This window comes from Dendropsophus ebraccatus, chromosome 12 (assembly GCF_027789765.1).
Source record: "Dendropsophus ebraccatus isolate aDenEbr1 chromosome 12, aDenEbr1.pat, whole genome shotgun sequence".
NCBI lineage: Eukaryota > Metazoa > Chordata > Amphibia > Anura > Hylidae > Dendropsophus > Dendropsophus ebraccatus.
The window spans coordinates 88,519,226-88,591,314 of NC_091465.1; the positions used below are offsets into that span (position 1 = coordinate 88,519,226).

The 72,089-nt window shown below is 48.6% G+C and overlaps 1 protein-coding gene across 1 annotated transcript; it reads left to right on the forward strand.

Moving 5' to 3' along the window:
- Nucleotides 1–7,846: 7,846 nt before the first annotated feature.
- On the forward strand, nt 7,847–15,652 carry LOC138768847 (proline-rich protein 36-like). The gene is made up of 2 exons (XM_069946812.1): nt 7,847–7,968; nt 14,038–15,652. Exons 1-2 carry the CDS (start codon nt 7,847–7,849, stop codon nt 15,650–15,652), a joined length of 1,737 nt encoding a protein of 578 aa, XP_069802913.1.
- The last annotated feature ends 56,437 nt before the right edge of the window (nt 15,653–72,089 follow it).

Sequence of the window (72,089 nt, forward strand, 5' to 3'; positions counted from 1 at the left end):
ACCTTCACACAGCTCTGCAGGACAGCATGACCTTCACACAGATCTGCAAGACAGCATGACCTACACACAGCTCTGCAGGACAGCATGACCTTCACACAGCTCTGCAGGACAGCATGACCTACACACAGCTCTGCAGGACAGCATGACCTTCACACAGATCTGCAAGACAGCATGACCTACACACAGCTCTGCAGGACAGCATGACCTTCACACAGCTCTACAGGACAGCATGACCTTCACACAGATCTGCAGGACAGCATGACCTTCACACAGCTCTGCAGGACAGCATGACCTTCACACAGATCTGCAGGACAGCATGACCTTCACACAGATCTGCAGGACAGCATGACCTTCACACAGCTTTGCAAGACAGCATGACCTTCACACAGATCTGCAGGACAGCATGACCTTCACACAGCTCTGCAGGACAGCATGACCTTCACACAGATCTGAAGGACAGCATGACCTTCACACAGCTCTGCAGGACAGCATGACCTTCACACAGATCTGCAGGACAGCATGACCTTCACACAGATCTGCAGGACAGCATGACCTTCACACAGCTCTACAGGACAGCATGACCTTCACACAGCTCTGCAGGACAGCATGACCTTCACAGAGCTCTGCAGGACAGCATGACCTTCACACAGCTCTGCAGGACAGCATGACCTACACACAGATCTGCAGGACAGCATGACCTTCACACAGCTCTGCAGGACAGCATGACCTACACACAGATCCTCACACTATTCATCGTATCAATTTAAAGGGAATGTGTCGCCTAGATTTTCTTATACTCATTAGAGTCAGATACAAAACTTCTTCTTTTATTCTAATCTGTTTCCATTTTCTGACTGTAATTTTTTTTATTTCACTTTTTGAACATTGTTATGGAGGCGGCCATATTGCCTGAGCTGTTCTTAACAGCATTTAGTGACATGCTGGCTACCACAGACACAACAGGAAGTCTCAGCTTAGTTTTAGCTCCAGTGGTGAAAGTGAAAACTGCAAGATATCAGGATTATTTTATAATATAGAGAAATGGAAAATTAGAAAAATAGACAGATATATATGTCAGTTTTTCTAATTTTCCATTATATATATATATATATATATATATATATATATATATATATATATGTGTGTGTATATAATACTGCAGCTTACATAGTCAGTGACATCATACCAATAGACATATATATATATATATATATATATATATATATATATATATATATATACATACACACACCATACTGCAGCTTATATCATCAGTGACACCATAACAATAGTTTTATATCTATATATATATATACACACACCATACTGCAGCCAGGGCTGCCATTAGGAATTTTGGGGCCCCATACAGCCAAAGTATAAGGGCCCCTATAAGCAGATAAAAATGTGCAATGTCTCCGTAACTGATGTCTTTGAAGTGGCATGCAGACAGGTGTTTTGGCTACGTCCTACGCCGGCCTTGTTCCATGCATTAGCCCTAATAATTAAAATAAAAACATGTTGCTCGATCTCCCAGCAGCAGCTACGTCTGCACGCCACTCTAGAGACATTAACTTTGTGGCAGGCACCCTTTAAGAATTACTGTCATTTGAATTAAAGGGATACTCCAGCCAAAATTAATATTTCACTACTGCATTGCCCCACAAACATTATATAACATTATCAAAATATGTGTCTCCACTGCTTCTGACACACAGGGGGAGATTTATCAGACATGGTGTACAGTGACACTGGCTCAGTGGCCCCCGGCAACCAATCAGATTCCAACTTTCATTCCTCACAGACTCTTTGGAAAATGAAAGGTGGAATCTGATTGGTTGCCGGGGGCGACTGAGCCGGTCTCACTGTACACCATGTTTAATAGATCTCCCCCATAGTGCTATATTATCTGCACTTACAGCGACCGGAAATCTTGAACTTGATCTTTTGTCTCATCTCTCTAGCTAGGATCGGGGCTAGGCTAGGAGGTCGCCTTTTCCTGGCTCCACTTCCCATCTTCCCAAGACTTGGTAGCTGAGCAGATAGTGACGGCCCCTGTCTCTGTATGTGATGTTACCAAGTCTTGCAAGAGACAGGAAGTGAAGCGGGGAAAAAGCGATCTCCTAGCCTCTTACATGCCATGGTGCTAGGACCATGGCTACCAAGCAGACACATCACGGACCCAAGATGGCGCCCAATCCTAGATAGGGAGATGAGACTAAAGATTTTTTTTGATCAAGTTCAAGATTGCAGATAATGAGAACAGATAATATATCACTATGCTGACAGAAGCTGTAGAGACAGTATATTTAGATGTGATGTGTGGCAATACAATAGTTATATATCAATTATAGCAGGAGTTCCCCTTTAACTTTTGACATGTGCAACATGTATGAAGTTTAGACTGGTCAGGGTCTAAACCCCCTCCAATCGTTACCTATAGTAATGTGCACAGTAGTATGGTTCACTCCTCAGCTCAGTGCACAGTCCAGCTGACCACAGGAAATGGGCTCCATAGACTATAATGGAGCCCGTCTCATATAATCAGTTGCACTGCAAGGGCTGTACTACACGGCCTGATCACTAATGTAAGTGAGTTCTGATCTGCTAGATCGGTGCTTGCTTGCTGAGCCCATATACGGCTCGATAATCATGCAGCAAGGGCTGTGTATATATATATATCATAAGTGATGTCCGTGCAGCCCTTGCCCTAGTGTAAAAAAAATAAACCTTAGCATACCTGTCCACGCTTCTGGTGTTCTCCTTGCTTCTGTCCGCAGCTGCCACTGGAACTTCTGAGCCAGTCTCTGAAGTGACAGGCTGCTCAACCAATCACTGGCCATGGTGGTCCCTTCTGGGCCAGTGATCGGCTGAGTGGCCAGTCATTTTAGAGACCAGCACCAGAAAATCCAGTGGCGGTTGTGGACAGAAGCGAGAAGAACACCGGAAGCGTGGACAGGTGTGCTAAGGTTTATTTATTCATTTTTACACATTTATCAGCCAGCTGATCGTTGTCCTTTACTTCAACCTAAAAATCATTGGCCGCCGGGCATGCCGATGATTTTTAGGTGGAAAAAACCTGATTGTTGGTGATAATTTGCCAAATCGCCTGATTTGGCAGACTATCGCTCCGTGTAATAGGGCCCTAAGCTGAGCCGTGGGTCTCAGACCCTGACAGATCTTAATTTTTGACATGTTTGTTTAATTTAAATGACAGTAAAACTTCTGCTAGTTTTTCTGACTGTGCGACCCTGCTGATATGTCAGTGTAGCCGCCTCGCTCCTCATTTCAGCGCTGTTCTTATTTTTGCAGGTGCCGCTGTTTTGAAGCAATTTGATCCAAAATAAAAATGTAAATTAGTTCCTTTGGTAATAAGGGAAGTTCCTGGGCCCCTCAGTGCACCGTCCCACCTACACACCGGTTCTGAAGTCCATGCCTACGTATACATAGCTATGCCACCCGGGAACACAGTCCGAACAGAGCATGTGCGAGAACGAGACATACTGTACCTGCTTATGTATAACTGAGTATGTAGAAGTAAGCGTGCACTTCACAACCAGCGTGGGGTTGGGACGGTGCACTGAGGGACAGATGAGCTTTTCCCCAGTGCTCCGAAAGAACTGATTAGCATTTTTATTTTGGATCGAAGTGCTGCAAAATAGGGAGACCTGCGGCGGAATAAGGAGCGAGGCGGCCACAGCAACAAATCAGCAGGGTCATGTGGACAAACCTACTGACAGGCCCGCTTCTGCCATGAGGCGGAATGAGCCTTCCGCCTCAGGCGGCAGAATTTGCGGTCCGGCAGGGGGCGGCATTATGTCCCCCCTGCTGTCATTTTTGTTAAGTATCACTTAACAAAAATGACAGCGGCCGCTCACCTGTCCCGTCGCCCGCGCTCTCCACATCCCGTCAGGTCCCGCGATGTCACCCTGCAGCTGTCACGGACCTCCAGGCTGTGGTGAGTGCCCGGGGTCGGTGGGGATCACCCCACTCACTCACCACAGCCTGGAGGTCCGTGACAGCTGCAGGGTGACATCGCGGGACCTGACGGGATGTGGAGACAGCGGAGATCGCGGGCCGGCTGCGGTGTGGGACAGGTGAGTAGATGGCTGCTGCTGCGGCGGCGGCGGGGGGGTGGGGTTATGCGGTTTGGGGGGGGGGGGCGGGTGGTCCGGGGGGATGCCGGCTATCACTCGGGGCGGCCGCCTGAGGCAAACCCTTGAATCGGCCCTGCCTACTGAGTATAGTGTACAGCATCCTACATATCCTACATTTTTACAATCATACATACAGGTCATATACATGTACACACACACGTGCACATTACATACTATATATCATATACACAGACATACAATATACATTACATACATACATACATACATACATTACCTGTGTGTGCATCCTCCTCCACAGGACAGACAGGAGGAAGCTGCGTGTGGTACAGCTGTCAGGTCGGCCGGGCCCCTCTGATCTTAGTCTGAGCCCGGGCCCCTGACAACTGTACCGCCAATACTGCCCTGATGGCAGCCCTGACTGCAGCTATGTAATTATTTATAAGGCGATAAGAAATCGGATGTGTAAGTGATCGCCAGTTGTAGTTTGTCCCGGATTCCTGGCCGATCCTGACACCAATCCTCACCGGTAACGCTCCTCATTATTTCGGTCAATCACTTCCTACCAGGTTTTTCCGTCCAATTATAGGAAATTGGCTTCTATAATTATCCACAAAGCGTCTAATGCGCTAAAACCTCCGCAGACGCTGAAACCCGTCTAATACTCAGGAATTACAACTCTTTCTAATTACACCAAATAGGAGATTATTTTATCAAGCCAAAAAAGTGGATAAGAAATCAATTCTCCCAAAGGAGGAACATTGCGAAGAGATGGAGGAAAGTGGAGCAGCGGAATTCAAGGTCAAGTCCGGGCGAGCGTCTGATGAATGGCGGCTTCTTCCTCTGTGTTCGGGGGTGCGGGGGCCGAAAGGGAACAAGCTCCTAATTAGGGAAAAAATGAAGGGAAAGACAGATTCATTTGTACTATAATAAGGTGTGTGTAATACACAGGGTGAGGCTCCAAAGGTCAGTGGCAGACAGGAAGCCCACCTGCCAAATATAACAGCGCCAATGGTGGCGGCAGACATGTGCCCAGGCAGCTCCGCTCCCTGCTATCTCTATGGTATATGGGGCAGCTCCGTTCCCTGCTATCTCTATGGTATATGGGGCAGCTCCGCTCCCTGCTATCTCTATGGTATATGGGGCAGCTCCGCTCCCTGCTATCTCTATGGTATATGGGGCAGCTCCGCTCCCTGCTATCTCTATGGTATATGGGGCAGCTCCGCTCCCTGCTATCTCTATGGTATATGGGGCAGCTCCACTCCCTGCTATCTCTATGGTATATGAGGTAGCTCCGCTCCCTGCTATCTCTATGGTATATGGGGCAGCTCCGCTCCCTGCTATCTCTATGGTATATGGGGCAGCTCCGTTCCCTGCTATCTCTATGGTATATGGGGCAGCTCCGCTCCCTGCTATCTCTATGGTATATGAGGCAGCTCCGCTCCCTGCTATCTCTATGGTATATGGGGCAGCTCCGCTCCCTGCTATCTCTATGGTATATGGGGCAGCTCCGCTCCCTGCTATCTCTATGGTATATGGGGCAGCTCCGCTCCCTGCTATCTCTATGGTATATGGGGCAGTTCCGCTCCCTGCTATCTCTATGGTATATGGGGCAGCTCCGCTCCCTGCTATCTCTATGGTATATGGGGCAGCTCCGCTCCCTGCTATCTCTATGGTATATGGGGCAGCTCCGCTCCCTGCTATCTCTATGGTATATGGGGCAGCTCCGCTCCCTGCTATCTCTATGGTATATGGGGCAGCTCCGCTCCCTGCTATCTCTATGGTATATGGGGCAGCTCCACTCCCTGCTATCTCTATGGTATATGAGGTAGCTCCGCTCCCTGCTATCTCTATGGTATATGGGGCAGCTCCGCTCCCTGCTATCTCTATGGTATATGGGGCAGCTCCGCTCCCTGCTATCTCTATGGTATATGGGGCAGCTCCGCTCCCTGCTATCTCTATGGTATATGGGGCAGCTCCGCTCCCTGCTATCTCTATGGTATATGGGGCAGCTCCGCTCCCTGCTATCTCTATGGTATATGGGGCAGCACGGTGGTTGGCAGTAGGGTCCTGGGTTCATATCCCACCATCTGCAAGTGTGTTCTCTCCATGTTTGCAAGGGCTTCCTCCCACACCCAGAAGGGGAATATAGATTGTGAGTGTTAATGGGGACAGAGACCTGACAAGTCCATGAAAAGTGCTGACGAACCAGCTGGCACTATATAAATAAAGGGAATTATTGTATCATAACATGGATCCTTAAAGGGATTATCCAGCGTTAGAAAAACATGTCTGCTTTCCTCCAGAGACAGCACCGCTCTTGTCTCCAGGTCAGGTGCAGTTTGCAATTAATCTCCATTCACTTCAATGGAACAGAGTTACAGAACCTGCACCCAAACCGGAGACAAGAGCGGTGCTGCCTCTGGAAGAAAGCAGTCATGTTTTTCTAAAGCTGGAGAACTCATTTAACCCCTAAAGTAAATGTACTACTTTACAGGCTATATCCCATGTTACATACCACGCCGCCGCGCTGATTCAGCTGCGTTTTCTGATCAGTTTCCTGTTGGCGTTATTCTCATCTGAATAACTATGTGCAAAACTGGTCAATTGTGCACAGGTGGTGACCCCAGGAGGAGCAGGTCAAAGCGATCTCCTCCCCCAGCCCCAATTATGTGCCCTCCTCTTCTCCTCAGTCCCGATTACAAGCCCCTCCTCTTCTCCTCAGTCCCGATGACGTGTCCCTCCCCTTCTCCTCAGTCCCAATTATGTGCCCCTCCCCTTCTCCTCAGTCCCGATTATGTGCCCCTCCCCTTCTCCTCAGTGCCGATTACGAGCCCCTCCTCTTCTCCTCAGTCCCGATGACGTGTCCCTCCCCTTCTCCTCAGTCCCAATTATGTGCCCCTCCCCTTCTCCTCAGTCCCGATTATGTGCCCCTCCCCTTCTCCTTAGTCCCGATTACGTGCCCCTCCCCTTCTCCTTAGTCCAGATTACGTGCCCCTCCCCTTCTCCTTAGTCCCGATTACGTGCCCCTCCCCTTCTCCTCAGTTCCGATTATGTGCCCCTCCCCTTCTCCTTAGTCCAGATTACGTGCCCCTCCCCTTCTCCTTAGTCCCGATTACGTGCCCCTCCCCTTCTCCTCAGTTCCGATTATGTGCCCCTCCCCTTCTCCTCAGTCCCAATGATGTTCTCCTCCCCTTCTCCTCAGTCCCGATTACGTGCCCCTCCTCTTTTCCTCAGTCCTGATGACGTGCCCCTCCCCTTCTCCTCAGTCCCGATTATGTGCCCCTCCCCTTCTCCTCAGTCCCAATGACGTGTTCCTCCTCTTCTGCTCTGTCCCGATTACGTGCCCCTCCTCTTCTCCTCAGTCCTGATGACGTGCCCCTCCTCTTCTCCTCAGTCCCGATTGTGTGCCCCTCCCCTTCTCCTCAGTCCCGATTGTGTGCCCCTCCTCTTCTCCTCAGTCCCGATTGTGTGCCCCTCCCCTTCTCCTCAGTCCCGATTGTGTGCCCCTCCCCTTCTCCTCAGTCCCGATTGTGTGCCCCTCCTCTTCTCCTCAGTCCCGATTGTGTGCCCCTCCCCTTCTCCTCAGTCCCAATTATGTGCCCCTCCCCCTCTGCTCAGTCCCAATTATGTGCCCCTCCCCTTCTCCTCAGTCCCGATTACGTGCCCCTCATGATGTGATCAGCTCCCCGTACATCTCACTACCCAGCAGCCAATCAGAGCAATCCCCCGGGATGACGTTAGTGACTGGAGTGGTGTCCCGTCCCAGGGGCCAGTCCATCAGCCGGGTCGTGTCAGCTCCGGAGACCCCAGAACCTGGCGGAGGTCCTGCCGATCACCGCCACCACGGGAAGAGGTAAGTTAGTACTTGTAATCAATTTCCCCCCTCCCCCTGCCAGCTGCCGGACTTCTCCTTTAATATTCAGCATTTCCCTCTGCTGAGGACTGCAGATCCTGACCCCGATGAGCCTCATACAACAGGGTCACGTGTGTCCTGACAAGTAGACGTTACTCTTCATGGAAACACGTCCATAGTCACAGATTCTCACATCCAATTGTGCAGAATTGACATAAAACACACAGATTCTGCCTTAAAGGGGCATTCTGACACTGCGGAGACATATAACATCGCTTACATGTATCTCCCAATTCTGAAACCACCAGAAACCTATTTGTATTGTGTGTTTGTGGGTCTCTTCCCATTTCAGATGATCACTGTGCTGTTCAGCAGCTGCTCAGTACTACAATTCCCAGAATGCAATGCCCAGCCCTCCTGACAGCTCCCTGCCCAGGGGACATTGCAGCTACTGTATGCACTGCCTGACAGCTCCTCTGCTTGTGGCGTTCTTCAGCACAAGACAAGATGTCCCAATAAAGATACTGCACAATGTAATGTCATGGGGGAAATGAAGCAAATACATGTTGAAGCGAGAACTAGTAGTGATAACACTATATTACTAAGTCGTATGTCTTAAGGGACAATTGTTTTATTTAAAAACTATTATCCCTTTAAAATCAGCAGGTAACTCAGTCATGGGGGCGGAGCCTTAGATGTTACTGTGGCTTGTGCTGCTTTGTACCAGCTACTATGTGACACGATTATGGCGCAGACTTTGGCGCATGATGTTCAGGCCCCCTCTCCGCTCAGCCAGGACCCCTTGTCTTCTGTCTGGGGCCTTCCGTCTCCCCCATCAGAGCTCTGCTCCACTGGACCCAACACATTCAGCTCGGCCCCATTTTCTTTGTGGACTATTTCACTACAACCCTGCAGGTGGCAATAACCCCGAGTGCCATGGAACACTGTGGCCGCGATGTGGAGACATGGACGGGGAATGAGCGCCAATCGTCTTGACTTGTCCGTCTTACAACGCTGAAATGGTCCAGTTCTACATTTCTCACAAGCAGTTGAGCTGCCAATCCTCAGAGCTGCGCTCGTACTGATACCGGGGAGTTAGCGACAATTAGAAAGCGGCTCCAGTTGCTCTTCTGAGTAATGTAATTAGAAGAGAAATGTAAATTCTCTGTAAAATGTACGATCGCTATCTGGTAAGAGCGGAGGAGAGCGGCACCGGGCACTGAACGCTGCCAGCACTTGGCTTTTTATTTAATGCCATGGTAGAGGATGAATTATTCAGCAGCCTGGCACGCCGCTGCCATCCTCCTCCTCCTGACACTCCTCACATTAGGCGCTGATGGATTTGGAGAAACTTACAAATTACATGGAGGTATCTGATGGACAAAACAGAGACCTGCCGTAGTCTGAGCGGCTATTAGAGAGCGGCATGGTGGGTGTAGTATAGAAAGAGGATGTATGGAGCGGAAACACGCTGGTGCTGGGGTGCGACTGTACCGTTATATATATATATATATATATATATATATATATATATATATATATACACATACTGATACCTGCGCTACTTAAAGGGACAAAACAGAGACCTGCCGTAGTCTGAGCGGCTATTAGAGAGCGGCATGGTGGGTGTAGTATAGAAAGAGGATGTATGGAGTGGAAACACGCTGGTGCTGGGGTGAGACTGTACCGTTATATATATATATATATATATATATATATATATATATATATATATATATATATACTGATACCTGCGCTACTTAAAGGGACAAAACAGAGACCTGCCGTAGTCTGAGCGGCTATTGGAGAGCGGCATGGTGGGTGTAGTATAGAAAGAGGATGTATGGAGCGGAAACACGCTGGTGCTGGGTGCGACTGTACCGTTATATATATATATATATAGTGATACCTGCGCTACTTAAAGGGACAAAACAGAGACCTGCCGTAGTCTGAGCGGCTATTAGAGAGCGGCATGGTGGGTGTAGTATAGAAAGAGGATGTATGGAGCGGAAACACGCTGGTGCTGGGGTGCGACTGTACCGTTATATATATATATATATATATATATATATATATATATATACTGATACCTGCGCTACTTAAAGGGACAAAACAGAGACCTGCCATAGTCTGAGCGGCTATTAGAGAGCGGCATGGTGGGTGTAGTATAGGAAGGGGATGTATGGAGCGGAAACACGCTGGTGCTGGGGTGAGACTGTACCGTTATATATATATATATATATATATACTGATACCTGCGCTACTTAAAGGGACAAAACAGAGACCTGCCATAGTCTGAGCGGCTATTAGAGAGCGGCATGGTGGGTGTAGTATAGAAAGAGGATGTATGGAGCGGAAACACGCTGGTGCTGGGGTGAGACTGTACCGTTATATATATATATATATATATATATATATATATATATACTGATACCTGCGCTACTTAAAGGGACAAAACAGAGACCTGCCGTAGTCTGAGCGGCTATTAGAGAGCGGCATGGTGGGTGTAGTATAGAAAGAGGATGTATGGAGCGGAAACACGCTAGTGGTGGGGGCCGGTGGTGCGACTGTACTGTCATATATATATATATATATATATATATATATATATATATATACACACTCATACCTGCACTACATAAAGGGACAAAATAAAGAGTTAACAGTAGAAGACTTAAAATCCGGGGCACTGCTGCGTGGGAATTGTGGATCCTAAAACAACTGATAGGGGTCAGAGGAGAACGTCACAAATGGTTCTTATGGACAGGAGGAAAAGAGCCAGGAAACCGCAGCCAAATACAACCCTGGTGGCCGACTAACATGTCCGACCCCACAAGCACAGACTGACTGTAACAGCAGACGACTGGCTCCAGCGACATCATGCCCAGAGGCCTATTACATAGGATGATTATCACGTGGATCATCGTTATTTCGCTTCGTGTACATGTGGGCAACGATCAAGCCGCCAAAAGGAAAACGTTTATCGTTCAGTGTAATTCCACGTCGTTCATTTGCTGGGATCAATAAATAAATAATAGTGGTCGGCTCTCTATAAGATTCTTTGTATATATAAAATGTATATATATGAAAGATTAAAATTATAAGTAGCAATAACAATCATGCACATAATAAAAAAGAAGATAAAATAAAAACAGTGATAGACTTCATCAAGCTATTACTAGTATGACAGGGCCCTTGCATGCTGCTTACAGTGGGGAAAGAAAGTATTTAGTCAGTCCCCAATAGTGCAAGTTCCACCACTTACAAAGATGAGAGGCGTCTGTAATTTACATCATATTAGACCTCAACTATGGGAGACAAAATGAGAAAACAAATCCAGAAAATCACACTGTCTGATTTTGTAAGAATTTATTTGCAAATTATGGTGGAAAATAAGTATTTGGTCAGTAACAAAATTTCCTCTCAATCCTTTGTTCTATCTCCTTTGTTGGCAATGAGAGAGGTCAGACGTTTTCTGTAAGTACTCACAAGGTTGGCACACACTGTTGTTGGTCTGTTGGCCCATTCCTCCATGCAGATCTCCTCTAGAGCAGTGATGTTTTGGGGCTGTCGCTTGGCAACACGGACTTTCACCTCCCTCCAAAGGTTTTCTATAGGGTTGAGATCTGGAGACTGGCTAGGCCACTTCAGGACCTTGAAATGCTTCTTAGCAAGCCGCTCCTTCGTTGCCCTGGCGGTGTGCTTTGGATCATTGTCATGTTGAAAGACCCAGTGGTCTTGTATGTCTTCCATTTTCTAATTATTGCTCCCACAGTTGATTTCTTCACTCCAAGCTGGTTGCCTATTGCAGATTCAGTCTTCCCAGCCTGGTGCAGGGCTACAATTTTGTTTCTGGTGTCCTTTGACAGCTCTTTGGTCTTCACCATAGTGGAGTTTGGAGTCTGACTGTTTGAGGGTGTGCACAGGTGTCTTTTTATACTGATAACAAGTTTAAACAGGTGACATTACTACAGGTAATGAGTGGAAGAAAGAGGAGACTCTTAAAGAAGAAGTTACAGGTCTGTGAGAGCCAGAAATCTCGATTGTTTGTAGGTGACCAAATACTTATTTTCCACCATAATTTGCAAATAAATTCTTACAAAATCAGACAATGTGATTTTCGGGATTTGTTTTCTCATTTTGTCTCCCATAGTTGAGGTCTATCTATGATGTAAATTACAGACGCCTCTCATCTTTTTAAGTGGGAGAACTTGCACTATTGGTGACTGACTAAATACTTTTTTCCCCACTGTGTATAGTCTCTGAATCTTCTCACATATATGTCCTATTTCATAGTTGTTGATATTTAGAATATAGGTTTGTACTTCCTGTGGCTATATGCCGTATGTGGGGGGGGGAGGGGGGGGGGAGCGTTCTGGTAGTTGTGTGAACAAGATCCGCTTAGTTACAGGTGGTATATGTCCATTGTTCCAATAATGCCCCTTATAGATATTATAGATATAATTATAGATATTGTGCAATGGTGTTATACACTGTATATATATATATACATATATATATATAGTCAGTTTAAAGATGACAAGCAGCAGTGTATACCTACCTTCAGGCTGCCTGTGATCCGGCGTGTCTTCTCCAGTCAGGGCCTGAAGATTCAGTCGGAGACCGGACAGGAGTACTGGAAGAGACCATACCAGTCAGCTGGATCCAGATCTCTGTGGAGAAACATGGCCGCTCAGATGGATCCAGATCTCTGTGGAGAAACATGGCCGCTCAGATGGATCCAGATCTCTGTGGAGAAACATGGCCGGTCAGATGGATCCAGATCTCTGTGGAGAAACATGGCCGCTCAGATGGATCCAGATCTTTGTGGAGAAACATGGCCGGTCAGATGGATCCAGATCTCTGTGGAGAAACATGGCCGGTCAGATGGATTCAGATCTCTGTGGAGAAACATGGCCGGTCAGATGGATCCAGATCTCTATAGAGAAACATGGCCGGTCAGATGGATCCAGATCTCTGTGGAGAAACATGGCCGATCAGATGGATCCAGATCTCTATAGAGAAACATGGCCGGTCAGATGGATCCAGATCTCTGTGGAGAAACATGTCTGTACTGACAGAGAAGGTTTGGATTTTCTGACTGGACGTTCTGTGAGGAGTCTCGGTCCCTGACACCAGGTTGTAGTGCGAGCAGCAGAGAACACGTGGACGGACATCTTCACCGCGTATTTCAGGAAAATAACAGCTAAATCAATATAAAAGACATGGGCTTAGTAATTACAGCCGGCTCCCGGCCCGGCCGGCTGACCCTCAATGACGACGCCTCATAAAGTGCCCATCAAACACGTCTACATTAACTAACTGGTGACACGGAATCAATAGAGGAATCCCTTTAAGTACGAGCGCGTTACAGCTCTTGGCACGGTCAGGAACGTGCGTCCGGATTAGATCAGCATTTTTCATGAAGCGCACGGCCAGGGTCAGCAAGTGTACAAAACTGGGTCAGTCTGATGCACCGTGCGCAAGAAGCCAAAATCCTGCTCCACGCTGCTTATACCTGGCATAGTCACAGTGTTCCTATGGCTATGTTCACACAGCGTCAAAAATGGAGAAAAAACGTCTAATTTCACTATTTAAAAAAACGTCAGTTTTTGCTGCGATTTAACTGACTGCAATGAAAATGCATTGGAGTCAATGGGAAGACAGATGTCCAATGCACACTATGCATTGAAAAACTGACATTTTTGCCGCGGACGTCAAAATAATGAACATGAACATTATTTTCGGACGTCTTTTCCAAACAGCGGATGTTTTTTATTAGTTGTTCACACACAGTTCTTCTTTTGTAACCGTTCTTTCTCCGTTTTTACTATTAAATTCAATGGACTTTTAAATTAAGACGCACCCAAAGGGAAATTAGTAGTCCCAAACTAAAATAATGTGCAAACACCAGTCATTGCACTAAGGGAAGGCAGGCTGCTAAAAAATGTCTGTTATTTTAGACTCAAAATAACGGACGTCATTTTAAACGGAGCTGAAAAAAAGTTGTGTGAACATAGCCTAAGGCTGAAGACGTCTGTCCGTCCAGCCCCGTATCTCACTCCGCAGCGTCCGTCCAGCTCGGCCTCTCACCCCGCAGCATCCGTCCAGCTCGGCCTCTCACCCCACAGCATCCGTCCAGCCCCGTATCTCACCCCGCAGCATCCGTCCAGCTCGGCCTCTCACCCCGCAGCGTCCGTCCAGCTCGGCCTCTCACCCCGCAGCGTCCGTCCAGCTCCGTCTCTCACCCCGCAGCATCCAGCTCGGCCTCTCACCTCGCAGCGTCCGTCCAGCTCGGCCTCTCACCTCGCAGCATCCGTCCAGCTCGGCCTCTCACCCCGCAGCGTCCGTTCAGCTCGGCCTCTCACCTCGCAGCGTCTGTCCAGCTCGGCCTCTCACCCCGCAGTGTCTGTCCAGCACCGCCTCTCACCCGACAGTGTCCGTACAGCTCGGCCTCTCACCTCGCAGCATCCGTCCAGCTCGGCCTCTCACCCCGCAGCGTCCGTTCAGCTCGGCCTCTCACCCCGCAGCGTCCGTTCAGCTCGGCCTCTCACCTCGCAGCGTCTGTCCAGCTCGGCCTCTCACCCCGCAGCGTCCGTCCAGCTCCGTCTCTCACCCCGCAGCATCCAGCTCGGCCTCTCACTCCGCAGTGTCCGTCCAGCTTGGCCTCTCACCCCGCAGCGTCTGTCCAGCACCGCCTCTCACCCGACAGTGTCCGTACAGCTCGGCCTCTCACCCCGCAGCATCCGTCCAGCTCAGCCTCTCACCCCGCAGCGTCCGTCCAGCTTGGCCTCTCACCCCGCAGCATCCGTCCAGCTCCGCCTCTCACCCCGCAGCGTCCGTCCAGCTCGGCCTCTCACCCCACAGCGTCCCTCCAGCTCGGCCTCTCACCCCGCAGCGTCCGTCCAGCTCGGCCTCTCACCTCGCAGCATCCGTCCAGCTCGGCCTCTCACCCCGCAGCGTCCGTTCAGCTCGGCCTCTCACCCCGCAGCGTCCGTTCAGCTCGGCCTCTCACCTCGCAGCGTCTGTCCAGCTCGGCCTCTCACCCCGCAGCGTCCGTCCAGCTCCGTCTCTCACCCCGCAGCATCCAGCTCGGCCTCTCACTCCGCAGTGTCCGTCCAGCTTGGCCTCTCACCCCGCAGCGTCTGTCCAGCACCGCCTCTCACCCGACAGTGTCCGTACAGCTCGGCCTCTCACCTCGCAGCGTCCGTCCAGCTTGGCCTCTCACCCCGCAGCATCCGTCCAGCTCAGCCTCTCACCCCGCAGCGTCCCTCCAGCTCGGCCTCTCACCCCGCAGCGTCCCTCCAGCTCGGCCTCTCACCCCACAGCATCCGTCCAGCACCGCCTTTCACCCCACAGCGTCCGTCCAGCACCGCCTCTCACCCCGCAGCGTCTGTCCAGCACCGCCTCTCACCCCGCAGCGTCCGTCCAGCACCGCCTTTCACCCCACAGCGTCCCTCCAGCTCGGCCTCTCACCCCGCAGCGTCTGTCCAGCACCGCCTCTCACCCGACAGTGTCCGTACAGCTCGGCCTCTCACCCCGCAGCGTCCGTCCAGCTCGGCCTCTCACCCCGCAGCGTCCGTCCAGCTCGGCCTCTCACCCCGCAGCGTCCCTCCAGCTCGGCCTCTCACCCCGCAGGGTTCAGCAACAGGATATGCTGCAGATGGTGGGGTTTGCTACCTGAAAATAGTGTTTAAATAAAGAATTTATGGGGAAAAAAGGAACTTCCTTCCTGGAATCTTGTATCTTCGAGTTTACCATGACACCACCCCTGGCAGAGAACTCTATTGTCTCACTGCTCTCACAGTAAAGAATCTATGTAGCTCTATCGTTTCACTGCTTTTACTATAAAGAATCTATAGAGAGCTCCATAGTGTCACTGCTCTTACAGTAAAGAATCTATAGAGAGCTTCAGTGTCACTGCTTTTACAGTAAAGAATCTATAGAGAGCTCCATAGTTTCACTGCTCTTATAGTAAAGAATCTATAGAGAGCTCCATGGTGTCACTGCTCTTACAGTAAAGAATCTATAGAGAGCTCCATAGTCTCACTGCTCTTACAGTAAAGAATCTATAGAGAGCTCCATAGTGTCACTGCTCTTACAGTAAAGAATCTATTACATACTGATGGTTGTAAATAGATGACTGCAGGTTCCTCTAGGTGGCGCTATATGCTGGATCATTGTAGAAAATGAAATATAATGTTATAACTCTCCCAGGACCATGTAACGTCACAGAGACCCCCAAACTGGGATTTTACAGCTCTCCAATAATTGGGTGCAGCTAAAAATACAGCCGTTCACCTGACACAGATTACACTGCCCTTCTTCTTACAATCCTCTCCTGAGATTGGCTACAATGAAGGCACGGTTATACGCCAGAGCTGCATTCACAATTCTGCAGCTCCCATCTGCCAGGTCAGGGTCTATCTGGGGACGAGTCATTTTTAGGTTAGGATGGATGGAAATTGTAATCCAGCCTGCAGCGCCATCTGCCTGTGAGAGGGCGGTACTGCACCCTGCCAGCAGTCTGGATAACGCTGAGCAGTTCTAATAAAAATCCCCTAAATCATTCATTTCAAGAAAAACTTCATTTAGGAAAAGAAATATATAATGTAGAACGAGGTGGGAACACTGGGTGAATCAGAAAAAGTGCTGTTTACTCCCCTGAGTCTGCGGGCAGGACGCGTCCCCAGAATGGCGCTCAGCATTTGATACCGTTACATTATAAACGCGCGCCCATTGAAAAGTCTCTTTGTTGCAAATGAATAATGGAGGAATAAAGAAAACAAAATATTCCCGATCTCCCCCTCGGGTGATAATGCTGTCAGCTCTAAAAGATTATCCCTTTTGCTTTTTCAATAACGGCATTATCAAAAAGAAACCCAGCAGGCCCCGGCGCAACAGGAGCAGCCGTACACGGACGGCGGAAACTCATTTACTATCAGATACATACATTACACTTCACAATGGGGAGAGCCGACTCTATGAGGATGAAAGAACGGTGCCGGCTCCAGAGACCCCAGGGCCAGGCACAAGATGTTCTCGCTGCATCAATGCCATCGCTCCCCCCTGACACCCACAATTCACCGCCATTTACCTCCACTTGGGCATCACCGATAACCTTCATAATGGAGCCTGTGCGCGTGTTGTGTGTGATGGCGGCCGGCCGCGGAGACAGACAAGGCCAAGACTTTATCTTCTCCCAGTTGAGGGCCGTGAAGGATTGATGGCTATGAGTGGTGGTATAAGTCATGGAGGTCCGGAAAGGTGTCACCAATGATAAAGTGACCACTCTCCCTAAATAATCAGCAATGAACAGATCCCGGGAAAGCTGGGTATCAGCCGATCTCTCCCAGGAAAGCTGGGTAACAGCTGATATCTCCCAGGAAAGCTGGGAAACAGCCGATGTGGTATGCTCCGACCAGTGAGGTACTAAGGTGGTTCTGGTGATGCCACTTCTATGGTGTTGTAACACCAGTGCTAGTCCAGCACACAGGTATGGTGTGGGTACCTGCTTTCAATGTGGCTGGCTGTGTTCCCCAAAATGGTCAGTGACCTGCCGGGTTGTGATGGGCCCCTTGGGCTCTTGTCATGGTAGTCCTGAGTGGCAATCGACCCACCCGGACTATCGGTACTGCCACCCACAGAAAGGGGAAAATTAGGTTAGTGTGTATAGGTGCTGGTGCAGAGGAAAGGATGACTGAGTCCCAGTGATATAAAAATATAACAGCTTTACTGTACAGCCTCTTCATAGTACAAAACACTTTTGCAGAAATAGATAAATCTTTGTACAGACTTTTGTGCTTTAAAGGGGTACTCCAGCGGGGGGGGGGGGCACTTTTTTGCTGGGACTTCCCCGGTTCCAGCGGCGGGTCCCGCATCACATCGCTCCGGTGCCCGGTTCCCGGCCGCTTCCTGGTGTCTGACGCGGGCCCGAGACGATACGTCTCAGGTCCGCTCAGCCAGTCAGTGACAGAGGCGGGATCTGAGCGGACTTGAAACGGATCCCGCCTCCTTCACTGAGTGGCTGAGCGGACCTGAGACGTCACGTCTTGGGCCCGCGACAGACACCAGGAAGCGGCCGGGAACCGGGCACCGTGATGCGGGACCCACCACTGGATTCGAGGAGGTGAGTGGACGTCTTTTCCCTTAGCCATCTCCTCCCCGGTCCCAGCAAAAAAGTGCCGCCCCCCCCCCCCCCCCGCTGGAGTACCCCTTTAAAACATAGAGTAGAGATAGTTGCAGTATCTAGGTACTTGTCCTAATAGGGTAACACAAACCCAGCCTTGGTTACCTGGGTGAAGCTAAGTGTCCAAGGTTTCCCGGGTTAAACTGCACCGCAAGATAGAATACGTAGACCTTCTGGTAGCTTTGTTCTATCCAGGCTAGTTCATCTTGTTTAATAGGATACTGCACTGCTGTGGCGGTTGCTCGACTGGTCACTTGCTAGATGGTACTGTGTGACTCCCCCACTTTTAAGGTCACAGTTAGGATGATTGGGGCACTTCTCTTCTGGGCAATATGGTTTTGGGCGATTAGCTTTCTGCAATCCGCTTTGGCGGGTGAACGTACACAGGTCTTTATAATGCACCACAAGTAAAAAGACATGCATCATACATAGTTCTTTAAGAAGGTATATATAGGCAGCAACTAAGTTTGAATCCTGTTTGTGACGCCAATTCTGTGGCGGCTGCTCTGCTGCGACCGGTCCCTTGCTAGGTGTTTAAGTGTGACACCACTTCTATGCTGGACGATCGTTGGAATATAGCTCAGCCAGGTGAAAGGTTGTTGTGACGCCAGTGCTAACTCAGCACACAGGTATGAAGGCACACCAGCTTTAATGGGTGGCTGGCTATAACCTTCTCCAATGGTCGGTGACCTGCCGGGTTGTGACGGGTCCCTTGGGCGCTTATCATGGTGGTCTGAAGTTAAGAGGTGACCCACCCGGACTGTCGGTACCGCCACCCACAGAAAGGGGAGATGACCCAAAGACGGTGTAGCTTGTGTAGGTGCTGGTGCAATGATCACTGAGTCCCAGTAGAATAAATAAACGTTCCTTTACTAGCAATTCTCCGGTAATACAGGATAAATAGGGACTGTGGAGGTATAGACTGAATCTGTGCTGAAACTGAGGTAGTGAGTAGAATACCAGTGCGGACTTAATTACGTGCTAAGAAGAGTTCAGAGTAGTGGAGAGAAGTTTGTCTTGAGAGTCCCAACCTAATGTAGTACTGTGCTCTGCTGGAACTTTGGAAGAATACTTAAGAATACTTGAGAGAAGAATACTTGTGCCCGTGTTTCGACCTTCATAGCTCTACCACCTTTTGCCCTGCAGTGTCGGGGTACCGTCCTATCAGGGGGACACAAGCCCCAGTGCTAGTTACCTGAGTTGAGCTAAGTGCTTGAAATTTTACGGTGTCACCTGCACTAAAAGATAGAGTAAGTAGACTTTTGGCTGGTTTGGGGTGATCCCTGACTTGTCCTCTCTTTAGGTGTTTAGCACTGCATTGTAGGTAGAAGTGTTGCTTTACAAAAGAAGGTCTCTGTGTTCTCCATAAGTGTCTCTCTACTACCACACTCCAGACTAGACTAAACTAGACCCTAGGGGTTGTGTTGTGTAAGAATAGAGTGCACAGACGAGACGAGAGAAGAGATAGGTAGAGAAAGAACAGCATCTCTTATAGGCTGGCACGGACCATGTGGTACATAAACAGTAACCCTTGAATAACTACAGCTGTGCAACATAAAACAATGCATACATACAATACTGGCACCTTGTGGTAAACCTAGAGAATGCACCTCGATTTCACTGAAGGCATAACTTTCTGACCGATGCCTAAAGCACTTAACTGTAAGACCACACTGCACTTTTTAGACTGGTTCACGGCGTAGGCTAGGATTATCCCCGATTTTTCTCCCTCTGTAGTGTCTAGCACTGCATAGTAGATATAATAGATAGACTAGAAGAACTGAGTGTCTCTGGTTGTCTCTACATACACGAGTCTTAACCAACTGAACACACTACACTGAACTGACTTGTCCCAGACAAGGATCCTGGCAGAGCCAGGCCCTGGCTTGGCGACAGCAGCGACGTCCTCTCTGTGTCTCCCTCTCCCACAAGAATCTGGATAAGACTGAAGCTACACCTCCTCCCATCAAACAACTACTTCCTACAGGGACTATGTAAGGGACCTTGTGAGTGGTGGAAAGGCATGTGAGCAAGAAAAAGAAGAGGAGTGATAGGTCAGAAAGAAAGAGCATCTCCATTGGGCAATAAAAGTACATAATGCATAGGAAATAGTGACCTTTATTGGCTTCAGCTGTGCGATACATAAGAGCATATACAAAATATTGACATCTTATGGTGAAACTATAGAATACCTTCTTCACCACTTAACCTTGAGTAAAGGGCTTTTGAGACAGGTGTAAGAAACATGAAACACCCATGGTGGGATACCACACCGGTATCGCCCAGGAAAGCTGGGTAACAGGTAGAGATGAGCGAACCGGCTGAGGTTCGCTTATCATTCCTTGGCTTATCATTCCCGCTGTCTGCCCGCTCTGTGAACAGGGTGGATACAGCCTGAGGACCACCTGGAAAACTGGGATACAACCATAGCCATAGGCTGTATCCCAGTTTTCCAGGCAGTCCTCAGGCTGTATCCGCCCGCTCCACGGAGCGGGCAGACAGCGGGAATCATAAGCCGAGAGTTCAGGTTCATACGAACCCGAACCTCCGCTGGTTCGCTCATCCCTAGTAACAGGCTATATCTCCCGGGAAAGCTGGGTAACGGTTGATATCTTCCGGGAAAGCTGGGTAACAGCCATTATCTCCCAGGAAAGCTGTGTAACAGCCGATATCTCCCAGGAAAGCTGGGTAACAGCCGATATCCCCCGGGAAAGCTGTGTAACAGCCGATATCTCCCAGGAAAGCTGGGTAACAGCCGATATCTCCCAGGAAAGCTGGGTAACAGCCGATATCTCCCAGGAAAGCTGGGTAACAGCCGATATCCCCCAGGAAAGCTGTGTAACAGCCGATATCCCCCAGGAAAGCTGTGTAACTACCGATATCTCCCAGGAAAGCTGGGTAACAGCCGATATCCCCCGGGAAAGCTGTGTAACTACCGATATGGCCACTGTTACTTAACTGTTGATCAATCTACAGATGCAGCAATGTACAACAAAACTCATGTGTTATGAATAGTGAGCACCATACTGCAATCTCCTCTGATCTATTACTCTGGATCAGCTGGTCTTAACTGCTCAGTTTAGGACTAAAAGGTAGTTTCTGACTAGCTAGCCTCTTTATATCCCGGACTCTTGCAGTGTGGTGCGGGTTATAGTGATCGCTCTGTGTGTTATAACCAGTATTCTCTGCCGTTACTCTCGTTACTATATTGTTCCAGTCAGTCCTTGTATCTGGATCTTGTAGCTGCTGTTACTTTGGGCAGTTTATTAGTTATATATTCTTCTTAGATCAGTAGTTGCTCAGCCTCGGTGTCCTCCTCTTGTTTGTGTTACGGTCAGTTTTATAGATCCGGGATATTTGCTGGGACAGAGAGGGTCAGGGTCAACGTTCAGGGACAGATGTAGGGAAAGCTTGTTATTGTGGCTTATTAATCACTCGTCTGCTGTAATTTCTGAATGTGACCACCATCATCTCCTCACATCATCATAGTTTCTGGCTTCTACTGGAGACTTACCATTATGTTGTGATATATTTGTTCTAGTGACTGGTTGTTACAATACAGAAGAACTGATACAAGTCTTCCTTAGCATAAGTCTTGTGGGTATGTGAAGACTGTCAGGACCCAGGAAAGGCGACTATTATAGATGAGGTCCAGTTCTGCCATCTTGTGACAACCAATGTTGTTACAATGCTGCCGTGTAGCCAATGTATGGTAAGGCTTACTAATAGGGGAGTAGCTAGGATTCATGGGGCCCCGTAGCAACATCCTGTACAGGCCTTAATACCCCCTGATACATACTCACCTGGCCTGGCGCAGTCCCCCGGCATTCTTTCTTCCTCCAAGCTCTGAAGCAACCAGGGGACGTCACTCGTGCATCGGGGAGCTGAACAGGGAGCGGCCTCTTGTGGCTGGAGGTGCAATGCTGCCTCCGGCCACAAGAGAGACTGACAGGGCAGGAAGCTAATGGCTTCTTGTTCTGTCAGGCAGAGTGCCGCAGAATTTAACTGTGAACATTTATCCCGAACACCCACAGTTAAAGGGACAGTCCGGGCTTGCAGGAGTCCTTAGTGCACGGGCCCCGTAGCAGTGGCGTGGTCTACATTCATAGTAGCTACACTGCTTGGTAACAACTAGAGATAATCGAACCCAAGTGTGCAAGATGTGATTACTGAAGAGGTCTGATGCAGACCTAGTGAGTCATGGTGGATACAGCCTATGGACGGGTTTACACACAGTATGACACCGGCGATTTTATGATCCGGACGAGTCCTTGAACAACCGTCATCAGTGAAGTTCATCCCGGCCGCCACTGCGCTACTGGCTGGATGAACTTGATTTCTTTAGAATTGGGATGCCGGTGCATTCATGTGCGCCCGCATCCCAATTACCCTTAGCACACAATGTAAAGTCGCACTCTACATTGTGTGAACTGACAGTGTTCAATGAATAGTGGCCGCACAAAACCGACATGTCAGTTTTTCGCTGCGGCCGCTTGGAATCCTGGCCGTAGTGTATACAGAGTGTATACACTCCGGCCGGGATTCCATTGACTTCAGTGCAATGTAAATTTTCAATTAATCGCGACCGTTGTTGCAATTTGCAACAACGGCCGTGATTAATTGAAAATTTATGTTGTGTGAACCTAGTCTATGGCTGTATCCAGCCCTAGGGCGGCATCCAACGCTGTACATGGCTAAGAAATGGATTACTACTAGAGATGAGCAAACCTAAGTGTGCGGCATTTGATTAACGATGGCTGAAGAAGTTGGATGCTCCCCCTGGGGCGGCCTGAGAAACATGGATACAGCCATGGGCTGCATCACCATGACTCACTAGGGCGGTATCTAACTTCTTTAGCCACCAGTAATCAAATGGCGCACACTTAGGTTTGTTCATCTCTAGTAATAATCCATTTCCCAGCCATGTACAGAGTTCAGCAACATCAGATACTGACAATGGTTCCGGTAACGGCCGTGTTACGGGCTGGTTATGTTTCCCATACAAAGCTAATTATCGGACTTACAGAAGCAACAAGTGGCCACATCATGGAGGATCTGCGTCCGGGCCTGGTCATTAACAGGAGCTGGCGGGAACACGTAGAAATAGAGAATAGAGTTAGCGCTCGGCTGGGGACGGCAGAGGTATTACAATTATCTGAGAGCAGAGAATAGCAACTCCTCTGGCCAGGCCTGGAAATGCGCCATGTTTAATTCAGAAGATGAGTAACGCGTTCCCCGGCCGCCTTCACGCAGCCAGACAGGTAGAGCGCGTGCAGTTTTATTCACAAAACATTTTACAAAGTAGCGGCACTTAAGTTCACGATTGACATTTAGCAGGGGAATCCGGAAGAAACGGCAGCGCCGAGGCCTCCGTGACCTTTCTGTTTTTTAAAAGCAAAGAGCCTGAAGGAAATTGAATGGAGCTTGTGCAGCACTGTATACATTTCATTAAAGCTGTTGCTTTCCAAAGAGAGTTCACAGCTAAACAACAAAAAGAAAGAGAGACGTTAACCTTTACCGCTTTAAAGCGCAGCTGGGCGCACACCAAAAATCCTCCGATCTGGACCACAGTCTGTGAAGTTCTTTAGTGGAACGAGATTTCCCAAGGTGCAACTGAATAGAAAATGAAGAAAAACTATTCCCGATGCCAAGAATTCACCGGCTCACCCCTTCCTATGCCATCTCCCTGCTCTATAAAGACTGAGAAGGAGAGGGCAACACGGGAAGGAGAGGGCAACACGGGAAGGAGAGGGAAACAAAGGAAGGAGAGGGCAACAAAGGAAGGAGAGGGAAACACAGGAAGGAGAGAGCAACACGAGAAGGAGAGAGCAACACGGGAAGGAGAGGGCAACACAGGAAGGAGAGAGCAACACGGGAAGGAGAGGGCAACACAGGAAGGAGAGAGCAACACGGGAAAGAGAGGGCAACACGGGAAGGAGAGGGCAACACGGGAAGGAGAGGGCAACAAAGGAAGGAGAGAGCAACACGAGAAGGAGAGAGCAACACGAGAAGGAGAGAGCAACACGGGAAGGAAAGGGCAACACTGGAAAGAGAGTGCAACACAGGAAGGAGAGAGCTACAAGGGAAGGAGGGGGCAACACGGGAAGGAGAGGGCAACACAGGAAGGAGAGAGCTACAAGGGAAGGAGGGGGCAACAAGGGAAGGAGAGGGCAACACGGGAAGGAGAGGGCAACAAAGGAAGGAGAGGAAAACACAGGAAGGAGAGGGAAGCACGAGAACACGGGAAGGAAAGGGCAACACTGGAAGGAGAGGGCAACACAGGAAGGAGAGAGCAACACGAGAAGGAGAGAGCAACACGAGAAGGAGAGAGCAACACGAGAAGGAGAGAGCAACACGGGAAGGAGAGGGCAACAAAGGAAGGAGAGAGCAACATGGGAAGGAGGGGGCAACACGGGAAGGAGAGGGCAACATGGGAAGGAGAGGGCAACATGGGAAGGAGGGGGCAACACGGGAAGGAGAGAGCAACACGGGAAGGAAAGGGCAACACGGGAAGGAAAGGGCAACACTGGAAGGAGAGAGCAACACGGGAAGGAAAAAGCAACACGGGAAGGAAAGGGCAACACTGGAAAGAGAGAGCAACACGGGAAGGAAAGGGCAACACGGGAAGGAAAGGGCAACACTGGGAAGAAGAGGGAAACACAGGAAGAAGAGGGAAACACAGGAAGAAGAGGGCAACACAGGAAGAAGAGGGCAACACGGGAAATAGAGAGCAACACGGGAAGGAGAGGGCAACACAGGAAGGAGAGTGCAACACAGGAAGGAGAGAGCTACAAGGGAAGGAGGGGGCAACACGGGAAGGAGAGGGCAACACGGGAAGGAGAGGGCAACACGGGAAGGAGAGGGCAACACTGGAAGGAGAGAGCAACACGAAAAGGAGAAAGCAACACAGGAAGAAGAGGGAAACACAGGAAGAGGGCACCACGGGAAGGAGAGAGCAACACGGGGAGGAGAGGGCAACACAGGAAGGAGAGGGAAAGACAGTAAGGAGAGGGCAACACAGGAAGGAGAGGGCAACACAGGAAGGAGAGAGCAACACGGGAAGGAGGGGGCAACACGGGAAGGAGAGAGCAACACGGGAAGGAAAGGGCAACACGGGAAGGAGAGAGCAACACGGGAAGGAAAAAGCAACACGGGAAGGAAAGGGCAACACTGGAAAGAGAGAGCAACACGGGAAGGAAAGGGCAACACGGGAAGGAAAGGGCAACACTGGAAAGAGAGAGCAACACGGGAAGAAGAGGGAAACACAGGAAGAAGAGGGAAACACAGGAAGAAGAGGGCAACACAGGAAGAAGAGGGCAACACGGGAAATAGAGAGCAACACGGGAAGGAGAGGGCAACACAGGAAGGAGAGTGCAACACAGGAAGGAGAGAGCTACAAGGGAAGGAGGGGGCAACACGGGAAGGAGAGGGCAACACGGGAAGGAGAGGGCAACACGGGAAGGAGAGGGCAACACTGGAAGGAGAGAGCAACACGAAAAGGAGAAAGCAACACAGGAAGAAGAGGGAAACACAGGAAGAGGGCACCACGGGAAGGAGAGAGCAACACGGGGAGGAGAGGGCAACACAGGAAGGAGAGGGAAAGACAGTAAGGAGAGGGCAACACAGGAAGGAGAGGGCAACACAGGAAGGAGAGAGCAACACGGGGAGGAGAGAGCAACACAGGAAGGAGAGGGAAACACAGGAAAAAGAGGGCACCACGGGAAGAAGAGAGCAACACGGGAAAGAGAGAGTAACACGGGAAGGAGAGGGCAACACAGGAAGGAGAGGGCAACACTGGAAGGAGAGAGCAACACGGGAAGGAGAGGGCAACACTGGAAGGAGAGAGCAACACGGGAAGGAGAGGGCAACACGGGAAGGAGAGGGCAACACGGGAAGGAGAGGGCAACACGAGAAGGAGAGGGCACCACGGGAAGGAGAGGGCAACACGGGAAGGAGAGGGCAAGACGGGAAGGAGAGGGCAACACGGGAAGGAGAGGGCACCACGGGAAGGAGAGTGCAACACAGGAAGGAGAGAGCAACACAGGAAGGAGAGGGCAACACAGGAAGGAGAGGGCAACACAGGAAGGAGAGTGCAACACAGGAAGGAGAGAGCAACACAGGAAGGAGAGAGCAACACGAGAAGGAGAGAGCAACACGGGAAGGAGAGAGCAACACAGGAAGAAGAGGGAAACAGGAAGGAGAGAGCAACACAGGAAGGAGAGAGCAACACAGGAAGGAGAGAGCAACACGAGAAGGAGAGAGCAACACAGGAAGAAGAGGGCACTACAGAAAGGAAAGGGCAACACGAGAAGGAAAGGGCAACACGGGAAGAAGAGGGCAACACGGGAAGGATAGGGCACTACAGGAAGGAGAGGGAAACATAGAAAGAGGAGGGAAACACTGGAAGGAGAGGGAAACATGGGAAGGAGAGGGCAACACAGGAAGAAGAGGGCACCATGGGAAGGAGAGGGCAACACAGGAAGGAGAGGGCAACACAGAAGGAGGGGGCAACACAGGAAGGAGAGTGCAACAAAAGAAGTAGAGGGCAACACCAGAAGGACACAAGAAGTGGTGCCCACCCTGATACCGCTCTGCAGCCCCTATAACTATTGTCTCCACTGACTGATCAAGACTACAACTCCCATCAGTCACAAGTCAGATTAGGCATGCTGGGGGTTGTAGTTCTGTAACAGCTGTTGAACCACAGGTCGAGAAATCTAGTACAGAGGTAATAGATACATTACTTAGCCCTCATTGTCCTAGTAATATAGCACATCCCAACGCCCATTGTAGCAGGTTATGTGCAGGACTCAATAACCAGTGTGAAACCTAGACACATTGGGGGCATTTATGAAGCCCTGGCCCCGTATACTCCAACAGATTTACTAAGGGGCACCGGACTCTTACTAATTTTGTTGGTGATTGTTACACGGCAGGTGCAGGAATTTATTTCTGTTCTGGAGCAGGAGTAGAATTTTGCATTGATTTACATCTGATAGCATGATAACATATAATGTATACATGGAGGGCAGCTCACACAGGATGGAGATAGGGAGGAGAGTATACATGGAGGGCAGCTCACACAGGATGGAGATAGGGAGGAGAGTATACATGAAGGGCAGCTCACACAGGATGGAGATAGGGAGGAGAGTATACATGGAGGGCAGCTCACACCGGCTGGAGATAGGGAGGAGAGTATACATGGAGGGCAGCTCACACAGGCTGGAGATAGGGAGGAGAGTATACATGTAGGGCAGCTCACACAGACTGGAGATAGGGAGGAGAGTATACATGTAGGGCAGCTCACACAGGCTGGAGAGAGGGAGGAGAGCATACATGGAGGGCAGCTCACACAGGCTGGAGAGAGGGAGGAGAGCATACATGGAGGGCAGATAACAGGTTGGAGATAAAGAGGAGAGTATACATGGAGGGCAGATAACAGGTTGGAGATAAAGAGGAGAGCATACATGCAGAGCAGCTCACACGGACTGTAGATAGGAAGGAGAGCATACATGAAGGACAGCGCACACACAATGAAGATAGAGAGGAGTATACATGGAGGGCAGGTCAAACAGTCATTGGGTGGTGAGGCCTATCTCATGTTGCTGTGGGATCCAATGTATTCTAGCTATATCCCTGGTAAAAACAGAATTTACTGTGCAGAATTTTTCCCATACCCAAACCTTTTGTGCATATATATATATATATATATATATATATATATATATATAAAGAGAGAGAGAGTGGGTTCAGTTGAGTCCAACCTTCTGTAACAAGTTCTCCACAATCTCTTCTGTAAGAGATATTCCTTGAAGTGCTTTTCTAAAAAAGATGCAGGAAGATCTAAGTACCAAACAGTTTTGGCCGAACTAAAAAAAACCTGATGCAAAAGTATCACAGCGGCCAGAACACAGCGCCAAGAAAGGTGCCTCCGGCTCATTCTGTTTTTATGTTTTTTTACATATAGTTTTAGTGCATAGTTTTCTGTGCCAGGAAGAGACGGAGGGCCGGTGCGGCAGGCAGCGGGATATTCTGTGTATTGGGTTTGTGCATATCCTAGATGACAAAGCGTTTATGGAGGACGCCCAGGGCAGAGCCGGCTTTGAGCGGGGCCCCGCAGACATGCCCTTTTGTGCCACCACATCACAGCCATAAAACAAATGAGCCCATCTCCAGCATATCAGAGACCTGGGAGGACGGAGCGCCACCGCCACCACTGCACACACAAATGACCCCCACCCTCTGCAGGCTAATCCCTTATTTTGGAACAAATGTAATAAATGTGAGTGTTATTTCAGCTCCGTGTATTTCACGTACAACCTGCTTATTTTTTCATTGTTCTGCGCTCCCCCAATCCTGGCGCTCTGTAAAATGTAGAGATGAAAGCCAAACTGATTATGTAAATAGGAGACGTGTAAGCGGGCAGTGGGCACAATGTTGGCTTTAAGAGCCAGAATGGGCACGTCCTCTAATCCCCAGAGAGGTGAACTGCATTGTATGGAGAGCGGGCGCGGGGTTAGACAACAATCCCAATCTATCTGCAATCTTCCTGCAAGCCCCCTTCCATGGCACCTAGGTGTCAGGTTGATCATGCAGCATGCAGTCAGATTTCATCCACTTATTGTGCCTAATACCTGAACAGTGTCATATCAGCTTTGCATACACAGTGAAATAAAAAAGCAGCTGCCGGAGGGGCTGCTTCTCTGCTCGCTTCTGCTTTGTGTGTGACTGCAGTGGGGTTTTAAGTAGGTTTACATAATTCCTTGTGCTGCCGCTGCTGCTGAATGACCTACTTCTCGGAGCTCGGCACAAACTGCACTTAAAATAACGCTGCTGGTAAGGGGATCTGCTGAGAGTCTGTTCACATTCCCTCTGACAATGAGCTGAAGAGGCAGAAAGAGATGAGAACCCAGGACGATTTGTCAGGAGGGGTTGCCGGACGCTTTTGCTTATTTTCCATTTGATCTCGTCCCCATTTATAGGATTTTCAGTTTGGGTAAGGGGCTAGGCTCTGTTTCTGCTTCTGTGTACCCCGACCCCAGTCCATCAAACCTTCTCGTATCATTTACTGTCCGCTGCGATTCTATATAAGATTTCCCCGCCAAATAATCAGAATCATGTAATGGGGTAGAATAAAGGCGATGATCACGCCATGGTCATTGGGGTAACCCCCTTTGTCACCCATCTACAGGGTCAGTGTGGCAGCTGGGGTCACGGGGGTCTCAAGAGCCTCTGCTTCAATGTAACCCATCATTCTACACGACGGACAATGACAGAGGAGCACAGTCCTTGGCTATGTTCTGCAATAAATGGAGAGGTAGGGTTCATCCATTCAAACAGGACCACCATTCTGATGATCAGTGGTGGTCCCAGGAGAGTGCCCACCCCTGATCAGACAATTGTCACCTATAGATGAGGTCTATTGAGTTTACATACATTAGGGCCACGTTTCATGGGCTGAACACAGTTGTACTTTTTAAGCCTCTCTGTCTCATCTGTCACCATGGTTACAGACTACAAACAAACCTTGTGCAGTCAGGTGTGATGTCAGCAGGACTGGCCAACCATGTGAGCGTATGTTTGCAAATAGAAGGATCAGACATGATCGAACACAACTGCCTGATCCTTTTGTTTTCCTGGAGGTAAGCTGCCGCTAGATGGGTGGGAGAGGACAGAGGGGTCTGGAGCAAAGGACAGAGGGATCTGGAGCAAAGGACAGAGGGGTCTGGAGCAGAGGACTGAGGAGTCTGGAGCAAAGGACAGAGGGGTCTGGAGCAGAGGACTGAGGAATCTGGAGCAAAGGACAGAGGGGTCTGGAGCAGAGGACAGAGGGGTCTGGAGCAGAGGACTGAGAAGGCTAGAGCAAAGGACAGAGGGGTCTGGAACAGAGGGCCGACGAGTCTGGAGCAGAGGACAGAGGAGTCTGGAGCAGAGGACAGAGGAGTCTGGAGCAGAGGACAGAGGGGTCTGGAGCAGAGGACAGAGGGGTCTGGAGCAGAGGACAGAGGGGTCTGGAGCAGAGGACAGAGGGGTCTGGAGCAGAGGACAGAGGAGTCTGGAGCAGAGGACAGAGGAGTCTGGAGCAGAGGCCAGAGGAGTCTGGAGCAGAGGCCAGAGGAGTCTGGAGCAGAAGACAGAGGGGTCTGTGACAGAACAGAAAAGTCTGGAGCAGAGGACAAAGGGGCCTAAGACAGAACAAAGAATTGTGGAGCAAAGGACAAAGCAGTCTGGAGGAGAAGACAGAGGGGTCTGGAGCAGAGGACAGAGGGGTATAGAGCAGAGGACAGAGAAGTCTGGAGTAGACAACAAAGGGGTCTGGAGCAGAGGAAAGAGGGGTCTGGAGCAGAGGACTAAGGAGTCTGGAGCAGAGGACAGAGGAGGGAGGAGCAGAGGACAGAGGAGTCTAGAGGACAGAATGGTCTGAAGGACGGAGGACAGAGGAGTCTAGAGGACAGAGGAGGCCACTGTAGCCATGGAAACACAAAGCTCTGCAAAACAGCTGTATAAAAAAAAAAAAAAAAAAATCTGATTTCTTAAAATGAAGCCTTCCAATTTGGATCAGCAGATCGCTGTACATGACCGTCGCTCTATCCAGGCTCCTCTGGTCTTGCGGCTGTGGAATACAAGGTGCTGGCACAACCTGTCCTAGTGATGAGTGGGGGTCCCGGTGGACCCTCGTATTCGGTACATAGGTAAGTAATGAAAGACCCCTATAACCAAGAGGAGGAGATCTGCTTCTTCTAAGTATGGAGCGCCGCGTGTTAGGACTAATGGAGACTGACAGGCGGTTGTATTGGTCACAGTCCTTGGTCTGATTATATTGCACATTATACCGCTGAGAATTCCAGCCAGTGTTATAGCAGAATACAAGCTGATGACAGCGCGGCGCCCCCTGGAGGATGACCGCGCCGCTGTATGCACAGAATAAGCATCGAACGTGCAGCCTGACCCCCAGCTATACCGTACAGCAGCTCCCTATACCGAGATAACGTCCTCAGTACATAACGTTTTATCATCACACCAACACAACTTCTACAACTTTCTATTAAAGGTAAAACTAACATAGACTTAAGATTAAACTAACATAGACTTGTAGGGATCAGCAAGTGAGACATATCTGCAAATACTTATACAGTCACTCCTTCTCCTCATATGCTGCTCCTCATAAGTTACCGACCACCACTCTGCTCTAAGAGCAGAGGTCTGGCTGGTATATGTGTATATATATATATATATATATATATATATATATATATATACACAGACACTGCAGTGCTGCTTACCATTATGCACCCCGTTATTTTTTTCCATAGACCATACAATATCTCCACAAATAAATGGCAATGTACTGACGTTCTATCCTTAGGACGAGTATAGAATCAAATATTGTTTTTCAACTTACATGTTGTAATTTCAAAGAAGAAACAGGATACACAGCATATACAGTACTACAGCATTCTTGTAGCCATCTATAGGCTTCTTGTAGCCATCTATAGGCTTCTTGTAACCATCTATAGGCTTCTTGTCGCCATCTATAAGCTTCTTGTAACCATCTATAGGCTTCTTGTAGCCATCTATAGGCTTCTTGTAGCCATCTATAGGCTTCTTGTAGCCATCTATAAGCTTCTTATCACCATCTATAGGCTTCTTGTAGCCATCTATAAGCTTCTTATCACCATCTATAGGCTTCTTGTAGCCATCTATAAGCTTCTTGTCACCATCTATAGGCTTCTTGTAGCCATCTATAGGCTTCTTATAGCCATCTATAGGCTTCTTGTAGCCATCTATAGGCTTCTTGTAACCATCTATAAGCTTCTTGTCGCCATCTATAAGCTTCTTGTAACCATCTATAGGCTTCTTGTAGCCATCTATAGGCTTCTTGTAGCCATCTATAGGCTTCTTGTAACCATCTATAAGCTTCTTGTCGCCATCTATAAGCTTCTTGTAACCATCTATAGGCTTCTTGTAGCCATCTATAGGCTTCTTGTAGCCATCTATAGGCTTCTTGTAGCCATCTATAGGCTTCTTGTAGCCATCTATAAGCTTCTTATCACCATCTATATGCTTCTTGTAACCATCTATAAGCTTCTTGTAGCCATCTATAGGCTTCTTGTAGCCATCTATAGGCTTCTTGTAGCCATCTATAGGCTTCTTGTAGCCATCTATAGGCTTCTTGTAGCCATCTATAGGCTTCTTGTAGCCATCTATAGGCTTCTTGTAGCCATCTATAAGCTTCTTATCACCATCTATAGGCTTCTTGTAGCCATCTATAGGCTTCTTGTAGCCATCTATAGGCTTCTTGTAACCATCTATAGGCTTCTTGTAGCCATCTATAGGCTTCTTGTAGCCATCTATAGGCTTCTTGTAGCCATCTATAGGCTTCTTGTAGCCATCTATAAGCTTCTTATCACCATCTATATGCTTCTTGTAACCATCTATAAGCTTCTTGTAGCCATCTATAGGCTTCTTGTAGCCATCTATAGGCTTCTTGTAGCCATCTATAAGCTTCTTGTAGCCATCTATAGGCTTCTTGTAGCCATCTATAAGCTTCTTGTCACCATCTATAGGCTTCTTGCCACCATCTATAAGCTTCTTGTCACCATCTATAGGCTTCTTGTCACCATCTATAAGCTTCTTGTAGCCATCTATAGGCTTCTTGTCACCATCTATAGGCTTCTTGTCACCATCTATAGGCTTCTTGTCACCATCTATAAGCTTCTTGTAGCCATCTATAGGCTTCTTGTAGCCATCTATAAGCTTCTTGTAACCATCTATAGGCTTCTTGTCACCATCTATAAGCTTCTTGTAGCCATCTATATGCTTCTTGTCACCATCTATAAGCTTCTTGTAACCATCTATAGGCTTCTTGTCACCATCTATAAGCTTCTTGTCACCATCTATAGGCTTCTTGTAGCCATCTATAAGCTTCTTGTAGCCATCTATAAGCTTCTTGTAGCCATCTATAAGCTTCTTGTCACCATCTATAAGCTTCTTGTCACCATCTATAGGCTTCTTGTAGCCATCTATAAGCTTTTTGTAGACATCTATAGGCTTCTTTTCACCATCTATAGGCTTCTTGTCACCATCTATAGGCTTCTTGTCACCATCTATAGGCTTCTTGTAGCCATCTATAGGCTTTCTGTTTACCATCTATAAGCTTCTTGTAGCCATCTATAAGCTTCTTGTAGCCATCTATAGGCTTCATGTAGCCATCTATAAGCTTTTTGTAGCCATCTATAGGCTTCTTTTCACCATCTACAAGCTTCTTGTCACCATCTATAGGCTTCTTGTAGCCATCTATAGGCTTCTTGTAGCCATCTATAGGCTTTCTGTTTACCATCTATAGGCTTCTTGTAGCCATCTATAAGCTTCTTGTAGCCATCTATAGGCTTCTTGTAACCATCTATAAGCTTCTTGTAGCCATCTATAAGCTTCTTGTAGCCATCTATAGGCTTCTTGTAACCATCTATAGGCTTCTTGTAACCATCTATAAGCTTCTTGTAGCCATCTATAGGCTTCTTGTAACCATCTATAAGCTTTTTGTAGCCATCTATAGGCTTCTTGTAACCATCTATAAGCTTCTTGTAACCATCTATAAGCTTCTTGTAGCCATCTATAAGCTTCTTGTAGCCATCTATAGGCTTCTTGTAACCATCTATAAGCTTCTTGTAGCCATCTATAGGCTTCTTGTAACCATCTATAAGCTTTTTGTAGCCATCTATAGGCTTCTTGTTACCATCTATAAGCTTCTTGCCCTTCTCTTCTGGCATTTTCTCTTCCTTTGCTCTTGAATGTTTGCAGGGTTCTTTTTCCCAATGGCAGACTTCAGCTCACCCCCAAAGCTTTTCGATGGGATTGGGGTCAGGGCCATGTAAAGCCGTCCATTTCCTTATTTAACCATTCCGGTGTACTTCTCTATCTCTATACATCTACATTATAGCTATATACGCCAGTCAGATCTGCTGCTTTTACAGTAGAGTGGTGGTTCGCCAAAGGCTCCTGATCCTCCATCATTCATTTTTGCCCTCATCATTCGGTGTCGCGTCTATTCTTGCTATCCGATCCTTGTTACCTGCTTGTATTGGTACTTGTACTTTCATAAGGTTGTTCTTGCGGCTCACACGTCAAGTCCTGGGGGTATTTGAGTTTAGGTAAAGTCCAGTTGTGCCATCTTGTGACCATTACTATCTGGCTTACAGTACCACTTGTGTGAACGCCTCCTTATACGAGAATAACCCATTGCCACCAGCTGCTTTGAAGGTTTCTTAGGCAAAAGCCAAAGTATAGAGGGAAGAGAGAAGTTGAGTGTGACTTTGTAGTTGTTGATGTGCTGCGTCCCCCGTCTGTGTGCCATGTATATTAATGATGATTCAGTAACGCATCCCCACACCCTGCTGCTCTTCACATAAATTAAGTGTCAGACAAATGTGACTCTCTCATATTTAAAGAAGAAAAGCGTCATTTGCATGAGCGCTTTGTCCAGATGATATTTGGTCTGTATCTGCGCGGCCCAGCGATGTTTCCACATTAACTCCGCGGCGTGCTGGGCTGGTGATAACGTGCTTTCGTTTTTCTTTTAATGTCTATATCGGTTACATCAGCAATTCTGTCGGAACACTTGTCTTTCAGAGTTCAGTGCGGAATGCAGAGAGATTGGGGACCGCGCCGGCATTATCTTCCTCTTGTCAGCAAAGACGTTGCCGCAAGACTTTTTGCTTGAATCTGTTTAATCATGTGCTTGATTTGCTAATGGCGTTCAGAATCCGCGCGGACTCTCTGGACTGTGTGTCAGAACAGCGCCAATACCGCAGGTGATCCCCATCCATTCCTACAGGTAACGCAGTGTTACACCACCCACAGGAGCTGTATGGTGCACTTACCGTAAAGGGACGCCCTAGTGGAAAAAAAGTTCTTAAATCAGCTGGCATCTGAAAGTAATATAGATGTGCAATTTATTTCCATTTTAAAAAACTCCAGTCTTCCAGTACTTATTAGTGGCTGTATGTCCTGCCGGAAGTGTTGTATTCTTTACAGTCTGATACAATGCTCTCTGCTTGCCAGCCAGGAAGGGGTTAAGTGGAGATGCTGTGTACAGCATCACCACCTAACCTCCGAAGAGAAGCAGAACACCTGTTAATTTGATGGGCGTTCTGCTCCTCTTTGGGGAGATGACCCTTACCACTCCTGGGTAGTAGGAAACCCTGTTTAGAGCTGTGATTCCTTTCATTATGAGGGGGTTCCCCGCTCCTGTAAGGGGCATGCCTCCAGCTCAGTGTCAAAATACCCAAATTCTTGCATGAACCATGATTTGCTATTTTAAGGCAGTTTTAAGGCAGTCCTGAGTAAACTGATTAAGATATGTGGGTTTTAATTTCTCATAATTTTCAAGATCTTTGCTTGAGGCTCTGCAAGGCATCCCTATGTGAGCACCATGAGGAACTGTTATATGGGCACTAGGATTTACCACTATGCCAGCATCATGAGAAACTATTATATGGGCACCGTGAGATTATATAGGCACTAACAGTAAGGCACTATTATGCGAGAACTGTGAGGCACTATTATGTGAGCCCTGTGAGGCACTATTGTGTCAGGCACTATTATGCGAGCACTGTGAGGCACTATTATGTGAGCCCTGTGAGGCACTATTCTGTCAGGCACTATTATGTGAGCACTGTCAGGCACTATTATGTGAGCACTGTGAGGCACTATTCTGTCAGGCACTATTATGCGAGCACTGTCAGGCACTATTATGCGAGCACTGTGAGGCACTATTATGTGAGCACTGTGAGGCACTATTATGTGAGCACTGTGAGGCACTATTATGTGAGCACTGTGAGGCACTGTTATGTGAGCCCTGTGAGGCACTATTAGGTGAGCACTGAAAGGCACTATCATGGGAGCACTGTGAGGCACTATTATGTGAGCCCTGTGAGGCACTATTAGGTGAGCACTGAAAGGCACTATTATGGGAGCACTGTGAGGCACTATTAGGCGAGCACTGTGAGGCACTATTATCCAAGCACTTTGAGGCACTATTCTGTCAGGCACTATTATGTGAGCACTGTGAGGCACTATTACGTGAGCACTGTGAGGCACTATTATGTGAGCACTGTGAGGCACTATTGTGTCAGGCACTATTATGTGAGCACTGTGAGGCACTATTATGTGAGCACTGTGAGGCACTATTGTGTCAGGCGCTATTATGTGAGCACTGTGAGGCACTATTGTGTCAGGCACTATTATGTGAGCACTGTGAGGCACTATTATCCAAGCACTGTGAGGCACTATACTGTCAGGCACTATTATGTGAGCACTGTGAGGCACTATTACGTGAGCACTGTGAGGCACTATTATGTGAGCACTGTGAGGCACTATTGTGTCAGGCACTATTATGTGAGCACTGTGAGGCACTATTATGTGAGCACTGTGAGACACTATTGTGTCAGGCACTATTATGTGAGCACTGTGAGGCACTATTGTGTCAGGCACTATTATGTGAGCACTGTCAGGCACTATTATGTGAGCACTGTCAGGCACTATTGTGTCAGGCACTATTATGTGAGCACTGTCAGGCACTATTATGTGAGCACTGTGAGGCACTATTGTTTCAGGCACTATTATGTGAGCACTGTGAGGCACTATTATGTGAGCACTGTGAGGCACTATTGTGTGAGGCACTATTATGTGAGCACTGTGAGGCACTATTGTGTGAGGCACTATTATGTGAGCACTGTGAGGCACTATTGTGTCAGGCACTATTACGTGAGCACTGTCAGGCACTATTATGTGAGCACTGTGAGGCACTATTGTGTCAGGCACTATTATGTGAGCACTGTGAGGCACTATTGTGTCAGACACTATTATGTGAGCACTGTGAGGCACTATTGTGTCAGGCACTATTATGTGAGCACTGTGAGGTACTACTGTGTCAGGCACTATTATGTGAGCACTGTGAGGCACTATTATGTGAGCACTGTGAGGCACTACTGTGTCAGGCACTATTATGTGAGCACTGTGAGGCACTATTATGTGAGCACTGTGAGGCACTATTGTGTCAGGCACTATTATGTGAGCACTGTGAGGCACTATTATGTGAGCACTGTGAGGCACTACTGTGTCAGGCACTATTATGTGAGGCACTATTGTGTCAGGCACTATTATGTGAGCACTGTGAGGCACTATTGTGTCAGGCACTATTATGTGAGCACTGTGAGGCACTATTGTGTCAGGCACTTTATGTGAGCACTGTGAGGCACTATTATGTGAGCACTGTGAGGCACTATTGTGTCAGGCACTATTATGTGAGCACTGTCAGGCACTATTATGTGAGCACTTTGAGGCACTATTGTGTCAGGCACTATTATGTGAGCACTGTGAGGCACTATTATGTGAGCACTGTGAGGCACTATTGTGTCAGGCACTATTATGTGAGCACTGTGAGGCACTATTATGTGAGCACTGTGAGGCACTACTGTGTCAGGCACTATTATGTGAGCACTGTGAGGCACTATTATGTGAGCACTGTGAGGCACTATTGTGTCAGGCACTATTATGTGAGCACTGTGAGGCACTATTGTGTCAGGCACTTTATGTGAGCACTGTGAGGCACTATTATGTGAGCACTGTGAGGCACTATTGTGTCAGGCACTATAATGTGAGCACTGTGAGGCACTATTGTGTCAGGCACTATAATGTGAGCACTGTGAGGCACTATTGTGTCAGGCACTATTATGTGAGCACTGTGAGGCACTATTATGTGAGCACTGTGAGGCACTATTATGTGAGCACTGTGAGGCACTATTGTGTCAGGCACTATTATGTGAGCACTGTGAGGCACTATTATGTGAGCACTGTGAGGCACTATTATGTGAGCACTGTGAGGCACTATTATGTGAGCACTGTGAGGCACTATTGTGTCAGGCACTATTATGTGAGCACTGTGAGGCACTATTATGTGAGCACTGTGAGGCACTATTATGTGAGCACTGTGAGGCACTATTATGTGAGCACTGTGAGGCACTATTATGTGAGCACTGTGAGGCACTATTATGTGAGCACTGTGAGGCACTATTGTGTCAGGCACTATTATGTGAGCACTGTGAGGCACTATTATGTGAGCACTGTGAGGCACTATTATGTGAGCACTGTGAGGCACTATTCTGTCAGGCACTATTATTTGAGCACTGTGAGGCACTATTATGTGAGCACTGTGAGGCACTATTGTGTCAGGCACTATTATGTGAGCACTGTGAGGCACTATTATGTGAGCACTGTCAGGCACTATTATGTGAGCACTGTGAGGCACTATTATGTGAGCACTGTCAGGCACTATTATGTGAGCACTGTGAGGCACTATTGTGTCAGGCACTATTATGTGAGCACTGTGAGGCACTATTATGTGAGCACTGTGAGGCACTATTATGTGAGCACTGTGAGGCACTATTATGTGAGCACTGTGAGGCACTATTATGTGAGCACTGTGAGGCACTATTATGTGAGCACTGTGAGGCACTATTATGTGAGCACTGTGAGGCACTATTATGTGAGCACTGTGAGGCACTATTCTGTCAGGCACTATTATTTGAGCACTGTGAGGCACTATTATGTGAGCACTGTGAGGCACTATTGTGTCAGGCACTATTATGTGAGCACTGTGAGGCACTATTATGTGAGCACTGTCAGGCACTATTATGTGAGCACTGTGAGGCACTATTATGTGAGCACTGTCAGGCACTATTATGTGAGCACTGTGAGGCACTATTGTGTCAGGCACTATTATGTGAGCACTGTGAGGCACTATTATGTGAGCACTGTGAGGCACTATTATGTGAGCACTGTGAGGCACTATTATGTGAGCACTGTGAGGCACTATTATGTGAGCACTGTGAGGCACTATTATGTGAGCACTGTGAGGCACTATTATGTGAGCACTGTGAGGCACTATTATGTGAGCACTGTGAGGCACTATTATGTGAGCACTGTGAGGCACTATTATGTGAGCACTGTGAGGCACTATTATGTGAGCACTGTGAGGCACTATTATGTGAGCACTGTGAGGCACTATTGTGTCAGGCACTATTATGTGAGCACTGTGAGGCACTATTATGTGAGCACTGTGAGGCACTATTGTGTCAGGCACTATTATGTGAGCACTGTGAGGCACTATTATGTGAGCACTGTCAGGCACTATTATGTGAGCACTGTGAGGCACTATTATGTGAGCACTGTGAGGCACTATTGTGTCAGGCACTATTATGTGAGCACTGTCAGGCACTATTATGTGAGCACTGTCAGGCACTATTATGTGAGCACTGTGAGGCACTATTATGTGAGCACTGTGAGGCACTATTATGTGAGCACTGTGAGGCACTATTATGTGAGCACTGTGAGGCACTATTATGTGAGCACTGTGAGGCACTATTATGTGAGCACTGTGAGGCACTATTATGTGAGCACTGTGAGGCACTATTATGTGAGCACTGTGAGGCACTATTATGTGAGCACTGTGAGGCACTATTGTGTCAGGCACTATTATATGAGCACTATGAGGCACTATTGTGTCAGGCACTATTATGTGAGCACTGTCAGGCACTATTATGTGAGCACTGTGAGGCACTATTATGTGAGCACTGTGAGGCACTATTATGTGAGCACTGTGAGGCACTATTATGTGAGCACTGTGAGGCACTATTATGTGAGCACTGTCAGGCACTATTATGTGAGCACTGTGAGGCATTATTATGTGAGGCACTATTGTGTCAGGCACTATTATGTGAGCACTGTGAGGCACTATTATGTGAGCACTGTGAGGCACTATTATGTGAGCACTGTGAGGCACTATTATGTGAGCACTGTGAGGCACTATTATGTGAGCACTGTGAGGCACTATTATGTGAGCACTGTGAGGCACTATTATGTGAGCACTGTCAGGCACTATTATGTGAGCACTGTGAGGCACTATTATGTGAGCACTGTGAGGCACTATTATGTGAGCACTGTCAGGCACTATTATGTGAGCACTGTGAGGCACTATTATGTGAGCACTGTGAGGCACTATTATGTGAGCACTGTGAGGCACTATTATGTGAGCACTGTCAGGCACTATTATGTGAGCACTGAGGCACTATTATGTGAGCACTGTGAGGCACTATTATGTGAGCACTGTGAGGCACTATTATGTGAGCACTGTGAGGCACTATTAGGTGACCACTGTGAGGCATTATTATGTGAGCACTGTCAGGCACTATTATGTGAGCACTGTCAGGCACTATTATGTGAGCACTGTGAGGCACTATTATGTGAGCACTGTGAGGCACTATTATGTGAGCACTGTGAGGCACTATTATGTGAGCACTGTGAGGCACTATTATGTGAGCACCCACCCACTTCTTTCTCTTTCTTCTGGATGCACTTTATGGTCTGTGAAGATATGAGAAGGAAGCTCCGGGTTTTGCACATCACCCATATTCCTGGCGGTGAGCAGTGACGTCCGGCCGGGTGCGAAGCTTTATCACACGTTTGCTGATCCTGACCCGGGTGACCCTGCAGACATCGGTGCGACAGATCCAGAGCGTTACACGTCCACTGTGATGATCTGTGTGTAAATAACTATTACAGGACGAGATCAGCTGGACGGTCAGTAACAGGGCGGCAGGATTTGTGAGCATTTGCAGAGCAGTATTTTCCAGGTTGGGCCGTTTCTCTGCGACGGACAGGCTGATACACGGCCCGTTGTTGTCCCTGGACAATGTGTCTCACTAATGCTCCTTTATGGCCGTGATGCGCTCAGCACCTCAGTGCACGGCCGCTGCCAGCAGATATATGTTCAGTGAGATGAAATATCTGTTCTCTAACACAGCAGCCTGTAATACACAGTCCATGGGTCAGCGGTGCGATGATATACACCGGACGGCAGCTCCGCAACACCGAAAAATGTCAATATTTACTCAGTGGATGTGGTGGAGATTTAACCACTGGCTGCGCTTTATGGCTCCGAGGCCGTCCGTCCGGCTCAGGGTATAAAATGCCGGATGTTTCCGCAGATATTGTATCAATAGCAGCACATTCATTCCCACAGCATTCTACACCGCGGTCCTCTACTGCCATCTACTGGTCAATCCACGGTAACACCACATGTAGGCCACCAACATGGGATCTCCTGGAGGTTTTCCTCAGGAAGTTATATTCACTTACTGGGGATTTACAAACCATCTCTGACAGAAGTTTGTTCAATGTAAATACTACTTTTTCAGTATATATTTCTGACATTAGTTTTTATATGTTTCCATCATGTCCCTCCTTTCCCTTCTTCCCCCTGTAACATATATAAAGGTTTCCATCATGTCCTCCCTTTCCCTTCTTCCTCCTGTAACATATATAAAGGTTTCCATCATGTCCCCCCTTTCCCTTCTTCCCTCCTGTAACATATATAAAGGTTTCCATCATGTCCCCTCTTTCCCTTCTTCCTCCTGTAATGTGTATAAAGGTTTCAATCATGTCCCCCCTTTCCCTTCTTCCTCCTGTTACATATATAAAGGTTTCCATCATGTCCCCCCTTTCCCTTCTTCCTCCTGTAACATATATAAAGGTTTCCATCATGTCCCCCTTTCCCTTCTTCCTCCTGTAACATATATAAAGGTTTCCATCATGTCCTCTCTTTCCCTTCTTCCCTCTGTAACATATATAAAGGTTTCCATCATGTCCCTCCTTTCCCTTCTTCCTCCTGTAACATATATAAAGGTTTCCATCATGTCCCTCCTTTCCCTTCTTCCTCCTGTAACATATATAAAGGTTTCCATCATGTCCTCCCTTTCCCTTCTTCCTCCTGTAACATATATAAAGGTTTCCATCATGCCCTCCCTTTCCCTTCTTCCTCCTGTAACATATATAAAGGTTTCCATCATGTCCCCCCTTTCCCTTCTTCCTCCTGTAACATATATAAAGGTTTCCATCAGGTCCCCCCTTTCCCTTCTTCCTCCTGTAACATATATAAAGGTTTCCATCATGTCCTCCCTTTCCCTTCTTCCTCCTGTAACATATATAAAGGTTTCCATCATGTCCTCCCTTTCCCTTCTTCCTCCTGTAACATATATAAAGGTTTCCATCATGTCCTCTCTTTCCCTTCTTCCCTCTGTAACATATATAAAGGTTTCTATCATGTCCCTCCTTTCCCTTCTTCCCCCTGTAACATACTTAAAGGTTTCCATCATGTCCTCCTTTCCCTTCTTCCTCCTGTAACATATATAAAGGTTTCCACCATGTCCTCCCTTTCCCTTCTTCCCTCTGTAACATATATAAAAGTTTCCATCATGTCCCTCCTTTCCTTCTTCCTCCTGTAACATATATAAAGGTTTCCATCATGTCCTCCCTTTCCCTTCTTCCTCCTGTAACATATATAAAGGTTTCCATCATGTCCCCCTTTCCCTTCTTCCTCCTGTAACATATATAAAGGTTTTCATCATGTCCCTCCTTTCCTTCTTCCTCCTGTAACATATATAAAGGTTTCCATCATGTCCCTCCTTTCCCTTCTTCCTCCTGTAACATATATAAAGGTTTCCATCATGTCCCCCCTTTCCCTTCTTCCTCCTGTAACATATATAAAGGTTTTCATCATGTCCTCCTTTTCCATTCTTCCTCCTGTAACATATATAAAGGTTTCCATCATGTCCCTCCTTTCCCTTCTTCCTCCTGTATATAAAGGTTTCCATCATGTCCTCCCTTTCCCTTCTTCCTCCTGTAACATATATAAAGGTTTCCATGATTCCATCGTGTCCTCTCTTTCCCTTCTTCCTCCTGTAACATATATAAAGGTTTCCATCGTGTCCTCTCTTTCCCTTCTTCCTCCTGTAACATATATAAAGGTTTCCATCGTGTCCTCTTTCCCTTCTTCCTCCTGTAACATATATAAAAGCTTCTATCATGTCCTCCCTTTCCCTTCTTCCTCCTGTAACATATATAAAAGCTTCCATCATGTCCCCCTTTCCCTTCTTCCACCTGTAACATATATAAAGGTTTCCATGATTCCATCGTGTCCTCTCTTTCCTTTCTTCCCTCCTGTAACATATATAAAGGTTTCCATCATGCCCCCCTTTCCCTTCTTCCTCCTGTAACATATATAAAGGTTTCCATCATGTCCTCCCTTTCCCTTCTTCCTCCTGTAACATATATAAAGGTTTCCATCATGTCCTCCTTTCCCTTCTTCCTCCTGTAACATATATAAAGGTTTCCATCATGTCCTCCCTTTCCCTTCTTCCTCCTGTAACATATATAAAGGTTTCCATCATGTCCTCCCTTTCCCTTCTTCCTCCTGTAACATATATAAAGGTTTCCATCGTGTCCTCTTTCCCTTCTTCCTCCTGTAACATATATAAAGGTTTCCATCATGTCCCCCCTTTCCCTTCTTCCCCCTGTAACATATATAAAGGTTTCCATCATGTTCCCCTTTACCTTCTTCCTCCTGTAACATATATAAAGGTTTCCATCGTGTCCTCTTTCCCTTCTTCCTCCTGTAACATAAGGCAGTACAGTTCCAGTCAAATATTTGAAAACCTTTTCATATCATGGTTTTTTTCCTTGTGTTTTTTTCTACATTGTGGATTCATGAGAAAGACACATGGAACGTAAGGAATACTTATGGAATTAAAGGATTTATCCAGCATTAGAAAAACATGGCCGCTTTCTTCCAGAAACCACAACAGGTTCGGTTTGCGATTTAGCTTCATTTACTTCAATGGAACTGCGTTACAGAACCTGCACCCAACCTGGACACAAGGGCAGTGCTGTCTCTGGAGGAAAGTGGCCGTGTTTTTCTAACGCTTGATAACCCCTTTAAAGTTGTAAACAAGAACATGTTAAACCAGAATATGTTTAATATTTTAGATTGATCCCCCTTTTAGACTGCTGACAGCTGTGCGCACTCTTGGCATTCTCTCCCATCAGTCACCTGGAATGGTTGGTCCACTTTGTAAAGAGTTATAGTGTGGTTATACTGCGGATCCTCTGCTCTTTATAATGCAGAGGTAGAATTGGTATACAGCTACATACAGTGCCTAACCCTATTCATCCTCTGTACTAATGTACAATATGGCAGGAACCAATCATCTGAGAGAAAACACAGTCATTGGAGGACGAGGGGTGTGATGGGGTGAAGCATGGAGGACGAGGGGTGTGATGGGGTGAAGCATGGAGGACGAGGGGGTGTGATGGGGTGAAGCATGGAGGACGAGGGGTGTGATGGGGTGAAGCATGGAGGACGAGCGGGTGTGATGGGGTAAAGCATGGAGGACGAGGGGTGTGATGGGGTGAAGCATGGAGGACGAGGGGTGTGATGGGGTGAAGCATGGAGGACGAGGGGTGTGATGGGGTGAAGCATGGAGGACGAGGGGTGTGATGGGGTGAAGCATGGAGGACGAGGGGGTGTGATGGGGTGAAGCATGGAGGACGAGGGGGTGTGATGGGGTGAAGCATGGAGGACGAGGGGTGTGATGGGGTGAAGCATGGAGGACGAGGGGTGTGATGGGGTGAAGCATGGAGGACGAGGGGGTGTGATGGGGTGAAGCATGGAGGACGAGGGGTGTGATGGGGTGAAGCATGGAGGACGAGGGGTGTGATGGGGTGAAGCATGGAGGACGAGGGGGTGTGATGGGGTGAAGCATGGAGGACGAGGGGGTGTGATGGGGTGAAGCATGGAGGACGAGGGGTGTGATGGGGTGAAGCATGGAGGACGAGGGGTGTGATGGGGTGAAGCATGGAGGACGAGGGGGTGTGATGGGGTGAAGCATGGAGGACGAGGGGGTGTGATGGGGTGAAGCATAAAGGACGAGGGGGTGTGATGGGGTGAAGCATGGAGGACGAGGGGGTGTGATGGGGTGCAGCATGGAGGACGAGGGGGTGTGATGGGGTGCAGCATGGAGGACGAGGGGGTGTGATGGGGTGAAGCATGGAGGACGAGGGGGTGTGATGGGGTGAAGCATGGAGGACGAGGGGGTGTGATGGGGTGAAGCATGGAGGATGAGGGGTATGATGGGGTGAAGCATGGAGGACGAGGGGTGTGATGGGGTGAAGCATGGAGGACGAGGGGTGTGATGGGGTGAAGCATGGAGGACGAGGGGGTGTGATGGGGTGCAGCATGGAGGACGAGGGGGTGTGATGGGGTGAAGCATGGAGGACGAGGGGGTGTGATGGGGTGAAGCATGGAGGATGAGGGGTATGATGGGGTGAAGCATGGAGGATGAGGGGTATGATGGGGTGAAGCATGGAGGATGAGGGGTGTGATGGGGTGAAGCATGGAGGACAAGGGGGTGTGATGGGGTGAAGCATGGAGGACAAGGGGGTGTGATGGGGTGAAGCATGGAGGATGAGGGGGTGTGATGGGGTGAAGCATGGAGGACGAGGGGGTGCCATGGGGTGAAGCATGGAGGACGAGGGGGTGTGATGGGGTAAAGCATGGAGGATGAGGGGGTGTGATGGGGTGAAGCATGGAGGACGAGGGGTGTGATGGGGTGAAGCATGGAGGACGAGGGGGTGTGATGGGGTAAAGCATGGAGGATGAGGGGTGTGATGGGGTGAAGCATGGAGGACGAGGGGGTGTCGTGTCTGTATTATAATTTACTTCAATATAATAATTTCCACTCTTCCAGTACTTATCAGCTGATGTATGTCCTGCAGGAAGTGGTGTATTCTTTCCATTCTGACACAGTGCTCTCTGCTGCCACCTCTGTACATGTCAGGAACTGTCCAGAGCAGCAGCAAATCCCCATAGAAAACCTCTCCTGCTCTGGACAGTTCCTGATATGGACAGAGGTGGCAGCAGAGAGCACTGTGTCAGACTGGAGAGAATACACCACTTCCTGCAGGACATACAGCAGCTGATAAATTCTGGAAGTTATAAATTTGTATAACTTTCTGACACCAGTGAAAACATTTTTTTCCACCGGAATTCCCATTTAACCAGCATGGCTACAACAGCATTCAGGGACAATTATTTGTTATTAAGGAGACAATGACCCAACCACACCTCGGCCTATGGAAGGGCTAAATGACCAAAAAGAGAGGGATGGAGAGCTGTGTCACATGACATTTACAGTTACATGACCCCCATAAGATGGACTGAGATGGGCTGCGCTGCAGAGGGGGGAAGAACCAGCCGACAATCACTCAGCGCCCCTGGGAACCCCCTCAGCGCCCCTGGGAACCCCCTCAGCGCCCCCGGGAACCCCCTCAGCGCCCCTGGGAACCCCCTCAGCGCCCCTGGGAACCCCCTCAGCGCCCCTGGGAACCCCCTCAGCGCCCCTGGGAACCCCCTCAGCGCCCCTGGGAACCCCTCAGCGCCCCTGTGAACCCCTCAGCACCCCTGGGAACCCTCTCAGCGCCCCTGGGAACCCCTCAGCGCCCCTGGGAACCCCCTCAGCGCCCCTGGGAACCCCCTCAGCGCCCCTGGGAACCCCCTCAGCGCCCCGGGGAACCCCCTCAGCGCCCCCGGGAACCCCTCAGCGCCCCCGGGAACCCCCTCAGCGCCCCCGGGAACCCCCTCAGCGCCCCCGGGAACCCCCTCAGCGCCCCCGGGAACCCCCTCAGGACGGCTGGAACCATGACTACCTCATGAGGGAGAGAATGCCAAGAGTGTGCAAAGCTGTCATCAAACCAAAACGGGGCTCCTGTATACACCGTATTCTCTTTAACCCTGTGTGTTCCTCTATTGTGTTCACTTCATGGTGTGTGCCCTGTCTATAGGTTTCTATCACATCTTCTCTTGCTCTGCTCTGTCTTCCGTCCCTCCCTCCGGGGACACACATATATATATATGTTAGGAAGGTGCAGTATTGCATTACGGGGGTCCTCGGTCTGTACGACCCATCTGACCCCACTCACTTATCACTGATGGATGACCGTGCCCCCCTGTAACCTTGTCATTTATCGGCCCATGGACGTTATTTAGTGAAAGCTCTGCGGCCGTTCCGAGGGGCGTCAAGGGATCATGGTGAGTTGTGTGACAGGATCGGCCCCCATTCATTACTTCACTTTGAAGCCACTGAGCTGCAGACATAAATATCAGAGGTCAGAAGGGCAATGGGGATTATTTATGGGGGACGCGGATGGGACATATGGGACACATATGGCGGCAGGTGTCTCCGTCTGCACCTGTGATCTCCGCACCGTACAGATGTGTCAGCAACACCAGGCAGCGCAACGTCCTGACCGTCCCAGGAGACAAGTAACTCAGCAGCTGACCGAGGAATCCCCCCACACCACACAAAGGGTCTGCCAGGAAGGAGAAGAAACTAGACGGAGGGTCCACAACACTCACTATAGGACCCCCAGACCGACTGACACATCCCATCACTATAGGACCCCCAGACAGACACATCCCATCACTATAGGACCCCCAGACCGACGGACACATCCCATCACTATAGGACCCCCAGATCGACGGACACATCCCATCACTATAGGACCCCCAGACAGACACATCCCATCACTATAGGACCCCCAGATCGACGGACACATCCCATCACTATAGGACCCCCAGACACATCCCATCACTATAGGACCCCCAGACTGACAGATACATCCCATCACTATAGGACCCCCAGACACATCCCATCACTATAGGACCCCCAGACCGACTGACACATCCCATCACTATAGGACCCCCAGATATATCCCATCACTATAGGACCCCCAGACAGACACATCCCATCACTATAGGACCCCCAGACCGACAGATACATCCCATCACTATAGGACCCCCAGACACATCCCATCACTATAGGACCCCCAGACAGACAGACACATCCCATCACTATAGGACCCCCAGATACATCCCATCACTATAGGACCCCCAGACAGACACATCCCATCACTATAGGACCCCCAGACACATCCCATCACTATAGGACCCCCAGACACATCCCATCACTATAGGACCCCCAGACCGACAGACACATTCCATCACTATAGGACCCCCAGAAAGACAGACACATCCCATCACTATAGGACCCCCAGAAAGACAGACACATCCCATTACTATAGGACCCCCAGGCAGACAGATACATCCCATCACTATAGGACCCCCAGACAGACAGACACATCCCATCACTATAGGACCCCCAGACAGACAGACACATCCGATCACTATAGGACCCCCAGACACATCCCATCACTATAGGACCCCCAGACAGACACATCCCATCACTATAGGACCCCCAGACAGACACATCCCATCACTATAGGACCCCCAGACAGACACATCCCATCACTATAGGACCCCCAGACACATCCCATCACTATAGGACCCCCAGACACATCCCATCACTATAGGACCCCCAGACACATCCCATCACTATAGGACCCCCAGACACATCCCATCACAATAGGACCCCCAGATACATCCCATCACATCCCCTCCCAGCGATGGCGGACCCCGGCTCCATAGATGCAGACCTCCTCCTCCTCCTCCTCACATTATTCATCGTATTTCTTGCAGTGATAAGGAACCTTTCCTTCCTCCATCCTTGACTGGAAATAGATGAAATAAAGCAGAAATTGTGAATAAGTTGGAAATTAATTTCTTTCCCCAGTAAACATCAGGGAAATAAGTAGAACTAATCTGTAGAATAAGCCGCCGCCGCCGCTCCAGCAGACATAATGAATCCCAGCCTGAGATACTTGGCCTTTTCTTCACAAACCTCCCCGAGTGTATCTGGTAAAGACGAGAGGCTCCTCCAAACCCATCATCATCTCAGGCCGCAAACGCCAACCCAACCGCGTTCCATCACTGGCGGCAGCAGCGGAATGTGTAATATAATAGCCGATCAGCCGGGAGATGGAAGCTCACCAGGACTACTACCACCAACATGCACCACTCTATGGGACAGAGCACCCCAACCTCACCAGGACTACTACCACCAACATGCATCACTCTATGGGACAGAGCTCCCCAACCTCACCAGGACTACTACCACCAACATGCATCACTGTATGGGACAGAGCTCCCCAACCTCACCAGGACTACTACCACCAACATGCATCACTGTATGGGACAGAGCACCCCAACCTCACCAGGACTACTACCACCAACATGCACCACTGTATGGGACAGAGCACCCCAACCTCACCAGGACTACTACCACCAACATGCATCACTGTATGGGACAGAGCACCCCAACCTCACCAGGACTACTACCACCAACATGCATCACTGTATGGGACAGAGCACCCCAACCTCACCAGGACTACTACCACCAACATGCACCACTGTATGGGACAGAGCTCCCCAACCTCACCAGGACTACTACCACCAACATGCACCACTGTATAGAACAGAGCTCCCCAACCTCACTAGGACTACTACCACCAACATGCACCACTTACTGTATGGGACAGAGCACCCCAACCTCACCAGGACTACTACCACCAACATGCATCACTGTATGGGACAGAGCTCCCCAACCTCACCAGGACTACTACCACCAACATGCACCACTTACTGTATGGGACAGAGCACCCCAACCTCACCAGGACTACTACCACCAACATGCACCACTGTATGGGACAGAGCACCCCAACCTCACCAGGACTACTACCACCAACATGCACCACTGTATGGGACAGAGCACCCCAACCTCACCAGGACTACTACCACCAACATGCACCACTGTATGGGACAGAGCACCCCAACCTCACCAGGACTACTACCACCAACATGCACCACTGTATAGAACAGAGCTCCCCAAGCTCACCAGGACTACTACCACCAACATGCACCACTGTATAGAACAGAGCTCCCCAACCTCACCAGGACTACTACCACCAACATGCACCACTTACTGTATGGGACAGAGCACCCAACCTCACCAGGACTACTACCACCAACATGCACCACTGTATGGGACAGAGCTCCCCAACCTCACCAGGACTACTACCACCAACATGCACCACTTACTGTATGGGACAGAGCACCCCAACCTCACCAGGACTACTACCACCAACATGCACCACTTACTGTATGGGACAGAGCACCCAACCTCACCAGGACTACTACCACCAACATGCACCACTGTATGGGACAGAGCACCCAACCTCACCAGGACTACTACCACCAACATGCACCACTGTATGGGACAGAGCTCCCCAACCTCACCAGGACTACTACCACCAACATGCACCACTGTATGGGACAGAGCACCCCAACCTCACCAGGACTACTACCACCAACATGCACCACTGTATGGGACAGAGCACCCCAACCTCAGCAGGACTACTACCACCAACATGCATCACTTACTGTATGGGACAGAGCACCCCAACCTCACCAGGACTACTACCACCAACATGCACCACTGTATGGGACAGAGCACCCCAACCTCAGCAGGACTACTACCACCAACATGCATCACTTACTGTATGGGACAGAGCACCCCAACCTCACCAGGACTACTACCACCAACATGCACCACTTACTGTATGGGACAGAGCACCCCAACCTGACCAGGACTACTACCACCAACATGCACCACTGTATGGGACAGAGCACCCCAACCTCACCAGGACTACTACCACCAACATGCACCACTTACTGTATGGGACAGAGCACCCCAACCTCACCAGGACTACTACCACCAACATGCATCACCAACATGCATCACTTACTGTATGGGACAGAGCACCCAACCTCACCAGGACTACAACCCCCCAACGTGCCCTGACAGCTCTGTGAGCTCCAACCTGTGGCTCTTCAGATGATGATAAACTACAACTCCCATCGGAGCCAAGGCTGTAACACCCCCCCCCCCGGCTTCATATACAGGGGGCTGTGAAAGTATTTGCCCCTCACCCCAGTTCTCCCATTTAGAGGTTCCTGATTGGAGGAGACGGAGACTGCGGCTTTTATACCATCATTCCGTACCCTGAGGAGCCTGCGTCATGGCGGAGAGTGACTGCCCCCCAACACCCGGCCGTGCCCCCTATAAGGCCCTGTGCCCACATTGGAGGGTGGTCGGATGGCACTTCTCATATCACAGGTCAATGACTCGGTGGCGCCTCTTGTTTCCTCTGCTCCTCTCTGTAGTGATCTGCATTGTCCTACCCCACAGCCTATGCAGGTGACACTCTGTGCTGCTGCTGCTCCCCACCAGTATACCGCCACCATGTCTGAGCCTCTGCAGGTGACACACTGTGCTGCTGCTCCCAACCAGTATACCGCCACCATGTCTGAGCCTCTGCAGGTGACACACTGTGCTGCTGCTCCCAACCAGTATACCGCCACCATGTCTGAGCCTATGCAGGTGACACACTGTGCTGCTGCTCCCCACCAGTATACCGCCACCATGTCTGAGCCTATGCAGGTGACACACTGTGCTGCTGCTGCTCTCCACCAGTATACCGCCACCATGTCTGAGCCTATGCAGGTGACACACTGTGCTGCTCCCCACCAGTATACCGCCACCATGTCTGAGCCTATGCAGGTGACACACTGTGCTGCTCCCCACCAGTATACCGCCACCATGTCTGAGCCTATGCAGGTGACACACTGTGCTGCTCCCCACCAGTATACCGCCACCATGTCTGAGCCTATGCAGGTGACACTCCGTGCTGCTGCTCCCCACCAGTATACCGCCACCATGTCTGAGCCTATGCAGGTGACACACTGTGCTGCTGCTCCCCACCAGTATACCGCCACCATGTCTGAGCCTATGCAGGTGACACACTGTGCTGCTCCCCACCAGTATACCGCCACCATGTCTGAGCCTATGCAGGTGACACTTCATGCTGCTGCTCCCCACCAGTATACCGCCACCATGTCTGAGCCTATGCAGGTGACACACTGTGCTGCTGCTCCCCACCAGTATACCGCCACCATGTCTGAGCTTATGCAGGTGACACACTGTGCTGCTGCTCCCCACCAGTATACCGCCACCATGTCTGAGCCTATGCAGGTGACACACTGTGCTGCTCCCCACCAGTATACCGCCACCATGTCTGAGCCTATGCAGGTGACACACTGTGCTGCTCCCCACCAGTATACCGCCACCATGTCTGAGCCTATGCAGGTGACACACTGTGCTGCTGCTGCTCTCCACCAGTATACCGCCACCATGTCTGAGCCTATGCAGGTGACACACTGTGCTGCTCCCCACCAGTATACCGCCACCATGTCTGAGCCTATGCAGGTGACACACTGTGCTGCTCCCCACCAGTATACCGCCACCATGTCTGAGCCTATGCAGGTGACACTCCGTGCTGCTGCTCCCCACCAGTATACCGCCACCATGTCTGAGCCTATGCAGGTGACACTCCGTGCTGCTGCTCCCCACCAGTATACCGCCACCATGTCTGAGCCTATGCAGGTGACACTCCGTGCTGCTGCTCCCCACCAGTATACCGCTACCATGTCTGAGCCTATGCAGGTGACACACTGTGCTGCTCCCCACCAGTATACCGCTACCATGTCTGAGCCTATGCAGGTGACACACTGTGCTGCTCCCCACCAGTATACCGCCACCATGTCTGAGCCTATGCAGGTGACACTCCGTGCTGCTGCTCCCCACCAGTATACCGCCACCATGTCTGAGCCTATGCAGGTGACACACTGTGCTGCTCCCCACCAGTATACCGCCACCATGTCTGAGCCTATGCAGGTGACACTCCGTGCTGCTGCTCCCCACCAGTATACCGCCACCATGTCTGAGCCTATGCAGGTGACACTCCGTGCTGCTGCTCCCCACCAGTATACCGCCACCATGTCTGAGCCTATGCAGGTGACACTCCGTGCTGCTGCTCCCCACCAGTATACCGCCACCATGTCTGAGCCTATGCAGGTGACACTCCGTGCTGCTGCTCCCCACCAGTATACCGCCACCATGTCTGAGCCTATGCAGGTGACACTCCGTGCTGCTGCTCCCCACCAGTATACCGCCACCATGTCTGAGCCTATGCAGGTGACACACTGTGCTGCTGCTCCCCACCAGTATACCGCCACCATGTCTGAGCCTATGCAGGTGACACACTGTGCTGCTCCCCACCAGTATACCGCCACCATGTCTGAGCCTATGCAGGTGACACTCCGTGCACTTACGGGGCACTTACTGATCACCTAGGACCAGCTCTGATCGCTACTTGTTAACCCCTTCATGGCCTAGGTCATTGATGTCAAGGTCAAACTGAAGCAATGTCTAAGAGCCATAGCGCTTGTATTTTTCCACCTACAGGGCTGGTTGGGGCGTCATTTTTTGCGCCATCATCTCTCGTTTTTATTGGTATCATATTGGAGAAAAGGTCACTATTACATGGAATGATGATCGCCCGAATCAGCCCTATCAGGCCGATTATCGTTTTGTGTAATAAACACAACGATCAGCCGATGACAACAATCATCGGCCGATCATTGATATAGATTTGGACCTACAATTGTCGGGCGCCGACCGCGCATCACTACGTGTAATAGCGGTGCGCGGCTGATACATTACCTATCCAGGCTGCAGGGCTCCTCTTGTTCTGTGCTCCTCCCCGGGTCCAGCTTCAGAGTGATCTGTCTCAGCTGACAGGCCACTCAGCCAATCACAGGCCGGGACCGCCGCAGCCACTAATTGGCTGAGCGGCCTGTCAGCTGAGACAGGTAATGATGTCCACGCAGTCTTTGTTAAACGATTATTGGGCCGTGTAATTAGTTTACAGTTATTGTCGGGCCCCCATCGGCCCGTGTAATACCACCCTAAGAGGGAAAAAAAATTATAAAATTTTTAAAAATGTGCAATCCTGCTGTTTTTTTTCCACTTTTCATTTACGTTGTTCACCGCGCGGGAACAATAATTTATAGTTTAAAAGATTGGACAATTCCGCACGCTACAATATATAATATGTTTATTTTTTATTTTTAATAGTTTTATTTGTATAATGGAAAAAGGGGTAGTATAAATATTTATTGGGGGGGATGGGTTTTAAAACTTTTATTTATTTATTTATTTTTACACATTTTGCATTGCATATATAGCCCCTTAGGGGAATGATATATACAATGCTCTGATTGCAAATACTGATGAATGCTCTGCCATAGCATAACATTCATCAGTATTATAGGCGATCTGTGCATAGTCTGCCTGACAGCAACCTGAGAGCAGCCTGACAGCATCCTGACAGCAACCTGAGAGCAACCTGAGAGCAGCCTGACAGCAGCCTGAGAGCAACCTAAAGACAACCTGAGAGCAGCCTGAGAGCAACCTGATAGAAGCCTGAAAGCAACCAGAGAGCAGCCCGAGAGCAACCCGAGAGCAACTAGAGAGCAGCCTGAGAGCAACCCGAGAGCAACCCGAGAGCAGCCTGAGAGCAACCTGAGAGCAACTCGAGAGCAGCCTGACAGCATCCTGAGAGCAACCTGACAGCATCCTGAGAGCAGCCTGAGAGCAGCCTGACAGCATCCTAAGAGCAGCCTGACAGCATCCTGAGAGCAACCTAAAGACAACCTGAGAGCAGCCTGAGAGCAGCCTGAGAGCAACCTGAGAGCAACCTGAGAGCAGCCCGAGAGCAACCTGATAGAAGCCTGAAAGCAACCAGAGAGCAGCCCGAGAGCAGCCCGAGAGCAACTAGAGAGCAGCCTGAGAGCAACCCGAGAGCAACCCGAGAGCAGCCTGAGAGCAACTTGAGAGCAACCCGAGAGCAACCTGAGAGCAACCAGAGAGCAGCCTGAGAGCAACCCGAGAGCAACCAGAGAGCAACCCGAGAGCAGCCTGAGAGCAACTTGAGAGCAACCCGAGAGCAACCTGAGAGCAACCAGAGAGCAGCCTGAGAGCAACCCGAGAGCAACCAGAGAGCAACCCGAGAGCAGCCTGAGAGCAGCCTGAGAATGACCTGAGAGCAGCCCGAGAGCAACCTGATAGAAGCCTGAAAGCAACCTGAGAGCAACATGAGAGCAACCCGAGAGCAACCCGAGAGCAGCCAGAGAGCAACCCGAGAGCAGCCCGAGAGGAAGCTGAGAGCAACCTGATAGAAGCCTGAGAGCAGCCTGAGAGCAGACTTTATCTACACATCGCCAATCGGACAGGACGAAGGTAAGTGGCTTACCCCCGCAAATGGGCAAATGTGATCGGTACCCCTGCAGTCCCAAACAGTCAGTGACAGGTCCTTGTCCTGTCACTGACCACCTTAAACGCTGTGATCGCTGTGCATCATGGCATATAAGGAGGTTAATGACAGGCAGCTGCAGGACCACAGCTGCCTGTCATTATGCCTGGTTCTGAGGGCTGTAATGTGTGCACGGCCGATCGCATTGAAATGGCCCTGCACACATTAAAACCCTTTCACAGCCAGAAACGTTTATATACATTCCTGCTGCACATACCCCCTAGATAGCTGTATGGCTGACGTGAAGGGATTAAAGGGATTGTTCACCAACAATTTTTTTCTTTTAAATCAACTGGTGCCAGAGATCTGTAATTTACTTCTATACAAGAATATCCATTCTTCCAGTACTTATCAGCTGCTGTATGTCTTGCAGGAAGTGGTGTATTCTCTCCAGTCAGACACAGGTCTCTCTGCTGTCACCTCTGTCCATGTCAGGAACTGTCCAGAGCAGGAGAGGTTTTCTATGGGGATTTTCTGCTGCTCTGGACAGTTCCTGACATGGACAGAGGTGGCAGCAGAGAGCGCTGTGTAAGACTGGAGAGAATACACCACCTCCTGCAGGACACACAGCAGCTGATAAGTACTGGAAGACTGGAGATTTTTTAATAGAGGTAAATTACAAATCTGGCACTTTCTGGCAGCAGTTGATCTGACAGAATTTTTTTCCGGTGAACCCCTTTAAACTTCCAACAATCTGGAAAATGATCTGACGCTGACACTATCTATAGCTATCTTGTATACAGAATGTAGTTTGGGGAGTAGAGGAGGCGCGTGCCGAGCCCCCCAGACGCTCATTGTCTATTTACTTCTCTCTTGTAATAACCCAGGACATCCAATATATTCTAATAAGCCCCAAGGTTGTGCGCTGCCGCTATTATATCCCTCCCAATTACCGCCATTCGATGGAATAATTTGCTTGGCGCTGCGGTAATCGCACGCTGGGGGCGGCAGTAATTACATATGTGCATTCCTGCAAACAGGACAAATTAAAATGAATGGTAAGGAGAAGATTACAATAGCGGAGTGTCCTGTGTACAGGCAGCAAGAAGACACAATGGAGGAGAGGAAGAAATGAGAGCCGGAGGTGTCAGGGTTATCTACAGAACATGTTACTACCCGCCAGTCCGTGCGCATCCAAACACACCGCAACATACATGTCCTGAACACACCGATGTGATCCCGGCCTGTACATCCTGACAGCAGATACAGTATATACTATAGTATATAGAGCTCAGGGCGAACAGCAGCTCTCTCCCTAATCTGCAACAAACATGCAATCCTGGTTACTTCAATAGGATCATCTACCATCTCCTCCAGACTCCTCTGTCCACTCCTCCCAAATCTTCTGCTCTCCTAGACTCCTCTGTCCCCTCCTCCAGAATCAAAAGTTCTGAGAATGACACAAATCTTATATTTTCCCATGATCTGCCGCCCTCTGGTTTTTCTGTGTGTTTGTCAGATGTTTTTATCACATACAGAAATATAATTGCAATCATATTATGAGTAACAGAAGCTTATACTGACAGGTAGATGAGTTACTGCAGCAAGTCTATAATATTTGCAGTGTTGACCCTTCTTCTTCAGGACCTCTGCAATTCTCCCCGGCTGCTCTCATCACCTTCTGGACCAAATCCTGACTGATAGCCGTCCATTCTTGCACAATCAATGCTTGCATTTTGTCAGAATTTGTTGGTTTTTGTTTGTCCACCCGTCTCTTGATGATTGACCACAAGTTCTCAATGGGATTAAGATCTGGGGAGTTTCCAGGCCATGGACCCAAAATCTCTATGTTTTGTTCCCTGAGCCATTTAGTTATCACCTTTGCTTTATGGCCAGGTGCTCCATCATGCTGGAAAAGGCATTGTTGATCTCCAAACTGCTCTTGGACGGTTGGGAGAAGTTGCTCTTGGAGGATATTCTGGTCCCATTCTTTATTCATGGCCGTGTTTTTAGGCAAGACTATGAGAGAGCCGATTCCCTTGGCTGAGAAGCAACCCCAGACATGGATGGTTTAAGGATGCCGGTTACAGTTGGCATGAGACAAGACTGGTGGTAGCGCTCACCTCGTCTTCTCCCAATAAGCTGTTTTCCAGATGTCCCAAACAATCGGAAACGGGATTCATCAGAGACAATGACTTTTCCCCAGTCCTCAGCAGTCCACTCCCTGGACCTTTCCCCCAGTCCTCAGCAGTCCACTCCCTGAACCTTCTGCAGAATATCAGTCTGTCCCTGATGTTTTTCTGGAGAGAAGTGGCTTCTTTGCTGCCCTCCCTGAGACCAGGCCTTGCTCCAAGAGTCTCCGCCTCACAGTGCACAGTGCAGATGCCCTCACACCTGCCTGCTGCCATTCCTGAGCAAGCTCTGCACTGCTGGTAGCCCCATCCCGCAGCTGACCACACCTTTAAGAGACGGTCCTAGCGCTTGCTGCTCTTTCTTGGATGCCCTGGAGCCTTTTTAGCAACAATGGAACCTCTCTCCTTGAAGTTCTTGATGATGCGATAGATTGGTGACTGAGGTGCAATCTTTCTGGCTGCGATACTCTTCCCTGTTCGGCCATTTTTGTGCAGTGCAATGATGACTGCACGTGTTTCTTTAGAGATAACCATGGTTAACAGAAGAGAAACAATGATGCCAAGCACCAGCCTCCTTTCAAAGTGTCCAGTGGTGTCCTTCTTACTTTATCATGACAGATTGATCTCCAACCCTGTCCTCAGCAACACCCACACTTGTGTTAATGGAGCAATCACTGAAACAATGTTAGCTGGTCCTTTTAAGCAATAATGTTGAAATGTGTTTTGGGGGATAAAGTTCATTTTCTAGGAAAATATTGACTTTGCAAGTAATTGCTGTTAAGCTGATCACTCTTTATAACATTCTGGAGTATATGCAAATTGCCATTTTAAAAACTGAAGCAGTAGCCTTTTTAAAAATTAATATTTGTATCATTCTCAAAACTTTTGGCCATGACTGTAGACTCCTCTGTTCCCTCCTCCAGAATCTGAATCTTCTCCCTTTCAAGACTCCATTGTCCCCTCCTTCAGAATCTTCTCCTCTCCTAGACTCCTCTGACCTGTTTTCCAGAATCTTCTCCCCTCTTAGACTCCTCAGTTCCCGCCTCCAGAATCTTCCCCCCTCTTAGAATCCTTTGTTTATTCCTCCAGAATCTTCTCCCTTTCTAGACTCCTCTTCCCCTTCTCCACACACCTCTGCCCCCTCTTCCAGACCGCTCCCGTCCCTCAATCAGCTCCTCCTACAAACTCCTCTGTCCTCTCCTCTGGACTTCTCCATTCCCTTTTCCTCAGCCCTCTATCCCCTCCACTAGACTCTCTGGCGCCCCCCTCCAAACCCTTTCTCCCCTCCAGACCCCTTGGTTCCCCCAGACCTGCCCTTTAGCCTGGGCTCTGCCAGAAAATCTCCAGTCCAGTTCCGAGTTGCTAAAGTCCAACCTGAGTCATCTGTGGTCGGTGATGGTGATCTCAGCACCATGTGGCGGTTCAGGTGGTTTTACTGTCCACAGACCACACTGAGAGGGTATCCTTTCCTACAGTGTTCCTGCTCTAAGAAGATGAATGGTTTAGCCAAGAAAGAGAGAAAGTAGCTGTCCAAGGACTCTTCAGCCAACACTGGACTCTCTGTAGGCTTCCAGTCTGGCTTCTTGGCTTACAAGTCACATTATTTTTTTCGCCTTTCTAAGAGTGTTACTGCTACTAAAGGAACTGGGACCACACTTCGAGGATCCACCCTAAAGACTGTGCCCGGACTGCCCTGTGCCCTAATGACTATATGTTATATGGATGTGCACAGGGGGTCAAGGACTTCCACTATTGTGCCAACCACCAATTACAAACGTCGCACGTACAGGGTCCAGCCATCCGCAAACCTATGGCCAGAGGCGATCTGCAGTCTATGGATCCAGGGTGAGGTGAATGAGAAATACAGCGGAGGATCAGGAGCCGAGGGGCCACAACCACCCGGTGACAGCCGCACATTTTCCTGATTTGTACAGCAGTAAAACCCCATCTGTCTGTCACTGAAGCTGCGGCCAGAAACAAATGTTTATCGGCTTCTCAGAGGCTTCTGTCCATGCATATTGCAGGGTGCCGGGGAGGTCACAGCGCAGAGCCCATAATTCTGATTTACGGCCAGCGTTGCCTATGTCTCCACATGTAAACTCTCTCCCTGTGGTTCCAAACATTCATCACCCGTTCCCTATAAGTGGCAGACATTAGTCATCGGGGGAGACGGGAGGAAGATGAAGGACGACCGGGAGAGTGAAACTTAGTTATTTACAGCTTTACATGAACACATTAACTTCATCTACAGGATCCCCATGGGTGGTGGATGAAGGACTCGTCCAGAGCGGTCACTGCAAAACAACGGCCTCATATACTGATCAATACATGAGAAAGTCCCCGCTCCGGCCTCATATACTGATCATATCCACCGCTCCGGCCTCATATACTGATCATATCCACCGCTCCGGCCTCATATACTGATCATATCCACCGCTCCGGCCTCATATACTGATCGTATCCACCGCTCCAGCCTCATATACTGATCATATCCACTGCTCCGGCCTCATATACTGATCATATCCACTGCTCCGGCCTCATATACTGATCATATCCACCGCTCCGGCCTCATATACTGATAATACCCACCGCTCCGGCCTCATATACTGATCATACCCAGCGCTCCGGCCTCATATACTGATCATACCCACCGCTCCGGCCTCATATACTGATCATATCCACCGCTCCAGCCTCATATACTGATCATATCCACCGCTCTGGCCTCATATACTGATCATACCCAGCGCTCCGGCCTCATATACTGATCATACCCAGCGCTCCGGCCTCATATACTGATCATATCCATCGCTCCGGCCTCATATACTGATCATATCCATCGCTCCGGCCTCATATACTGATCATATCCACCGCTCCGGCCTTATATACTGATCATACACAGCGCTCCGGCCTCATATACTGATCATATCCACTGCTCCGGCCTCATATACTGATCATATCCACCGCTCCGGCCTCATATACTGATCATATCCACTGCTCCGGCCTCATATACTGATCATATCCACCGCTCTGGCCTCATATACTGATCATATCCACCGCTCCGGCCTCATATACTGATCAATACATAAGAAAGTCCACATCTTGGCCTCGTCATTCTGCAACACATATAATACTATCCTCTTATATCCTGAACACCCGCCCCAACATGACCACAATATAGTTCCATCATACTCCGTACCTGTGCCCCATACTGCCCAGCTGTTACAAAGCTACAACTCCCAGCTGTTGGCCGGCCCCAGGCATGTTGGGAGTTGTAATTTTGCTAAAGCCGGCGAGCCACAGGTTGGCAACAATTGCATTGCACTCTGGAGCACTACAACTCCCAACATTACCAAACCAATGGACGTGACCGTGACACAGTTTTATTATACTCCATACAAAAGTACTACAACCCCTAACATGACCACAGTACAGCTCTATTGCTCTACACAGAGGGTAGAACACCTCCCATCATGCACAGGGGTCAGTGCGTCTCTAGCGTGCAGTCAGCCGTACGCTCCCGTATCTTCGCTCACTCAGTATATGTTTGATCTGTAAATGTTTCACATTTCTCTACATTAATTTTATTGATTTCCAACCAGAGAAAATGAATGATTTTGGCCCCAGGAGTGGACGCTCCCTATCATTAGACCTGCGCTGTCTCTGGCGGCCGGCGATGAGCGGATCACAGGCGGGAGGTAGTGCGGCTGGATATTAATGAGACAAGAAACTAATTGGTTCCCAGGAGACAATGGCGGTCATCAGTCTGAGGAAGACAACCCTGGAAGGACCTTTATAATCCAGAGGACAAGACTCTGTGGATATTGATCCGCCAGACAATACACTGCAAGAGCGTTACAAGGAATTCCTGTATACACCAGAGCTCCATGCTGACAGTCCGGGCAATATATATATATATACATACACTACAGCTCCATGCTGACAGTCCGGGCAATATATATATATACATACACTACAGCTCCATGCTGACAGTCTGGGCGATATATATATATATACATACACTACAGCTCCATGCTGACAGTCCGGGCAATATATATATACATACACTACAGCTTCATGCTGACAGTCCGGGCAATATATATATATATATATACACTACAGCTCTGTGCTGACAGTCCGGGCAATATACAGTATATATGTACCTGATGGTACATTCGCTTTAACCCTTAGAGGACCGGGCCAATTTCAATTTCTGCATTTTCGTTTTTCCCTCCTTGTGCTTAAAAGGCCATAGCACTTGCATTTTTCCACCTAGAAACCCACATGAGCCCTTATTTTTTGCGACACTAATTGTACTTTGCAATTACAGGCTGAATTTTTTCATAAAGTACACTGCGAAACCAGAAAAAATTAAATGTGTGGTGAAATTGAAAAAAAAACGCATTTCTTTTAATTGGGGTTTTTTCGTTTTTACGCCGTTCGCCCTGGGGTAAAACTGACTTGTTAAATATGTTACGATTACAACGATATGTAACATGTATAACTTTTCTTTTCTCTGATGGCCTGTAAAAAATTCAAACCATTGTTAACAAATATATGTTCCTTAAAACCGCTCCATTCCCAGGCTTATAGCGCTTTTATCCTTTGGTCTATGGCGCTGTGTCAGGTGTCAGTTTTTGCGCCATGATGTGTTCTTTCTATCGGTACCTTTGTTTGCGCATATGCAACTTTTTGATCGCTTTTTATTACAATTTTCCTGGATTTGATGCGAGCAAAAATGCGCAATTTAGCACTTTGCATTTTTTTGCGCTTACGCCATTTACCGTGCGAGATCAGGAATGTGATAAATTAATAGTTTGGGTGGTTACGCACGCGACGATAGCGGTTAGGGTTATTCCCCCCTGGGGTTAAGGTTATTCCCCCCTGGGGTTAGGGTTATTCCCCCTGGGGGACTTCTAGTATAAGTACTCCGATCTCTCGTTGAGATCTATGCTGCATAGATATGCAGCATAGATCGATGAGATAGGCACATTGATTGCTTCCGGCTGCTGGACGTCCCGAAAGAGCGATCCACCCCACTAGACACCAGGGAACGGCTGCATCAAGTAATCGGATGCTGCTGTCAACTTTGACCGCTGCATCTGATTACTTTATTAGTGGGCACGGCGATCGGACCGTGCCCGCTAATAGCCACGGCCCTGGGCTACGAGCGGCACCCGGGACCGCTGCGGTTCAGAGCGTGGCCCCGCTCTGAACACATGTAGGCGGCCCTGGACGTGTCACTGTCGTTAAAAAATTCTTTTGCAGAAAACAATAGTCCAGACGATTTTAAGAAACTTTGTAATTGGGATTATTAGCCGAAAAATGAATTTTTGTCATGAAAACAGTTTGAAGCTCTCCCCCTGTCTTCATAGTTTTCATATGGAGAGAGTGAGATGAGGCACCAAAACAGGACAACAAAGAGTTAAGTTACAGCTTCATCACCGGGCTCTCTCCTCTGAGGTCACCACTGACCTCTCTGACCTCTGAATAGCTCCCCCGCTGTGTAATCTTTTGTTCTCTGCTGCCCACTAATCTCGCTCTCCCTCCTCCCCCTCCCCTCTCCATAGCACAGACAAGATCTGACTGATAAAAAAAAAGTTGAGATTTCCTGATTCTGAGCAGTGGATGACAGAAAGGAGAGGAGGGGGAGGGGGGGACCAGGGAAAAGGCTTTTTAAATGCAGATAATGGCAGATTTGCCTAATAAACCCAATTACAAAGTTTCTTAAAATCACCTGGACTATTGATTTCTGCAAAAAAAAATTTTTACGACAGCGACTCTTGCTTGGTCCAGGGCAGTTACTTAAGGGAAGGGGCTTATCCAGACCGGAAAGTTCTCAACAAGAGGGACTCCGACCACTTTGGGGGTGGCATTATAACAGTACCTGCTTCCATGGGGATGAACGTCCAATTTGACTGTCTTGTGGGCAAAGAGTGATGCAGGTCAGGCCCTAAACCTGGGCGGGCTAGTCGTCTGGGCGACCCTCTAGGAACACCAGTAACTTGCAGCAGAGTCTCGGCTTGGATAGGGCACTTAGCTAACAGCTCTTGGGATACAACGTGACTATAGACAAATCCTCCTCCTCTCTCCTCCCATAGCGCCTCTGTGTGGATAAGTTATCCCTATGTCTTTCACTCCTCTATAGGTAATATTAATTCTGTAATTTCTAGATAACTCACCCTCTGGATACCTGACTAGTCTACACGCTCTGGATACCTGACTAGTCTACACCCTCTGGATACCTGACTAGTCTACACCCTCTGGATACCTGACTAGTCTACACCCTCTGGATACCTGACTAGTCTACACTCTCTGGATACCTGACTAGTCTACACTCTCTGGATACCTGACTAGTCTACACCCTCTGGATACCTGACTAGTCTACACTCTCTGGATACCTGACTAGTCTACACTCTCTGGATACCTGACTAGTCTACACCCTCTGGATACCTGACTAGTCTACACTCTTTGGATACCTGACTAGTCTACACTCTCTGGATACCTGACTAGTCTACACTCTCTGGATACCTGACTAGTCTACACTCTCTGGATACCTGACTAGTCTACACTCTCTGGATACCTGACTAGTCTACAGCCTCTGGATACCTGACTAGTCTACACCCTCTGGATACCTGACTAGTCTACACCCTCTGGATACCTGACTAGTCTACACCCTCTGGATACCTGACTAGTCTACACTCTCTGGATACCTGACTAGTCTACACCCTCTGGATACCTGACTAGTCTACACCCTCTGGATACCTGACTAGTCTACACACTCTGATACCTGACTAGTCTACACTCTCTGGATACCTGACTAGTCTACAGCCTCTGGATACCTGACTAGTCTACACCCTCTGGATACCTGACTAGTCTACACCCTCTGGATACCTGACTAGTCTACACTCTCTGGATACCTGACTAGTCTGCACTCTCTGGATACCTGACTAGTCTACATTCTCTGAATACCTGACTAGTCTAACTCTCTGGATACCTGACTAGTCTACACACTCTGGGACCTGACTAGTCTACACTCTCTGGATACCTGACTAGTCTACACTCTCTGGATACCTGACTAGTCTACACTTTCTGGATACCTAACTAGTCTACACGCTCTGGATACCTGACTAGTCTAACTCTCTGGATACCTGACTAGTCTACACACTCTGGGACCTGACTAGTCTACACCCTCTGGATACCTGACTAGTCTACACTCTTTGGATACCTGACTAGTCTACACTCTCTGGATACCTGACTAGTCTACACTCTCTGGATACCTGACTAGTCTACACTCTCTGGATACCTGACTAGTCTACACTCTCTGGATACCTGACTAGTCTACACTCTCTGGATACCTGACTAGTCTGCACTCTCTGGATACCTGACTAGTCTACATTCTCTGAATACCTGACTAGTCTAACTCTCTGGATACCTGACTAGTCTACACACTCTGGGACCTGACTAGTCTACACTCTCTGGATACCTGACTAGTCTACACTCTCTGGATACCTGACTAGTCTACACTTTCTGGATACCTAACTAGTCTACACGCTCTGGATACCTGACTAGTCTAACTCTCTGATACCTGACTAGTCTACACTCTCTGGATACCTGACTAGTTTACTCTCTGGATACCCGACTAGTCTAACTCTGGTTACCTGAATAGTCTAACTCTCTGGACACCTGAATAGTCTAACTCTCTGGTTACCTGACTAGTCTAACTCTCTGATACCTGACTAGTCTACACTCTCTGGACACCTGACTAGTTTACTCTATCTCCTCCTCAGACTAGGCAGAGCTGCAGCCAGATTACAGACAGACTGAAACTGCTTCTTCTCTTACATCTGCAGGGAGCTCTAGGATTGGACAGAACCCACCATGTGACTGGATCTGTGGCCTCTGATAGGCTGTGTGTGAGGGGCGGGTGTTATGTGAGGCAGCCTCCACAGGGGTTGGATCCTGGATAATTTACAGATAAGCTCTGTGATAGGCCGCACCATATAATCTATCACTAACAGTTAACCCATGATAGAGCTTTTACTTTCTGCTGACCCTGAGTAGTGTACTGCAGAACAGTGACACCAAGTGGCGGGAGTTATATACTACACTTACCTATTGCAGTGCACACACATACAGGATACCGACCTATACCTGCTAGAAAGAGGACAGTGACACCAAGTGGCGGGAGTTATATACTACACTTACCTATTGCAGTGCATACACATACAGGATACCGACCTATACCTTCTAGAAAGAGGACAGTGACACCAAGTGGCGGGAGTTATATACTACAGTTACCTATTGCAGAGCATACACATACAGGATACCGACCTATACCTGCTAGAAAGAGGACAGTGAACCATGGTCCGGGACACTGCACAATGGGGACAACTGTATTGGCAAAAGTGAGAGTGGGAACTCTAGGAATTGCTAATGTATCACTCTGCCTGTGACACTACAACACCCAGCTAGCCCTGCACTAGACCACTTTCTATAGAACCACCATTATGGCTCTACGTTGTGCAGTACAGTCCCCTCTCTCTCTCTGTCCATATACATATATATATATCTATATAAAGGCTTAAAGAAATACATTAATGATATATAAATGTACTGGAACAGCAGGGGGCGCTACAGCTGACATTACAGAATTTTTAATCAATTGTTGTGGATGAAATATTTATTTTCCTGCAGGGAATGGGTGGACGACCCCTTTAATGTCTGACAGTTCCACAGCCCCAGAGTGGATTTATCCTCTGAGTCTTGGCGTGACATTTACAGCAGCTTTATAATAGCGGATACATATTAAACGTGGCCGTTCTGCTGTCATCCCAGTAAGGAGCTTCCTAGAAACCTTCTTTACTTTCCCCCTAAGGACCGGCCGTTGTTCTGTGGAGGGACGCCATTGTTGTTAGCAGTGCTATGAATGGAAAATATTTGGGTCTTTTAGCAAATTGACATTGCGGGATCTCATCTTATTGTGATGCCCGGTGATTCCCTGATCGCTTCCTGCATTACACCCATTATACTGTACCTGCTGTTTTTTTAAGGGGGGGGGGGGATTATTTTTTTCGGTGTTATACATGCAGCCAAGCTGTGCTCTGTGCCCCCTCCGTGACGATATTTGGTCTTTTACTTTGGTCTTTAAAAAAAAAAAAAAGAGACCACACACACGGGGAGTCCCCGTCCTCTGCTCTCACACACAGGGAGTCCCCGTCCTCTGCAGGTTTTAGATCAACACATGGTATACACTCCTTCCCATGAGGTCTAACAGCAGGGGGCATATTCATACCAATAGGACATTTAAGAAGTATCGGCAGGTTTGGCGACTCTAACCTGCTGATATGTCCCTATTACACAGGAGATGCTGAGGAGGAAGCTATGTCTCTTATAGCGTGTCTCTTATAGCGTGTCTCTTATAGTACGTCTCTTATAGTATGTGTCTCTTATAGCGTGTCTCTTATAGCGTGTCTCTTATAGCGTGTCTCTTATAGCGTGTCTCTTATAGCGTGTCTCTTATAGTGTCTCTTATAGTGTGTTTTTTATAAAGTGTCTCTTATAGTGTGTCTCTTATAGCGTGTTTCTTATAGTGTGTCTCTTATAGTATGTCTCTTATAGTATATATCTCTTATAGTATGTCTCCTATAGTATGTCTCTTATAGCGTGTCTCTTATAGTGTGTCTCTTATACCGTGTCCCTTATAGCATGTCTCCTATAGTATGTCTCTTATAGCGTGTCTCTTATAGCGTGTCCCTTATAGTATGTCTCCTATAGTATGTCTCTTATAGTGTGTCCCTTATAGTGTGTCTCTTATAGTGTGTCTCTTATAGTGTGTCTCTTATAGCGTGTCTCTTATAGCGTGTCCCTTATAGTATGTCTCTTATAGCGTGTCTCTTATAGTACGTCTCTTATACCGTGTCCCTTATAGCATGTTTCCTATAGTATGTCTCTTATAGTGTGTCTCTTATAGTATGTCTCTTATAGTATGTCTCTTATAGTGTGTCTCTTATAGCGTGTCTCTTATAGTGTGTCTCTTATAGCATGTCTCTTATAGTGTGTCCCTTATACTGTGTCTCTTATAGTGTGTCTCTTATAGTATGTCTCTTATAGTGTGTCTCTTATAGCGTGTCTCTTATAGCGTGTCCCTTATAGCATGTCCCTTATAGTGTGTCTCTTATAGCATGTCTCTTATAGTGTGTCCCTTATACTGTGTCTCTTATAGTGTGTCTCTTATAGTATGTCTCTTATAGTGTGTCTCTTATAGTGTGTCTCTTATAGTGTGTCTCTTATAGCGTGTCTCTTATAGCGTGTCTCTTATAGTATGTCTCTTATAGTATGTCTCTTATAGTGTGTCTCTTATAGCGTGTCTCTTATAGTGTGTCTCTTATAGTATGTCTCTTATAGTACGTCTCTTATAGTATGTCTCTTATAGTGTGTCTCTTATAGTGTGTCTCTTATAGCGTGTCTCTTATAGTACGTCTCTTATAGTGTGTCTCTTATAGTGTGTCTCTTATAGTGTGTCTCTTATAGTGTGTCTCTTATAGCGTGTCTCTTATAGTGTGTCTCTTATAGTATGTCTCTTATAGTGTGTCTCTTATAGTGTGTCTCTTATAGTGTGTCTCTTATAGCGTGTCTCTTATAGTACGTCTCTTATAGTGTGTCTCTTATAGTGTGTCTCTTATAGTGTGTCTCTTATAGTGTGTCTCTTATAGTGTGTCTCTTATAGTGTGTATCTTATAGCGTGTCTCTTATAGTGTGTCTCTTATAGTGTGTCTCTTATAGTGTGTATCTTATAGCGTGTCTCTTATAGTACGTCTCTTATAGTATGTCTCTTATAGTGTGTCTCTTATAGTATGTCTCTTATAGTGTGTCTCTTATAGCGTGTCTCTTATAGTACGTCTCTTATAGTGTGTCTCTTATAGTGTGTCTCTTATAGTGTGTCTCTTATAGTGTGTCTCTTATAGCGTGTCTCTTATAGTGTGTCTCTTATAGTGTGTCTCTTATAGTGTGTCTCTTATAGCGTGTCTCTTATAGTACGTCTCTTATAGTGTGTCTCTTATAGCGTGTCTCTTATAGCGTGTCTCTTATAGTGTGTCTCTTATAGCGTGTCTCTTATAGTATGTCTCTTATAGTGTGTCTCTTATAGCGTGTCTCTTAGAAGAGACATACTATAAGAGACATAGCTTCCTCCTCAGCGTCTCCTGTGCTATAGGGACATAGCAGCAGGTTAGAGTCGTCACTCCTGCTGATAGTTCCCCTTTAATGTGTCTGCGATGCCCTGGCCCCTAGGGGCCACTCCGCAGTGTAGATGGTGCTAACAGGCAGGAGCCGGGGCAGCTGTAGGGTATAAGGTTGTCACGGTTTTGGCACGAGGGTGATACAGCTGGAAGCCGGGCTCCTGACCATGCGGGAATACTGGGCATGTGATTCTTCGTTGTCCTTAGTCAGGGCACCAATTATCACACCAATGCCAAGGGTCAGAAACATCGGTAGTTGTATATTTATTGTAACGGTGGTAACTAGTAGCAACAGTCTCTCCGGATGCAACCGGGAATAAGGCAGACTTGGATAAGGCAGAGTAATGGGTGATGCTGCAATAGGCTGTGAGAGTAGCGTGCTGAATGATGGGAGTAGTAGTGATACTGAGGATGAGATGCCGGGTGGAATGAGACTTGAATGAAATACTTGCTGTTGATGATTAGAGAAGATGATGATGAGAGGAACTGAAGAATGACTGAAGAATCGACACCCAGATGAGGATCTTGAGACTTGAGACAGGAACACAGCCAGTGGACTGGAGCAGCAGAGCACACGCAGGCCTCTCTCTTAGCAGGGAGAGAGGACAGACACACAACCTATTCCCTTGATGGTAGGGACTAGACTGAGGTAGCACAGGAAGTCACACGGTAACCCCAGCCAAAAGCTCGATGACCATTGGAGTTACCATGGAAGCAGGGGCACAGTCACGTGACATCCAGCCATTGCATCATCACACCACTAGGCATATACAGAGAAATATACATGAGAAGTACCATCCTTGAACACTAGGAGGCGACACAATACCTTTAGACACTGATACCTGAATACACATGCAATAAATGAATGAAATAGCAGACCTGAATACTGAGAAGGGTGACACAATACACACAGCTTGCAGTGGACCATAGCTTTCCAGAACAGAACTAGTTATAATAAAAATATGAGCATAAGAAGGGCTGTTCTGAGACACTGCATGTCACTGTCGTTTGGGTTCCGGGTCTGAGTGTTCACACCTGTACCAATTGGGAGAAGGATCCGGGAGAGGACGGCGCTGCAGCACGTCCGCTCCCCCTCTGTGTATGATCAGAAAGAGTCGGCTCCATAGACTGACATTATATGGGGAGTGCGCGCACAGCAGCCTGGTCCTCTCCGGCTCGTTCTCCTGATCAGTACAGGTGTGAACGCTCAGTCCATGAGGTGTCAAAAGCTTTTATAAAATTACAGATTAATGATTAAAACCTGCGGAGTGGCGGAATTCAGCAGCAATCTGACATTTTTCACTATGTGCAGAGCCGACCACCCTGTGCAGAGCCAATCACCCTGTGCAGAGCCGACCACCCTGTGCAGAGCCGACCACCCTGTGCAGATCCAATCACCCTGTGCAGAACCAATCACCCTGTGCAGAGCCGATCACCCTGTGCAGAACCGATCACCCTGTGCAGAGCCGACCACTCTGTGCAGATCCAATCACCCTGTGCAGAGCCGACCACCCTGTGCAGATCCAATCACCCTGTGCAGAGCCGACCACCCTGTGCAGATCCAATCACCCTGTGCAGAACCGATCACCCTGTGCAGAGCCGACCACCCTGTGCAGAGCCGATCACCCTGTGCAGAGCCGACCACCCTGTGCAGAGCCGATCACCCTGTGCAGATCCGATCACCCTGTGCAGAGCCAACCACCCTGTGCAGATCCAATCACCCTGTGCAGAGCCAATCACCCTGTGCAGAGCCGATCACCCTGTGCAGAGCCGATCACCCTGTGCAGATCCAATCATCCTGTGCAGAGCCAACCACCCTGTGCAGATCCAATCACCCTGTGCAGAGCCGACCACCCTGTGCAGATACAATCACCCTGTGCAGAGCCGACCACTCTGTGCAGATACAATAACCCTGTGCAGAGCCGATCACCCTGGGCAGAGCCGACCACCCTGTGCAGAGCCGATCACTCTGTGCAGAACGGACCACTCTGTGCAGATGCAATCACCCTGTGCAGAGCCGACCACCATGTGCAGAGCCGATCACCCTGTGCAGAGCCGACCACCCTGTGCAGAGCGAATCACCCTGTGCAGAGCCGACCACCCTGTGCAGATTCGATCACTGCTCCCCTGGCCCGCGGATAGAGAGAATAAACTCCATGCTGTTCTCTATATGTAATCAGAAAACCATCAGCCTCCTCACTAAATACAGCAGGATAAATGTGCGCAGCAATGATACCAGGATACACAGATGGTACCACAGCGACATCTAGTGCTCATCCCCTATACTGCAACACATGCCAGTCTGACCACCTTCCTCAATCACCATGTGTAATAACCTGCAGGATACATCACTAAGTATCTGGAGGCTTACTACAGAGGGAGATTACTTATAGGGGAGATCTACATGATGGGGGTTATTCTACATGGTGGATATGTAGTGTCCAACTACGGGTTTTTCTTTTCTTTTTGGTAAAAGTGTCTCACTCTAGTAGTGTCACAGGTCAGGACAGGAGGCCGCTGTTCCTTTCTCCAACCACTAGATGTCACACTCACAAAACACAGCTGCTGCTGACCTTAGGTCTAGCTACACATACACTTCCCTCTTATAGTAACTACTTCCCTTTAGTTGTTGGTTAGTTCCTGGCTACAGGCCAGGCAGGACGTGTAGATAGTTTTTCCGTCACTATTACCCCAACCACTATGGGTTACTAGACAAGACCCCTAGGGAAACCAGAGACGAGGGAGTCTTTACCCCCTTGCCAATGCCATGGATCATACAGCTAAAACAGGAGAGTCAATCACCTTAGAGTAAAGGGAGGGATAACTCAAGACTGAAGCTGCAGTAGAGCACAGTACCAGCAAGCCGCTCTCTACTGACAGACACTCAGCTGTGTAGGAAGGACACTACAAGACAGCTCCACCCAGAGCAGAGACCTGGGACTCGTACTACCCCAGAGGACGGAAACCCGACACTGTAGGGCAGAAGGCAGTTAGGTGAGATAACTGAGACTCACTGATGTCGCTGATCATTGTCTTTTATACACCAAGCAATTACCAACCATAATAGACTATAATCGGCCAAATACGGTCGATAATCACTTTGTGTTATAGGGTCTTTGCCCGGTCTTTGTCCGGTTGCCATGTGTCTGGGGGTGGGTGTTACCGCTCCTGGCCACCATGCCAAGTAGCCTCCAAAACACCAGGGCGCACTAGTAGGCCCAACATCAGTACCAGCTACACAGCCACATCAGATTGCCTACTAAGGAGTGTGATTACATACAGGATGATACATACTGGGGGGTGGCATTGTGTACAGAGGGATTGCCTAAAGAGGAGAGGAGATTGTTTACAGGGGACATACCTACAAATGGGGGGGGGGAGTGCATGTTTGTCTGGCAGATTCTGTGCAGTTGAGTTATTACCAGAGAAGTCTTCATGATGGGCTGAGTCAGATGAAGAAGAGAAGGAAAACTAACAAAAACATCACTTGGAATTCATGCAGAG

Excerpts from the sequence above, each read along its gene's own strand:
- LOC138768847 (XM_069946812.1), top strand. The coding sequence starts at position 7,847 with ATGACGTTAGTGACTGGAGTGGTGTCCCGTCCCAGGGGCCAGTCCATC. Across the intron at positions 7,969-14,037 it reads CACCGCCACCACGGGAAGAG|CGTCCGTCCAGCTCGGCCTC; the intron begins GTAAGTTAGTAC and ends CTCACTCCGCAG.